The sequence below is a fragment of the Sorex araneus genome, chromosome 2 (genome assembly GCF_027595985.1).
Source record: "Sorex araneus isolate mSorAra2 chromosome 2, mSorAra2.pri, whole genome shotgun sequence".
NCBI lineage: Eukaryota > Metazoa > Chordata > Mammalia > Eulipotyphla > Soricidae > Sorex > Sorex araneus.
In genome coordinates, this window is record NC_073303.1 from 286,844,290 (window position 1) to 286,916,378 (window position 72,089).

Here is a 72,089-nt window from a genome sequence, read left to right on the forward strand (position 1 = left end):
AAGAAATCTCTAAAATATTCCAAAGGCATCGAAATATTTCTCCTTCCTGGATGACAGTTTCTTGCTAGTATTAAGGATTTCTCATATGATTGAGAGCTTCTCAATCACTCTTTGCATTAGACTCCTATTTTGCTATCTGTAATAATTTTTTTAGAATCAGTTCATGTAAGCCCATAACTTATCCAAGGTATGGACATAAGAATCTAAACTATGGATACAAATTCTTATTTTCTATATTCTATGTTTTCATTTTTCTGCCATTATTATAAAATACTTTATTAATTTTATAGTGCTATCAATATTATTGCTTTATACTTGAGTAGATAATTGGGTTGGCACCGTATAGTTTGTGACACCTAGCACTGCTTAGGGCTTATTCCTGGCTCTGTGCTCGGGCATGACTCCTGGCAGTGTTACTATATGTGGTCTGAATATATTTTTTAAGATATATATGATCATCAAACATATTTTGAAGCAGTGTTTTAATTAAAAGTATTCCGTGATCTTTTTCTCTTTAAGTAAACTGCTTTTAACCAACATTGTACTCAATTTTAACTACTTGAATTTCTAATTGTGTCACCCCTTTTTCATTTGCATTCCCCATGATTAAAGTTTCGGAATGTGTAAGTGTTAATATAGAGTCAATCACATAATCTATACATATTTCCAAGTACTTTTGGGGAAAAGAAAAATGAGATTTCCATACAGTAAGATTATTAGTGAATTACTGAGTAAATGAGTGGCTCAGAAAACACACTGAAACTTGTACTTCTTTAACACATTTGTGCTAATAAGGTATAAGGGCATCTACTTAGTACTTTCAGGAAGATGATATTAATGCCTATCTTCTCCTTAATTGTATTTATCTGACTTCTAACATAGTTACATATTAATTTTCAACAAAACAGTTTAGTCTGTGACATTTATAAAAAGATATAGTGATAAAACTTGAGAAAATAAGTTTCTGTTCTTATAATATTGTAACTTACATTAATATTTCTTTAAAACATTAAATTTATTCTATAGAAAAAATGACTCAGAGAATTTCAAGATTAATCCTTGAATTACTGGATCTAGACAAATTTGATTGGTTAGTTTATTTTAATATTTTGTGAAGTATCATTCTCTAATATCCCCACAACCTTGAAATTCTGGTGATAACTATTATATAATTGATCTCTTCATTAGGAAGAAGGAGATATCTTTTTACATTTGTCTTATATCTTGGGGCACTGAGACAGAATGTTATAAATTTTGTTTATGGGACATTGGGTTGAAAAAGGGATCAAATTTCTCCCATTGGGATCTAAGTGAAGTTTATTAGACCATGTTGTCTCAAATGTGGTTATAAAAGTCAATGAAAATTACAGCAGGTTTGTGACAGTTGAAATAAATTGCACAAACCCTTGTTACTTATTTATGGCAATTTTCCCACTGAAAACAAATTGTTTCAGGCATCTAAATACAAGCATAGGGATCAAAAATTCTGGATTTTATCCAGGGGACAGGATAAAATTTGCTTTTGGTCAGTCAAAATCATTGAATTTGGCAGACCATTTTTGCTCTTTCTAGGAGAAAAAATGATGCGAATATGTAGCAAAAGTATGGCCATTCACTGGACTTTGCACAATCCAGACATTAGTTCTTACTAACGTTTTTTCCCCCTAATTTCATGTGTCAACAAAATACAGAACAGTCCAGCTTTAAAACACCTTTCTGTATTACTGAGATAAATACCACTCCCAAATTCCACACATGAAAATATAACTGACAGAGTATTTAAAAGGTTTAATGCTGGAATGTCCTTACTTAGCTCTCAATTATTTTATGGCATAAGTTGTGTGACATGGGGTTGATAACCCGGGTTCAATTCCTCCACCCCTCTCGGAGAGCCCGGCAAGCTACCGAGAGCAGCCCTCCTGCATGGCGGAGCCTGGCAAACTACCCATGGAGTATTCCATATGACAAAAACAGTAACAAAAAGTCTCACAATGGAGATGTTACTGGTGCTTGAGCAAATTGATGAGCAACAGGATGACAGTGACAGTGACAGGGTTGATAAAAGCTTATCTCCAGCTACAATTTTTTTTTCATGAAATAATGTTTCATAATGAATGCAGAGGATTTGGCTGAATTAAGCAAATAAAAAAGTGTGACATTTTAGTTTGAGAATATGTATTTTGTGTGCTAACATGAAGTTCAAAGTTGGGGTCACCATTCATTCTATATGTGAAACAATATCTGAGACAAACAGGACATCATTAGTCTGGGGTCATTGACTAGCATGGTTAATTGGATAAGCCTGAAATGGCAAATTGCTGTCATACACAGTGAAAGAACAAATATGACCAGAAAGAGTGTCACTGTCATCCCATTGCTCATTTATTTGCTAAAGCGGACACCAGTAACGTCTCCATTGTGAGACTTGTTACTGCTTTTGGCATATCGAATACCCCATGGGTATCTTGCCAGGCCCTGCCGTGGTGGGATACTCTCGGTAGCTTGCCAGGAACTCCGAGAGGGAAGGAGGAATCTTCCCTCTTGGAGAAGGAAGATTCCTCTTTCCCTCTCAGCCAAACTGGGTTGGCCGCCGTAGGGCAAAAGCCCTACCCTCTGTGCTATCACTTCAGAATATTTTTTTGCGAAAAAAAATTTTTTTTTATCTGTAAAAGTTTTCATTTGAATGCAGCAGAAAGACAACTCAAAGATTTAATATTTCAAGTATTATGAATCATTATTTTCTGAATATTTGCAAAAATAGTCCCTCTCAAATTCACCGATTACTCAGGTACACCTGATGGTATGTGGGCACCTCCCGGGTTATATCCTTTAATGTTTGGGGGGAACATGTGGTGCTGTGGATGGAACCAGAACTGATTGCAATCAATTATGTTCTATCTTTTTGTCCACGTGAAATCATTTTCTATTGATTGGTTAGTTTCTTACTGTAAAAATTAAAACTGTATTTTAAAATTTCTTGACAAAACACTCACTCTCTCTCTCTCTCTCTCTCTCTCTGTGTGTGTGTGTGTTTGTGTGTGTGTGTGTGTGTGTGTGTGTGTTTGCTGAAGCATCAAACACAGAATCTCACAGGTCTGAAACAAATTATCGCTGAGCTACATCCTTGGCTCAAAGAAAACTGTTCTACACATTCCTGTAAAAGTTGATAATACTAAAAATTAGAGATCAGAGTCTCTGTGGTAGGGCCAGAAAGACAGTACAAAGGTTAAGGTGCTGGCCTTGCATGAGGCTGTCCCTGGTTTAATCCCTGTAACACTTATACTCTCCAGCTTCCACCTTCAATATTACCCTTGAGCACAGAGCCAAGAATAAGTTTTAAGCACTGTTGGGTGAGGCCCAAACACTTTAAAACCCATCCCCATCCCCGAAAAAAAAAATCTCAAAGGACAAATAGCACAAATACAATTACCAAAATAAATAAATAGGAAAATGAAATGAGTTTATTTTAAAAATGTTTCACTTATGAATGTAGAGGATTTGACTGAATGAAGCAAATAAAAAAAAACCACAGATCTCCATTTTCTTTATTGCCTTCCTTTTAGTCTTATACAACTTCTAAGTAGAAAGAAGGCAATGAATTTGTTTCTCTTATTATAGTTCTCTCTGAAACAAGTAGCCATTATCATCCAGACATAAAAATGTAGGATTTTTTTTGGGAAATAAAACATTTTAATTATCCTAATTAAAATTATAATCAACTTTAACAATAAATTATAGTTTTTTGGGTCACACCCAGCGGTGCTCAGGGGTTACTCCTGGCTCTGCACTCAGGAATCACTCCTGGCGGTGCTCAGGGACCATACAGGATGCTGGGAGTCGAACCCGGGTCAGCCGCATGCAAGGCAAAACGCCCTACCCGCTGTGCTATCGCTCCAGCCCCAATAAATCATATTCTTGTATAGGTGTGTCAAGATTTTCTTGCAGAAGGCAAGGTGGTCAAGAGGAGGTGAGTGGGGGTTCACTCCTGGCAAGACTTCGTCAGCTTTGCAGGCAGTTTGGTGCTGGGTCTGGAGGATGCAGCGCTACTGCTGTTCAACTTCCTCAGAATTCAGGACCACCAAGACAACATTGGTGCAGGAATTTTCCAGGGCTGGAGCCAAAAATTCTTGAAAGGTCATGTGGTACTGGAGATTGAATACAGGTCAAGTGTATACAATGCATACACTCTAAGATCCGATTGTCCTCTGGTCCCTTGCATAATTATTGTCCCCCTAGTCCCTTGCCTTTTTCTTTAAATGATCTCTAAGGGTCTTTTCACAATTGATGTTAAACAAAAGATTCATTTCTACTCTATCAATGTTTGTTATTATTTAAAAGAAAAATATACGCTAAACTTCAAAGATGATTTCTAAGTCTATGAAGTAAATGAAATGAACAATTAAGCAATATTTACTTTTTTCCCTCACAGCAAGAATTTATTTCTGTCATTAGTCACTTAATTGAGTTCATCAACTTGTTTTCAGTCACAGGGAGAGATATTGTTAAAAAGAAGGTTCTAATTGTGTCCATTTATGTTTTTCTCCAATGGAAATCAGGATATTCTCACTCCCAAACCTCAGACTCATTAATATTGCCTGTCCACGTTGTATTTATTAGTACAAGGAGAGTGGGAGAGGATGGGATGATCCTATAAAACTATATGACAAGAGTTTAATTTGTAGTTCTCAAAAAAGTACTTTGCTTGTAATATGTTAGTTATTATTTCCATCTCACTGTTTGTTAAAATGTTTCTATTGAATCTCCATGTTTTATTACCTGAGTAGACTACTGTTCTGATTTCTAGCTCAAAGTTAAATTACTTTGAAAACTTGTGCAAAATTTCTGTGTTTACAGTGATAAGAGGGTGAGGCTCCTAGTCAATGAATGAGTTTTAAGGCAATTTTACAAAGGAGGAAAGATGTTAATATAAGAAGAGTAGAAAACATTTCAGATCCTACAAAGATTTCTTTGTATGGTTTGGAGACAATTTCTACAAAAAAATAGTAATGGTTCCTCTTAAAATGTGTGTATGAACTGAAATCTCTAAATAAAATCATTTTTCTTTTACAAATAGCTTTGAATACATGTCATTTTTAAAGCATAGAAGAGAACTGAATACACACAGTTGACAAAAGAAATAAATTTTCTTTCCATTACCAGAAAAAATTTATAGTCTCTGTATTGACCTCTCTCCATAATCTTTGAGCATTTTCCACATTCAGATAAAATAAATAGTTCATTTCTATTGAATTACACAAGTCTATACCTCATTTATTGGTGAACAGACATAAACACTAATTAATATATAAACCTGATTTAATTAGAAACACTTTCAGTGACACAGCTTAAAGGTGGAGGTTTTATTACACAGAGTTCATCATTGCAGTAAATGAGATATTTCTGGACAAAGAAGATGCCTATCTTGAAGCACTGCCACTGACTCTACTGAACACGTTTTTTCCTAACATTGTTGAATAAAGAAAAAGTACAGTTTCACTTATAAAAATAACAGAAACTGTTATTTCTTTGTTAAATGTTGATTTATAGTAGATGAAATAATATTTATTTCATTGTGTAGTACACAGTTTGGTATTATTCTTATTTCATATTTATGTTACAAGTAATGTCACTGTTACTATCACTGTCATCCCATTGCTCATCAGTTTGCTCAAGCTGGCACCAGTAACGTCTCCACCCACTGTTTATGGGTGTGACTGCCAAGTACCTCAATACATTTTATATTAATCAACATATAATGTGTATAGATATATCTATGTGTGTGTATGTGTATACATATATGTATATATATGAAAAAGTCCTTCCTTTTTGGATATGTAGGGAAAGTACTTTCTATATAATATTCACAATAGATGTTCTAAAGTAAATTTAATAGTACTTGCAGTATATATTTTCATATGTGAAATATGCCTGGACTGGCTAGTAAATTGGAAGAACTTACATTGAGGAAACTCAACCAGCTGAGGGCTGGAATTATTTCACTGTATTACTGTATCACTGTCATCCCGTTGATCATCGATTTACTAGAGCGGGCACCAGTAACGTCTCCATTCATCCCAGCCCTGAGATTTTAGCAGCCTCTCCTTACTTGTCTTTTCCAACAATTGGAGGCTCTTTCAGGGCCAGGAGAATTACTTATCAATGAATAATTTAAGACTATTTCATTTGAGAAATAAAAAAATATTAAAACTAGAATGCAAAACATTTATCTTGCTAGGAAAATAGTGAAGCGATTCACTAGGAAAAAGTAGTCAAACATATTGACTATATATCACTGTCATTACTGTCATCCCATTGCTCATTGATTTGCTCGAGCGGGCACCAGAAACGTATCTATTGTGAGACTTGTTGTTACTGTTTTTGGCATATCAAATACGCCAGAGGTAGCTTGCCAGGCTCTGCCAGGCGGGTGAGATACTCTTGGTAGCTTCCTGGGCTCTTCGAGAGGGGCAGAGGAATAGAACCCGGGTCAGCCGCGTGCAAGGTCAGCCCTCCCCAAAATATAAATGAAAAAAGATCAAATCTAATGCTGAAGTGATACTTAAGAAACAAGCTAGGTTGATTTTTTTGGTATACATCTTAATATTTCAAAATACTTTTATAAGGAAGGGCTTCCAGAAAGGCAAATATTCCAGGAAATCAAAACATTCCAATAACTCCTTTGATGGGCAGGGTGAGTGCCTTTCATTCACCTTGTTTGTTCCCAGCACCCTCAGTGGTCCCTCTAGCCCGTTTAGGTGCAGACCCTGAGCAAAGCGAAAGGAGGAAATTCTGGACACTGTTGAGTGTGGCCCCCAAACCAACCAACTGACAAAGCAACAAAATTAAAATTTGTTCTGCATAACATATGCTTATGGTTTAGGGATTAATAGTGACAAAGGTGTCATTAAAATGGCATGAGACTATCAAAAAGAGAGCACTGTTTCTATTGCATATTTTCAATTAAGTCATTGTCTACCTGTGTTTTTTTTTTTCTAGAGATGACTGTTGATCTGTCATTAACTGATTTAGTTATTTGGAAAACTAAAATAAATTATAATGTCCTATTTATTTGGAAATAGATGCTGCAATGTTTTCTTTCTTTTATGGTTTTACCATCTTGTTTCTGTTCATTCAGACAATTGTTTAGACTACTAAACCCAAAAGGATACCTTAACATTGAGCAGCCAGATTTCATTTATTAAACTATGGAGGAAACATAGTAGTAAATGTTTCAGAGATAGAAATTAAGAAAATTTTTATAGGAAAATGTGTCTTTAGATTTTTTTGTTTCTTTCACAACATCAGCCCCTCTCGGAGAGCCCGGAAAGCTACCGAGAGTATCGAACCCACACGGCAGAGCCTGGCAAGCTACCCTTGGTGTATTTGATATGCCAAAAACAGTAACAAGTCTCACAATGAAACTTTACTTGTGCCCGCTTGAGCAAATCGATGAGCAACGGGATGACTGTGACTGACTGACTGACAACATCAGAAACAATTTGAGACACTCATATCAGTAAAATTAGACCCAGTGTTGTTGAAAACAGTAAAACAAACAAATCATAATCTTATTGGCTATTCCTTCATCCATCCCCCATTCCCAATGCATACACCAAACTGCTCTGTTTTTCATTTGATTTACATCTGAATAAGTTAATATCATTAACTCAAGCCTTGCCCTTGAAGTTGAATTTTTTCTGCCACCTGTAGTGACAGAAATATAGCCAATGAAACCTTATAAATAAACCAGGAAAATGAAGGGGGTCAGGTAAGTCTATCTACATTCCTCTATTTTACGATAATGAGAAATATGGCTTATCTATGTGGAATTAATTTTATTACCTTTAAAGAAAACATATTTCATAGAATGAACAATGTTGCTTAAAATAGAAAAGTTAAGAAGCTACATAAAATTGAATAATCGGCTTCCAGTGTAAGCTTGAGTCAGCTCTTGAAGAAGTTCCCACACACATAATTGTTTTAAACACAAGTATAACATTTTCATAAAGAAAGACAAAAAACTACTATTTTCACCATCTCATATTTATTAACTTTGAAATAATTGGCCAATATTTAAGCATTTTAAAACTTAGGAAAAGGGATAAAGGTCACTAAAAAAAAACAACAACAAAAAACTTGATACTTTATTTTTTAAGAATATACTAGCCATCTCTTGATCATTTTAATAAATTTAGTTTGCTAAAACGATGTGTACATTAAAGGCACTGGTTGCTAAAAAATTATAGTAGAATAAAGATTTAAGATGTATCCAATATGACCCCTCATGAAATACTGTTTAGTTGCAAACAGAACTCAGAAATTCATATTATTATTTGGCATATGAAGCTCCACATAGGAACAAAAGAAATAGACAATTTAATTTAGATTTTGAAACTAATTTAAAAGTACCATCAACTTGATGACTCCTCAATAAAATATAGTTGAATAAAATAATGTACAATGAATTGAGCAAATAAATGAGATGACTCATCATATTCTTAACAGTCGATATGCCTTAATTTGTAGCTATGTAAAAAGAACATCTTACTTTAAGCTAGTATACTGATGACTTATTTTATATTCTATATAAGTTGTGAGGTTGAAATATGAAACAAAGTAGTTATTAGTGGATAAATATTTTTTTCTTCATGGAAAGCTTACATAATATTATCTTATGGGACAAATGAATTACATATTAGAATAGAGTCCAACTCAATATATTATTTCTTACTTGAAATAAATGCCATACCATAATTTTGAATTTAAAACAATAAAAATTTTAAGAAAATCTGTTTTTATAAATAGTTGTCATGATAAATTTTATGCTAAATTATGTTAAAATATTTTTAACCAAAACTTGAAGCAGTAACTACTAGTGGAAATAGAAACTAAGATTAAGGACAACCCATTCATTTACTCTTATTATAATAAGAATATGCCCTCTCATAACACTTCTCTTTCTTTATGCTAAAATAAACCTCTCCTCTGCTGGCCAAACTTTCCACCTCCTACACAGCAAATCTACTTGGCAGAGAATACTTGAGTTTAGAACTTAAGGAAGTGTTTTTTCCAGAGGCCTCATAAATTTCTGTTAACTCAAGCTAAATTTTAAGTCCAGGAATAATTTCTCTTTTGTTTTGAGGACAAGTTCAAAATGCACAGTAGACCTGTGTGCGTAAAGTTCAGCTATGTCTTTCAACAGCTATTGTTGAAAAACACTCCTTTAAGTTCTAAACTCAGGTACTCTCTGTTTGAAAAATAAACATAACAAATCTTATATCTTGATGAGTAAATTAAAAATAATTTAAATGATTTCAAATAAATCACTTTCTAAATGCAATTTTGTCTAATGTCTTATTAAACATAGGACTTAAACATATTATTTTTTTGTGAATCATTAACATAGAAAAGATTGAGCCTATTTTAAAAATTGTGTTTGTTTGACACCAGACTGTGCTAGTGGTTAACTACTTCACCTTGATTTACAGTTACTTTCATCTTTTAATTGTGTTTAATTGTGCGTATAGTTATTATTCTTAAATCAGCCACTGTTCAAAATTATCCACCAGTTGTAATTCAGAGAAGTGGAAAGTTAGGGGCCACAAAATTCTCAACCCTGACAAATGAATAATATCTTTCATTTACTGGTTCTAATTCTTTATGTTCTGACTTGCAGGTGTTTTTCGCAGTTCTTTCAGAAAATAAAGTTTATGGGTCTGGTAACTGTATTTTCCTTAGATCAGAGAGCCCCCCCCCCATTTTAATCTCATTCTGGATTTGAGACTGTGCTTTTTTAGTTGAGTCAGACTGAAACTTGAATATGACAAGAGAAGTCTAATTTCATAATCATTGCCTAAGAAGTCACAGACAATGGACATGAGAGAAGTAAAAATGTTCAGGAGACTATATAAGGCATCATTTTTCCCTTCTATCCTTAAGAATGAACAAATTATATCAGAATAATGGATCATATAAAATTTTACAGAGACAAATTTATCTTCAGATATTATTCTTCAACTGCATAAATGGTAAATGCATACTGGAGGAATTCTATTGTATGGTATTTTTGATTATTTTGCAGAAAGAAATTGAGGAATTAACCACTTCCTGAATATATAAAGTATGTATTTTAATAGCCCATGCATTAAAATGATCTATATAATTTAATTAAGCCATAACAATACTGTGATATAATGGCTTGAAGGTCAAGCTCTGGGAAAAAATTGCAGAAAGTCAGTTCCTTAAAAGTTTAATCATTAGAAGTGTGTGACTTCACTGAAGAAGTATCTTCCATGTTGCTATGACATCTCACTCAATGAAGCTCTCTGTAAAATGAAAGTTGAAATTTTTCAGATTAATGAGATTCCTGTATACATATATACGAGAAAATCCATAAAATTTGGTCAAAACAGCTCAAAGTTGAATTGCGTGATTTATCATTATAGCTTTTATTTATGTAGCATATTTTAAAAATATAACAGCAAAAAATTATAATTTCTGATCAAAATGTCTCAAACAGATAATTTTAAACATATAGACTCTTGTACTCAAGTCATGACTTTCTTTGGGGGGGGACCTTTTATACTCCATATATTTTTTTGTGCATGTAATTTTGGTTTGAAAGACATTGCCATGAATAAAGAACAGCTTACTACTATTTAGGCTCTCCGCCGAGATGTGACCTGAGTCATCTTCCAGCTAAACTACTTTTGGTACCAGCAGCTTTTTGCAGAAATGTCTCTAGACTGTGAATTAAGCCACAACTCTATGACGCCCCAGGAGGGGAAAGGTTTTTCTCTCTCCACTTTTCCTTTCTGGGGACTTGTAGGGGGGGAAATGGAAGGCGTGGGACTGCCCTCTTATAAGGACCAGTAAATAAAGGTACGAGCTTGCAATGATGCAATTTCTGGCAGAAATTTCCCTGGACTTAGTTACTAAAATACCAAAATACAGAAATCCAAAACCTCATATCTCTTCATTCTCAGCAATGGAAAACAAATTATCAAATGCTTCCTTTTCAGCAGGTCTGATTTGGGGGGGTTTTTAATAGAGAGTTTTTTGTGTAAATATTGAATGTAATCAAAGTAAAGAGAAAGTAAAGTGAAAATTATCAGCTACACAGGCGGAGGAGTGGGGGTGGGAGGGGAGGTAAACTGGAGTTCTTGGTGGTGGAATATATGCACTGGTGAAGGGATGGGTGTTCGACCATTGTATAACTGAGACTTAAGCCTGAATGTTTTGTAACTTTCCACATGGTGACTCAATAAAAATAAAAAGTAAAATAAAATAAAATAAAAAACAATAATAACAAATAAATCACTAAGGTCTGGAAGTAATAAAAAAGAACAGCTTATTACTATTTATTGTTAGTAGTTACAATAACATGTTGATAGTTTCTATTTTTCTTGTTTGAAATGTCCAACTTTATATTGATATATAAACATATTTCTTCTAATTGAAAGTTATTTAATATTTATTTGAATGATGATGTAATGGTATAATGCTATTTTTCTAAAATAAAAATTATGAGTACAATTTAGTAACACATGCCTTAAATTATTAAAGGAAAGTTCTTATTGTATGTGGCAGCAAGGGGTAGCGCAAATAATGATCATGTTCCTATGAAATTTCATCCAGTAGGCATCCTGATTTCAATGGCAAAGACCTAGAACTTTCTTGATTCGTCTAGAGAAGCTATGAAATCTTAAACAAATACAAATACGATTATTTAGAGCTGAGGCCTAAAAGAGTATTCTTAGCTTTGATACAACATATTAAGTATTTGAGTTGATATAAGTTTCTGATTACTTTATTATGTTTTAGAACATTTGAAAGGAAGAAAAATGGTAAAAATCAGAGAGTGCTAATGAGATGCTTCTGGGATTTCTGCATAATTTTTGTGAGGATTACTTTGAGAGAAACATAAAACTGTTTCCTCTCTCATAGCCTAAAATTGTCAAAGCAGGTCTAGGTTGTCTTATCTGTTCAGGAAGGAGAATGCTTCTAAAATGTTTATTTTGAGAAAATATATAGTCTAAGCTTTATATTCACAAACTTTAAGTTTATCCCTGGCAATCAATGTAGACCTATTTTTTTAAAAATGAATCATGCTACATGGAAGTCTTGAAAAAGTTATTTCCTTTCATAGTATTAAAACTAGAATATTATGTTCATCTAACTGCTATTGTAGAAAACAGGTTCTAGATTTCACCCTTCATCTAAAGTCATTTTTCAGTTATATGTAAGGGGTTTTTTTTTTGATGTTGATGTTCTTTTTGTTGCACTTAGAATCTGTTCCTCCGCCATTTAAATTTTCTTTTACTTAAATTAAAATTCATTTATTTTAATTTGGTGTTGGTCCAAATTCAAAATTTTTGCTGTCTGTTTTTCTCTACCCTATTTTTTTGTAATTTGGCAACTTCTAACCTATGAATTATTGTGACATAAGGAAAGATTTAATTGTACTCTGTATCAGTAGTAATGATTACATCATGCTTTGAGGTTTTTTTTCCATATACTGGCCTTTAAATAATTAATGGACAATTGGCTTTAAAGGTAGGTCTGTTAACTCTCTTTGTGTGTTCCTGATGGAATTCACCATAGCCTTACAGCTTTTCTCAGAAGGTGACTTGCTAGAAGAGAAGTGGCATCTGCGTGTCCCAGAATCTGAACCTGGACAGTATATAAAGCATAAAAACCTGGAATTTGATTTAGTTCACCACGTTCAAGGATCCAGGATGCCAAAAATATGTGTGAACATTTGAAACATTTTTCATTTGCTGCTTTTCTCCCTTTGATCTAGTTAAAAGAATGTATTGTCAATTGGCATACAGTACTGCCTTTAATAGAAAATATAAATACTGGGACACATTTCACATATTGACTACCTGAGAAATTGTTTTGTGTCCCACTGTTATTAAAGCAAAAAGTATAATGTTCTTCACTTGAACTAATCAAATACAATAGATTATAAATTGTGTATTGTAAATAAAAGTTCACTCTGTGAGTGCACATTTTGGTAAATATTTATTTATGTTAGCATTTAAAAGTTTAAAAAATATGCATTTGACCAGGATAAATGAGGTATGTTGATCATGGCTTTGCTTTATACCTTGATATTAAAGCTGGTTTTTCATCCTGGTATTTTAAAAGCTGCTTTGAGTTTTTTTTTTTCCTTTCTTTCATTTCTCTCTCTTTTTTTTAAATGTAAACTAACCTCCTGCATGACAGAGGTTAAAATTTTGTGTGCACTTGAGTTCACTTGAGTTTACATTTGAAATGTGCATGTTTATTTATACAGATTTCAATAAAGCTATTCAAGGCCTTTAAAAAAAATAAGGGATGTGACTGAATATACTTTATTAAATAAATACCAGAATTCAAAGCTTTCTTACTGAATTCTACTTGCATCACACTAAGTGGCATTGTGAGAAACTTACCTAAAATACCATTTACTTTAATAATAATAATAATAATAATAATAATAATAATAATAATAAGTGTTTACAATGATCAGGCACTATTCTGAGTATTTAATATTTATCAATTCATTTAGTCTTCAGGACAATGCTACATGATGAAAATGAATATAATATAATTCTGTCTGTAGGGGAAAGGATTTCAGAACATAAGGAAAAACCCATTCTTAATAGATGACCTTGGATTTGGCCCACACATTTGGCCCACACTGGCCTCTCCTGCAATCACTCTTATCCCATAACTGTACTGCTTTTCAAAATATTGAAGATAGTAATGGTACCTACTTTATGGGAAAAGACGATTAAATAAATCAATGTATGTATGCTAGTAATATCAGACTGAGCAGAGAGTAAAATTTTAGAATTGTAATATAAACTACAATCTATTGCATGTATTATTTTTTCAATACATCATTGACTTCTAAAAACATCATTTAATTTTAATATACTATTACTATTCAATTGTCCAAATGTATATGTATGATGTAGAGAAATAAGCTCTCTAGATACAAATAAGTTAATAGATGAGGGATGGGATTAGAGTTTGGATTAGGTGGTTTAATTCTATGAATAATACATTTTGCTACACTATCAGTTTTCCTATGCTCCATGTTATATTTTTAGGAATGTAGTAGCAACAAACAGTATATATTACTAAAATGTGTCTTTTTATCAGTAGAAGGTTGCTCTACATTTATGTATATTTCTGAATGTAATTTACTATGTTAATTCAACTTTAATTGTGCCTTTATGTTAATATTAAAAAATTACATGCAAGTCTGTAAGAACAGAGAAATCATTTTTTCAGCTAAAGCATACTAGGGCATATATGTGCTTCTTTAAAAAATTTTAATTATTACCAATATGCTAATTGAATATAGAAATGTCCCAAAAGGTTGATTTATAAACTAGCAAATAAAAGTGGAATTTATAAGTCAAGAAAAATCAATTAATTTTTAGTGGTAAAATGTTAATAAAAAGCCTGCTTATATTCGGACTTACTCAACTTGTACTCACTATTGGAATCAATTAACCTCTGGAATTTGAAAGCCGGTTTCCACCAATCCGATCCATTGGAATACCAAATCGCCTTTTTGGATGATTGACTACTTTCCTGAAACAAACCAAAATAAAAATTTTTAAACTAAAGTCCAAGTTATTAACATTACTTTTTTCCCTTTTATTTCAGGCAATTTAAGTCTTTCTTCAAGATTTGAAATAAACAAGATAGTTATAATTTCTTAGCATCCACTGTGTGTCTGACAATATTTCTAATCTTGTCACTATTTGTCAAAGTAATATTGCCTACACTTTACATCAGAGGAAACGAAGGAAATTAACTTGTTTAATAACAAATATCTCCAGTGAGAAGACAGGTATTATAAGCATAGCATTCTGCTAACAGTGTTTATTTCCGGTAAGTCCTTTGTCCTCTACAGATTTTGGTGTACTTCTCTGTTACTGAGGAGTCTATTAGGAGTCTGTACTAGGTCAGAGGATTTTCCCAGTGTCTGTCTCAGAGCTGGGAAGGGAACTGTATATTGAAGCCAAAACCAAGTCATGATCATATCTTCACTCAGATTTTTACCTATGGAATTTTTTTACAATGTTGTATGTGTACATGTTTATACATGCACATGTACATATATTCCTATATATTTATGTATTTCTGTGTGTCAAATCTTACTTATAGGAGAACTTTCAATTTGTATGTTTATTCTCTGAAAAGGAAGACACATTTTATTTTGATATAGGTCAATTTGTTTTGTTTTGCTCTTGTTTCCTTTCCAATGAACTTGAGTCTCCAGTTAGGAGCCTCCGGTTAGGTCTAGGAACCTTGTCATATTAATACATGTGTTTATTTATTTGGGGTATTTTTATTTTATTCCACGAGTCCGAGTCCCTATGGGTATTTATTTTTTTGGTTGTTCAAATAACTTAATTTCAAATAAGTGAGTTTGGGTGGCAGAGGCATATGAGTTGGTACCTAATGGTGTTCAGGGACTGTTACTGACTCTTTGCTCAGGGGTTATTATTGGAGATATTTTGGGAACCTTACGAAGGGCCAGTGATTGAAAATGGGTTGACTACATGCTACGAAAGTGCCTTAGAACCTGTAATGCATCTGCAAACCCTAAAATCATTATTGTTGTGTAAGGCATGCTGAAGTTAAGAAGGGAGATGTCTCTATTGCCTCTATTTTTTTTTCTCAAAGATTTACTCTCGGTCTCTCAGTTTCTGTCTCTGTCTGTCTCTTTCTCGGTTTCTCTCTCTCTCTCTCTCTCTCTCTCTCTCTCTCTCTCTCTCTCTCTCTGTCTCTGTGTTTCCAAACAAATAGCAAAATTGTTTGTTCAATTTCTTGAAAAACACCTCAAGTATTTTGTTAGGAATTTCAGTGAATCTAGATGGTTTAGATAAGGTGATCATTTTAGTAAAGTTTACTTTTTTCATTCCAAGAACTTGGGGTGATTTTTTATGTCTTTGAATTTTCTATTTATGTACCAATGTCAAGGATACTTTTAAATTTTTCATCATACAAAGGATTTAGAATCTGAAATATATAAATAACGCATATAATCTCACAACACAAAAAGTGAACAATCCAGCCAAAAATGGGCAAAAACCTCAACACATTTCTTCAAAGAAAACTTACAGATGGCCAACACACATGATAAAAATATTCAACACAATTCATTACGGATATGCAAATAAAAACCATAAACTTTACACCAGTGAGAATGGTCTAAATGAAGAAAATTGGATACAAATGTCAGCGTGAATGTGGAGAAAATGGAACCCACTATAGTGCTTATAGAAATAGAAACCAAGACAGCTTTAAAAGAAATAGTATGATGTTTTCTTAAAAAGTTTTATGAAGGAAGCAGTTTTTGTGTAGCAACATCTTTTCTTGCATTTATCCAAAGCGTATAAAAATATATTTTCAGATCAGAGAGATTTGGGAAAGGTGCTTGTCTTGTACTCAGCTGACCCAGATTCTATGCATGGCACCACTACTGGTCCCTCAAGCATCACCCAGGAATGATTACTGAATGCAGAACCAGAAGCAAGTCCTGTGTACCACTGAGTGTAGCCCAAAAATCAAATCAAATCATGACAAAATATACTTTGTACCTATGTTTGTAATAGAAATATTCACAATAGTTAAAATATGGAATTAAGAGCCAATGTCAAATACCTGGATTAAGAAACTATGATATATAAACTCCATGAAATATTCCTCTCCCTTTAACAAAGAGGAAATGGTGCCTTTTGCTACAAAATGGATTGATGAGGTGGTTATGCTAAGTGAAGTAAGTGAAAAACAATTCCCAGATGGTTTCACTTATAAGTGGGATATAAATAACTAAAGCCTAAAAAGAGAAAGCACCAAAACTAACTTCTAGGCTCAGTAAATCTTCTAATTACCAGTTGGGAAGAAAAGAAGAGAGGAATGAGTAGAGGTACCCTTGTGTATGTGTGTATGTGGGTGGAGAGTTGAACTGGAGGAACGACACTAGACCTTTGGTGGTAGGTTCTGTGAATTTTCTGCACATATAGACAGACGTATAAATCTTGAGCTCTAAAATTTCATAGTAATGTGTAAATCAATGAAATGTCAATAAAAATAAATATAATTAACAGAAAAGGTAAACAAGTTCAGTTGACTTGTTATTGTAATACCTTATTAGTATCCAATCATGATCCTAACAGAAGAGGTCCTAGCGCTATAAATATGCCACCTTGTAAAGCAAAAATGACGTAGAAGATTGGATTAAGATTAAGGATTTTCAATTTAGTAAATAATCTGAGATAATTTGAATGGGCCAAATCTTGTTAGGAGTCATTTAAAAAACCCAAGAGACAATGGCTGAATAAATAGCAGTACTCCTATATTATTAAAGATAAACAACCCAAGAGATGGAGCGATGGAGAAGTGTTACTGAGGATAAGGCTCTTACCTTACACATGGTCAACACTGGTTCCATACTTAACATGACAAATGGTCTCCCAAGAAATGCAGAGTGGCCTCAAAACATAAAGCCAAGAGTAGTGCCGGGTACCAGGTTTGGGTTTTGGTCCCCAAACAGATAATTACTATTATCTTCTTCATTTTGTTAGAAGATAATGAATAAGCTAAATGAGTGAATGAGAAGGTGAGCACAGCAATATGAGAAGAATTTAACTCACCATTGGTGATCTGCAAATTGGAAAATAGGTCTTGGGTCAGGGAGAGTGATGAGCTAAATAAAAGTTTACTCAAAGAAAATGTGGCCTGCAGTCCTACAACAAAGACGATGTGTATTTCTGTAACAACCTGAATGATCAGGAAGAGATTTCCCTCACAAGCACTCTAGAGTCTTAAAAAAGGAAAGAGCATGCTAACATCTTTTCCTGGCATACCAGGAAAAAATAAAGAGCAGAACAGCATAAAGGAGAAAATGTGGGTAGAGAGGAGCACACTGGCTATGCTCAGGCCTTACTTCTGACTTTGTGCTTGGCAATAGCTCCAGGTGGGGCTTGGGGGACCACATGTAGTACTGAGGATCAAACCAAAGCAAGCACTCTACCAATGCTCTACCCACTGTACTATCTTTCCAGCCCACAGAGGAGACATTTTAGAGGTTCTCTGCTGGCTAGTGATCAATCATATGACAACACTCAATGGAACAGGAGAGAAAAGTTTTAAATGTTAAATAGTGGCAGATAAGATATATAGATGTTTAGCCTAGAGAATTATATGATAATTCTGACCTCATTGTGTAGTGAATATGTACTAAGTTTTTACTAAGATCAGGTTTATAGAAATTGGTTATAACAGGAATAAAAAAAAACCCAGTATACTTGTCCATACTATTTGAAGTAATGCCTAGATTCAATGGGGTTAAATCTCTTTAAAATAATAAATTGGTGGGTTTTTTATTCTTTGCACCAAAATTCCTTCACTACTGCCACTTCAGGAAAGAGATATGACAGAAGCCATCTCAGGATCTATATAGAATGCTCAGAGGAAGTCCCAGACCAATAGCAAAAGGAAGTGAGAAACCACCCGTCAGGTGTTTAAAGAGACAGGTGAAAAGAGCAAGAAAATGACAACATGGATTAGTATTATTCATGTGTACTGAGCCTGCAAAGTCTCTGTGATCAAACAGTTTCAGGAAAAAAAATTTTTCATGCTTTAAGAAGATATGTGATGACTTTATATGTCATTGTAAATGTAAACATATGTATAAATGTAAACAAAGATATATGATGGTTTTATATGTCATGTATAAATGTATACATCAGTCTTACAACTGGTGTGTTTTTTTCCCTAAAATAGAAGATAAAATAAGTAAAATAGCATTTTGTTGTTTTTGTTGGCTACCGTTGAATTTTCTTAAGCAAGTGAGTGGCAGCTGCACAAATATATTATCTACTTTTTTCCTTCTCTCCCTGAACTTTTGACCAGATTTGACTCAAAAAAGTATTAAAACCGAGAAGAAAGAGGACTTGGGATTGACTTGATTCTTCTGTTTACTGATAGGGTATGTTTTTGTGTGTTGCAGGCCAAGTTTCTTTTCTTTTTGATAAAAAAGATTGAGAAACTGGAGAGGGGTCAGGCATAGGCCTTGCATGTGGTCAGCGCCTGACTCCATACAGTTCCCGGAGCATCACAGGTGTGACTCTGAAAGTCCCTGAGCGTTGCTAGGTGGCCCAAACAACCTCCAGGCACCAGCAGTTCTGGATCCTTGACCCTCACTTCGAAATACAGCCTGATGAGCAGAGAAATGCTGGGATGGAAAGACCCTTCGTTCCCTGAACACCACTTGGGAGACAGACCCCTTCCCTGCCAAATATTAGGATGATTCCAACTCTACTTATTTTCCAGAGAAGAGGGTAGAAGCATTCAACATACTCATTTGTAATCATCATTTTGTTGTTTTGTGTAGAATCATATATATTTGTTCTATGAATGGGTGATAAAGAGTGAATAAGTCATGCATTTGTGTTGTTAGAGCTCATAGTGTGCTTGGAAAATATGAAGTTGTGAGATGGCATACAGGAAAGCACTTTACACACTTCACTTTTTCTAGGATTCTGTCTAATCACTCTAGTCCACTGGTTTCCAAACTATCTGTAGCATGTTCTTTCTAAAAGTAAAGGCCTTATCAAGGAGACATAAATATAAAATGTTAAGTGAAGAATTGTTCCAGGGAGAAAAACCACCGCTGAAAGAGCTGCCAGAGATTCTCAAAGGACTTTGGAACAGTTTGACAATGACTAGTTAAGTGGTTAGAGACCTTGGTCATCAAAGAATTTTATTCTAACTCTAGACCCATAGTTAATTGACATATTAAATCTGATATTGGTTTAACAATATGTATCTTGAAATCAAGTAAGAGAAAGGTACAGAGATAGTAACAGTGGGTAGGGCATATGCCTTGCATGCAGCCAACCATGGCTTAATTCCTGACACCTCATATGGTTCCTCATGCCCTGCCTCAGGGATCAGGGAATGATTCCTGCGAACAGAGTCAGGAGTAAATGCTGAGCATAGCCTGGTGTGGCCCAAAAACCAATTTCCTAAAGAAGTATACAAAACATGAAAAAATCAACTCACTATTTAAAATTTTACAACTAATACAAACATTGCATTCATCATTTACTCATTCAAATAAATTTTTAAAATATGGTGCAGAAGTCTAATATTTGTATATTTTGCTCTATCTATATATCTATATCTCTATATCTTTATGTACTTAAAACTAAAATAGGAAAAAGTTATTTGGACACTTTGCTTGTATGAACTGCTATGTAACAGTACTGCACACTACAGCACATAGGTTAACAGGAATAACTGTGAAATGTAAATATTATCATTCAAAATTTGTCTTAGGACCAGAATGGAAAACTGTACTTTATGACTAATAGTCCCTCTGGTGACAAAACAATGGTATGACATGGCTTATATTTTATACCAGTTCAAAACAATCCACCTTTTCAACTCATATATATTCTGATAGCTTATGGACACAGAATATTAATTAAATACAAAGACAATGAAGTGTTTATACTTCACACAAAAATATAGACTTTGTATGCCAAATAGGTTTTTTTAAATTTATTTTTAATTTTGGAGCCACATATGGCTGTGCTGGGGCTTACTCCTTGCTCTGGACTCAGATATAACTCCCAGGGGGAACGGGGAATGATATGGGATCATACGGTGCTGAGGATTTGACTGCCATTGGCCATGTGCAATGCAAGTGTCTTGCCCCCCCACCCCCCGTATTATCTTTTTGGTCCCCAAATAGGCTTACACAGGTACACTTCTCTTGGCTTCCTTATATTATTATACTGCCTTTTCCACCACAAACAGATACTCTATAACATGTCCTTTCAGACATTTAACATCTATTAAAATCATATGGCTATACGTTTTCCATTTCTTAATTCTGTTAATTGGTTTTCTAAAGCAAATCAATCTTAGACTGTGATTCTTTGATAAACCAGTTATAAGAACAATGACAGGCCCAAATGAAGACTCCCTGCCCCCAATATTTGATGATAATTTATTTAATTTTTTAATTAATTTTAAAATGATAGTTTAGGTAACATGGTCACAATAGCATGAAAGTCTATGTTGTTTTTTTAAATGTAGAAAGCTACTCCCCCTTCACCACCACCAAATGTCCAAGATCCTCCAGCACTGCCCCTATGCCAGCTCTAGTGCCCCTTTTAATTTCCCTCTCTCCTCCCAGTTTCATAATCTGTATTTTGTAATCCAAAGCCAGGACTTTGTCATTATTTAGAAAAGTCTATTCCCTTAGTTTGTCTCTATACCACAGTTGAGTGAGATAATTTGATTTTTTTCATATATAGTTTAACAGCAGTATCAATCTCTTCCCTAAATGGAATTTGAAATCAATCTGGTCAGCACTGATGAAGTAATCTACAGAAGGTCCTTCCACACGCTCCCCCAGACCCCTTTCCTCTGATGCAAGGAAACTACCTGAAGTGTTCCTTCTTTTCTTTTGTTAATGATCTTTCCCCACCCTCTTTATTTTAAATTTTTTAAATTTAATTTAATTTTTCTAAAGTTGTTCACAATAATTCATTACATTTAGTATTTGAACAGCAGTCCCACCACCATTGCACTTTCCCACCACCATCTTTCGAATGTTTACATTCCGAATCCCAAACTGTGCCCCCAAAGCAGAACTGAAATGGTTAATTTTGTTGTATTGCTTGTTATTAATAATGCTAAATAATGCTAAAAATGGTCCAATAAACTTTTCTTAGAGGAAAGTGTAAGAAGATTGTAGTATTTCATCTGGAACCATTAAGCCCATGTATAAGAATTTACTAACGTGTTTGTTAAACCCCATCAAATATTGCATGCTATTCTTTAAATATATAAAATCTACCATTTTGCCATAATGTGTGTACATGTGGTGTGTGTGTGTGTGTGTGTGTGTGTGTGTGTGTGTGTGTGTGTGTGTATCGGGGCACAGGGACAGTGAGAAAAAGGGATAAATCCCAGGATCTCTTGAGAATTCTTTACTCATTGAGATATACCCCTTGCTTCAGTTTGTTTAGTTCTTGTAGAAACTTTCTATCTGCTTCACAGAGTGCCGCGTGATTCATGAACTGTTCAATAAAGCCAATTAGATCTTTAAAATTAATTCATTGGAGATTTTGTTATCATAACCATGATAGTGATGATAGTGGTTGAAGAGAATTCTTTTAATAGTTTCTTATAAGAATTTTCTAAGGATTTCTCTAATCATTAAGGAAGACTTATGTAATATTTCTCATTTACTTCATGTTGAATTTGGTACACAGATAATGCTATTCTCATGAAATGTGTTGATTTGCTGCTTTTGTTATTAGTTTGATTTCATCATCATCGGTAACATCTTTTTTGATAATAAAGTTTTATAATTCTTAGTTAAAGCTTAATTTGCAGATGAGTTCTTTATTAAATGTAGTAACTGTCTTAATTGTATACATCAAATAATGTAGTAGATCATTATTTATCTTGGGACAAAGTTTTAAACTTTCATATAAAAGTAAGGATAAAAAGCAAAAGGACAGTTACAGTCTGGGGTTTGGGATGATAAGAGGCAACCAATAAAAAGTAGTTATTTGGAAGAACCACTCAAGTTAATTTCAAACCATTTTCTATCATCATCCAGGCTTTTCAACTAGTATGAAGAAAGCATATAACTAGCACTTTGCTTTCTGAACCAGTTTTCTGTATTTCTTACTCTGACATCAAGCACATCTTGAACTAGACTCTTTGAACAGCGCCATGTAAGAGTTGGAAGGAGAGCAAATATCATGAAATTTCTAGCTTGGTATAGTTTTGGGGCATTTCTTTATAATGCATTAGAGGAGAAAATAAAATTTTAGGCTTTTTGTCTCTAATCTTTAGGCTGGTCATCAAGAAGGTCAATTATGTATGACAAAATGAAACAGAAATAGCTCTTTCCAGTTTTACCCTGAACAGTTTTTTGGGGTCACACCCAGCGATGCTCAAGGTTACTCCTGGGTCTTCACTCAGGAATCACTCTTTGTGTTCTTGAGGGATTATATGGGATGCGAGGATTGAACTAGGTCTGCCGCATGCAACCAAACGCCTAACTGGCTGTACTATTACTCTGGCCCCTTACCTGGAATTTTATGCTTGGTTTAATATAGAAAGTCTTGTCATTAGCACAGTGTCCCCCAAACTATTTAGTGTCCACATTGAGCGTTAGCTATAATATTTATATTTCTGATTAAGTACCTTTATTACATAGACTATTATTTTTTTCAAAAGCAGCTGATTTGTGTGGAAATGATAAGACTTAGAGTTAAACACCTTGACATTATAGCTAAGAAATTTCAGGGAAATATTTTTATCTCTCTGAAAGCATCAATAAAACAGGAGTAATAATTTCTTCTTAGTGTGTTACCTGAACTATAATAAAAGTGCCAGGATGGTAAAAATGTTTCTTCTTTCTTTTTATCAGCATCACCCAGAGGGTTTTTTTTTTATATATATTTTTCCTACCACTGACTTTGTTTCTTATTCTCTCAGCCCTTGCATAACCTTTACCTTTATATTTTTTTTAAAAAAATAAAAAGATTATTTATTATTATTATTGAATCACCATGAAAAAAGTTACAAAGCTTTCAGGTTTAAGTCTCAGTCATACAAAGATCAAACCCCCATCCCTTCACCAGTGCACATGTTCCACCACCAAGAATCCCAGTATACCTCCCATCCCTCCCCACCCCAAATTCCAAATAATAATAGTGAGTTTTCTGTTGAAATGACGAACCTTTACCACTCTTATTTCTCAAGTCTGTCTTCAGGTATGATACAGTATGATAAATATACAGTGCCTTTCATTTCATTTATATTATTTTAGAATATAGTTTATTCTGGGGGAGCTTCTTAAATTCATACTGTCCAGGGTCCACTTGTGTCTTCTATAATTTACCCAATTTGGGAGCCCCAGCATTACAGTATTTTAATACTTTCCAGAAACATGATGAAGAGTAACCGAAGCTTTAGCAATGTTTAAGTATGTAAGTTAAAAATGGTCAGGTGGAGTGTATTTCTCTGGACCCCCATGGTTGTGGGAATATCTAAAATGGTTTCCTCTGAGTTTGGTTATGACTCATAACAACAAAGGAAAAGAAAATGAGGGAAACAGAAATAAGGCTAGCAGCTAGTTACCTTTTACTCTAGTGTATCAGATTTATTTAATATTTGCAACTACAAAGTGGCAGTTCCAAATTTTTCTTCATAAAAGGGTAGGCTTGATCCTGGACTCCGTGAAGGTAAATTATTCTGGAGCAAGTGAAACTTTCACTGAGGAAAAAGTGGCATTTTTTCTTCACTTTCCTATTGAGGGGAATTTTCAGGAAAATCTATGAGATATGTCCCCATAAAAGATGGAAGACCTGTTCGAAGAGCATCTTTGATATTTAAAGGGCACAAAACTGTGAGAACTGACTAGACACAAGGAGAGCAAAGAAAGGGCTGCACAAGAAAACGTTTCACTTTCAGTGACCAGAGTCAAGGATGAGGTTTTTTTTTTTGTTTTGTTTTTTTTTTTTGTTTTTAAGATCGAGCATGTGGCTAGGGTGGCCAAGGTTAATTACAAAAGGGAGATTTCCTGAAAGGTTTTCTGCCAGGAGTTGATAAATGAGGTGACCTCAGCAGATGCTGGTGGCAGTGTCAAATGAAGATGCTGAGAGAAAGAGATGAAGACGAGTATCAAAACCGACCTGCCAGATGAGAAACATTGCTGGAGGCAAGGATAGAGCATTATTTGGCAAAGGTGGGGAATGAATGATTGTACAAATACATCTGTGGCAGGAGTCATTTTTGTGACTTTTCTGAAAGCAAAGAGCAGTGAAGCCACGTCATGATAGTATCAGTCAAATAAGAGAGTTCTTTCCCTCTGTGCATTTCACCCCTAGTACCGGAGAAGGCAACCAACTGTGGTAGAGGATTTGTGAGTTTCAGCTGATTAGAATTCCCTTCCAAGTGCAGTTTTCCTAAGTTGAGAAAAGGGGACCTTTTAATAATATTCAGAGTTCAGGAGGGATACTGAGGAACATTGGTGGTGGAGAATGAGCACTGGTGGAGAGATGGGTACTCAATCATTGTATGACTGAAACGTAATCACAAAATTTTGATACAGTCTTTAACTGTATCTCACGGTGATTAATTAAAAAATAATATTCAGAGTTCAAAGTAAGGCTTATTTGCGAGGTGGGGGGGGGGCAGAAAGATAGTACAGGGAGTAAGGTGTTAGGCTTGAAAGTGGATCTTTCACTCTCGTTGAGTCACTGATGACACATATGCTTCCCTGAGCACAGTAAGTAAGGAGTGATCTCTAAGCACAGAGCCAGGAGTAAGCTCTGAGCACAGCCTGTGTGACCCCAAACCAAAAAAAAAAAAAAAGCTTGTTTTGAGCCAGTCAAGATTGGTAGCACTATTGTACAAATTATATAGGTCCAGGGCAGCAAATTTTGCTCCAGAACAGTATTATTGAAATAACCAATGGAAAGAAAAGGACTCCACAGTACATACTTTAAAAAAAAATGTTATTCCGCCCCACAGGCATTCAAACTTATTAACTAGAACTTGTTGTCTTCTATGTCTTAAATAAAATTAAAAGCAACCACTAAGATTGTCGATCACATTGCAAGAATGAAAATTCCTTTGCTTATTTTTATTTAAAAATAATCAAAAATGAATAATAAAAATGATTATTCTATCTCTGGGGAGGTTTTAGAATCATCATATGATGCTCAGGGGCTATTTCTGGTTCTATGCTCAGGAGTGACAAAGTGCTCAGGAGTAGTGTCAAAGGACACTACTGACGGAGACCACATGCAGGGATCAAAATGGGGTTGGCCACATGTAGGGCAATCACCATAACTCCAATAATGTCTCTCTGACCCTTGCTTGCAATTTTTAATAATATTCTTAAATTCATAATTTATTTTAGCAATAGACAGAACTGCATTTCAGAAGTTGTTCTATTACCAATTAATTTAGAGATATTTTGATATTTTTTTTAGCTTTGAACTTTTAGGAATTTTATTTATTTAAAAACAATGGTATGGGCTGAAGCCATAGTTGAGTGGGTAGGGCAATCTGCCTTGCATGGGGCTAACCAGTGTTCGATCCTCAGCATTCCATACAGTCCCATGAGCACTGCCAGGAGTAATTCCTGAGTGCAGAGCCAGGAGTGACTCCTGAGCATCGCTGGGTGTGAGCCAAAAACAAAACAAACCATCAAACAAAAACAATAGTGGCCCATAACAAATGCTTTTGAACTCAAAGATTAATTCGTGGATAAAATCTTTAGAGAGAGAATATGAAAAACAAATCTCAGCTTTATTACTTTCTCATGGTTAGTAGTAAAAGAGTGAGACTATTTCCTGAGGATAAAAATTGGTGGCACATACATAAAAACAATAACAAAGAAGTATTGGTGTATCAAGTTGCAAGTTAAAGTAATAAGATATTTTCTTATTACTTATTTTTCTGCTTTGTAAAAAAACAAAGCAGAAAAAACATAAGCAATATTGAGATTCAGGCACTAAAGTTATTATCTCATATAATGTGACAAAATAGTAACAAATTCTTTCCATGTAATATAGCCTTTATTAGAAAAATTACTCTAACTTTTTGGAGCCATTTTGATCAAAATAGTTGTAAAAACTCAACTACCTATACTTGGTATAAAACTGTAAATACCTTTCTATTGACTTTAATATTTATTTAAGTGATGCTAAAGTATATTTGTAATATGGGTTATAGAGATAGCTTAGTGAATAGGAGCATATGCTTTTCATATCGGAGACCTGGGTTCAATTCCTTCATAGCATGGAACCCTGAGCACAGTCAATTAGTGATTTCTGAGCACTGAGTTAGGAGTAGTACCTGAGTACTAGCAAATATGGGTTAAAAAATGAAAAATATTTATAACATGATAAAAAATATTGAAGATTAACCTTATTATATCTTGAAAGAACTTTAGAATACTTTGTTAATATTCAAAAATATATACAGAAATAATTTATGCAATAGCTGTTATTTTCATTGTTTTATAATTCTAGGTAAAAATCCAAATTTGATAATTTTAAAAATGAGAACAAGAATTTTTCATTAAAAATCAAACTTGAATAAAAAAACGTAAAAGTATCTTTGGAGTTTAATTTGGAGAACTAAAACATTCAATAAAAACAATTTCAGTATATCTAAAATATGGAATACTCATAAATGTAATAAAACTATTAATATGTTAATACATATTCTAAATAAACTCCAAGTTAAAAAGTTTAATATTGAAGATTGTCCTTGCTGCTAAATTCTGTATCACTGTCTTCCCGTTGCTCATCGATTTGCTCAAGTGGGCACCAATAATGTCTCTATTGTGAGACTTGCTATTGTTTTTGGAGTATAGGATATGCCATGGTAGCTTGCCAGGCTCTGCCGTGTGGGCGAGATACTCTCGGTAGCTTGCCTGGCTCTCCAAGAGGGACGAAAAAATCAAACCGGGGTCGGCATCCTGTAAGGCAAATGCACTACCCGCTGTGCTATCGCTCCAGCCCCAAAGGACCAAGTCTCTGTATTCTAATGATGGTCATGAAAGCAAGTTAATGAATCTAGAACTTGGGGTTTCTTAATTTTTCAAACTCATAAGAAAACTTCCATATAATTGCACAAATTTTGCTTGCACTTTCTACCTTCTAGAAAAATTGAAGATGAAGAGAACATTAGAGTAAAAGGGAAAAAGAAAAATGATTATTATTTAGCTCCTAAGATGATTATCAGTCTACAAAACTCATTTTATATTTCATACATTAAACAGGAGCTTTGTAATCTGGTTCCATAGATACTGACTAAGGTTTTAAGAGCTTTAAGAGAGAACAGTAATAATAGTTGTTGATTACAGTATCCTATGTCACCTCAATTCTCCTTTCCAATTTCACTTTCTACTTCTCAGATGACAGTTTATCCATATGTTGATTTTTAGCCCTTCCAAGAACAGACCTTAAATTTAAAAAATTCCTTATCACCACCTTATTGTCATTTCTTTCTAACAGCATAGTTTTTCTTAATTTCTTAAGCCTTTTCAAAATGGTTACCAGTTACTGGGGTCAAAATATGAATTGTTTTGTAATTATTATTTTGAATTACTGCTAAAATTTAGAAGTCATTTTTCACTTTCTGTAAAACTACTGAGAAAAACACACATCTTCAGAACTTACCTTATTTTATTTATTTCTCTCACTTCTTATAAGATTAATTTATATGTCAAAAGATTTTATTCTAGCCTCCATAGCTTGTGATATATAGTGTTATTTTACTAGTCTTGCCATAAAGTACGTTTACTTACTCTAAGATAGAGTCTGTTATTTAATTCAAAGCACTGCACTGTAGCACTGTTGTCCTGTTGTTCATCGATTTGCTTGAGCGGGCACCAGTAATGTCTCCATTGTGAGACTCGTTGTTACTGTTTTTGGCATATCAAATAAGCCACGGGTAGCTTGCCAGGCTCTGCTGTGCAGGCGGGATACTCTCGGTAGCTTGCCGGGCTCTCTGAGAGGGACGGAGGAATCAGACCCAGGTCGGCCTCGTGCAAGGCAAACGCCCCTACCCGCTGTGCTATTCCTCCAGTCCAATTCAAAGCTTGGTTATTAAAATTACCATGAATTTTTATAGACAAATATATATTATATTTCATTGAAAATATAATTGAAATACCATTTTATTTAAAAAAATAAATAATAATTTAATTAAGTAATTACTACCCCATTCATGATATTCTTCTACATCTCAACTTTAAAACAATTTGTTTGAATCAGAGCCTCCCAAAGTATGACTGGTTAGTAACTCTATTTTAGGGGGTCATACTTACTCTTTGCTCTGCTTGCTGGGATCATTCCCTGTATAAGTTTGAAGATCATATATGATGCTAGTGATCTAACCTGAGTCAACTGCATGCGAGACAAATGTTACAAATATATTCGATAGTACAAATTTGCTGTACTATCTTTCTAGCCCTAAAGAAATCTGTCTTATGACTTCACTTTTTCATCAAATTTATTGAAGACACTGGATTGTTTTTTGCCATCATTTTCCATAATGTGAATTTTGTCTTTTGTCTTGCATTAGTCATTCTGAAGTTACTTCTCTGTTATCCATACTTCCAGAAAATTGGTAGGTGGAGAATTTGGAAACTATTAAAACAAATTCCTATTGTTTTAACATTTCTATTGAAACAGAGATAGGACTATTGTTTCTGGCAATATAAATTCCTTGGTAGCATGTGGTCTTTTATCAGGAAGTACATAGTGACTTTTATTTTCCTTCTTGTGATATTCACAGCAATTGACGAATATTGTCTAAATCCTTAACTCTTAACTTCATTTTAGTTTTCAGAACAGAAATATTCTATCATAAATTTTAAACATTTATTGACTGAAATTTTACAAAGTGGAAGATTCTATCATGTCTTTATGACTTTAATTGTAATCATTCTATAAAAAAAGATCACACCTCATCCAATATTAGATTTCTGGTGGTAAAAATAAGGAAATTAGGTTTAATGTTTTCTTAATTTACTAGTTTTCAGGACAATGAATTGACTATTAAAATTTCATAAAAGTAAACTGCTGTTCAAAAAAACTTTTTGTTTTGTTTTAAACAGACTTCATAGTCTGTGCTTAGTGATTTTAATGATGCCCAAATTGTTATACTTTGGTCAGTTGCAAGCTCTTGTTTCCTTGAACTCTGAACTTGCCTTAACTATAGAAAGTTTTCTGCTCAAACCTGTACCTAAAGATTTTGTTTTCTCCCCCAACCACTTTTTTCAGGGACATAGTTTCTATAGGTGAGAAATGACAAAGATCAAAGACAATATGGGCACTAAGCATACTTATTTCCTTTATACTACGGATTATATTCATTATACAAATTGAATCCTGAACTTGTGCTAATAGTTGTTTAGGAATATGAGTTCACACTAATATAAATGGCTCATGGATATTTTTAAATCATGAGGTGTTTAAGACCAGAAATTTTTAAATTTTATTTTACATATCCAATTTTTATTTATATTATATCTATGAAGTTCAGTTATTCTTAGCAACAGGAATGACGATTATAATGCCAAATATTTATGTGCTGTTCTTAAATAGATAATCAATGATTTCAGAATTGCAGTATTAAAACAGTTATCAGCAACATATGTCTCAAAGGGCTGGAGAGATAGCACAGCGGTTGGGCGTTCGCCTTTCACACGGCTGACCCGAGTTTGATTCCTCCGCCCCTCTCGGAGAGCCTGGCAAACTACCAAGAGTATCGAGCCAGCGCGCCAGAGCCTGGCATACTGGGTATGCCAAAAGCAGTTAACAATAAGTTTCTCAATGAGAGACGTTGCTGGTGCCCACTCGAACAAATTGATGAGCAACAGGATGACAGTGACAGTGATATATCTCAAAATATTTTTTAAAACTTTTGCCTCTCTGGCATTATTTTCTTAAATATTTCACTAGGAGGTATAGTCATGTCATTGTCAGTGCTATGGTATTAAAGTTGGAGGCACAAAGAGCGAACTTTATGTGCTAATGAAAACAGATTGAAGTTCTACTGCTGCAAGCTAAAGAAAGCCAAGACTTATTGGTAGCTACCAGAGTAGTGATGAGGTGAGGAATATCCTATCGTAGGTTTCCGAGGCAGCATACTCTGCTCTACTCAGGGATCTATGAGTGGGACTCAGGGTACCATTTGGGATGTCAGGGATGGAACCAAATGGGTTATGTGCAAGGCAAGCATCCTATCCACTGTACTCTGGCCCCAGCCCTCTGCTGAGAACTTAATCACAATACCTAGTCTTCAGAAATATGACACAACAAATTTTTTATTGCTTTAAACCACAGAGTTTGTGGTACTTTGTCCCCACAATCCCAGAAAGCAAATATACTCTTTCAGATTATTTAACCAGTTTTCACAATCAGATAAAAATCATGTTTCTATAATAAATCCATGTTTCACATATGTCCATATATAGTTATTATCTTCTACAAATCTGTTTCAATGGTTATACATAGAAACATTATGATATATTCAGGATATATTGACATTGGGATATCTTTTCATTCATTTGAAAAAAAAACTATGCTTAAAAATTTAGGCCCTTTTAAAAAGTTTTTTCTTATATTCTTTAGAAAAGAATGTATTCAATTTAGTTTGTGATTTTTTTAAAATTTATGTCCCCCCAAAATTATCTGTATAATTTCCTTTTACTTCCACTAAATAGAATGAAGCAATCAAAAGCTAATTCTAAATTTTATGTTCTGTTACTATGGTCCCTGAATTATTAGATGCATTGATTTATCTATTTTCAAAATTTATCCTGCTTTTTCACTTCTGATTATAAAATAATTATAAAGTTATAAAATCTAGTATTGTAGATTAATTTAGATTAAAAAAGCCTATACTGTTCCCTTGTATCAATTACTATATTCTACTAAAGATTCCTTCTGTTTTTGTTTTGTTTTGCTTCCTAAAGTCCCCTGCTGCTGTTCATTACACCTAGAACTGCTACTGATTGGAACTGTTAAAAGGCAAAGATGATTGGCTGGTTGCTGAATCATTTAATTGTAGGACTAATAAGAAGTGTTCTCTCTGGGACCTAAAGGAAATAGTGACATCAGAATATTGTGTAAAAGAAACGCCTTTTTTTTGTAATTTAATAATTTTCGAATGTATAAAATTTATAGCCTAGTTCTCCCTCTGGGAGGACCTGGCAAGCTACTGAGAGTTTCCTGCCCACATGGGAGAGCCTGGCAAGCTCCTTGTGGTGTATTCATATATAAAAACAAGTAACAATGATGGGTCTCATTCTCCTGACCCTGAAAGAGCCTCTAATGGGGCACCATTGGGAAGGATGAGTAAAGAGAGTCTTCTAAAATCTCAGGGCTAGGACGAGTGGAGATATTACTGAGACTGCTCAAGAAAAATTGATGATCAATGGGATGGCAATGAGGATGAAGATGATTTATCTCTATTATTAGACAATTTAGACTAGAGCAATAGCACAGCAGGTAGGGTGTTTTCCTTGCATTTGGCCGACCCAGATTTGATTCCTCCATTCTTCTTGGAAAGCCTGGCAAGCTACCGAGAGCATCCCACCCGCATAACAGAGCCTGACAAGCTACTCATGGCATATTCAATATACCAAAAACAGTAACAAGTCTCACAATGGAGACATTACTGGTGCCTACTCCAGCAAATCGATGAACAACGGGATGATAGTGTGACAGTACTACAGTGCATTAAGTATATTAGACTATTTAAATATAGCACATGGCATTCTTTTCCTGGCAATCACTATTTCCCATTGATTGCAAAGTCATAATAATTTTTGTGATATCTCTCCAGTCCTTTTGGATACCCAAAGAATTCCATATATTTAGTTACTCAAGAAATGTAAGATCACAGCTGGACTGTGTGATTCCTTGTAAACACCCTATAATAAACAAGGTATAAGCCCGAAAACAAATCCTGTTGAACTCCATAACCATAACCAGCATTTTACGTGGCAGGCTGTGTACAGAAACCATGGTTAAGTGTGTGAAGTCTCACTATGTACTGTGGCCAAGTGTATAAGTATGTGATTTGTCACCCTGGCAAGCACCACAGTTGAAAATCAATATGTGAGTATCACAGCTAGGTGTGTATTCACTCCCTGGGCACTATAGTAATACCAACAACGAAAGGAAGTAGGAGAAGCTGGGAGGGAATAAAGAAAAAAACTTCCTGGGACTGGGAGATGGCCAGGTGTTAGATCAGACTCTAGCACTTATAAGACCTTGAGTTCAATCTCCAGTGCCTCTTCATGGGCCTCTAAGCATTGCCAGGAATAGCCCCCATTTAAAAAAAATGATTCTGCACAAATAACACAGCTAAAAATTTAACTTATACACACATGAGTTGTAACTTCATAATTTTGGTGGGGGTTTGTGTCACACCTGCTGTGTTCAGGGCTTATTCCTGATTCTCCACTCAGATCACTTCTGATGGAAGTGATTCTTTCTTTCTTTCTTTCTTTCTTTCTTTCTTTCTTTCTTTCTTTCTTTCTTTCTTTCTTTCTTTCTTTCTTTCTTTCTTTCTTTCTTTCTTTCTTTCTTTCTTTCTTTCTTTCTTTCTTTCTTTCTTTCTTTCTTTCTTTCTTTCTTTCTTTCTTTCTTTCTTTCTTTCTTTTTGAATCATCATGAGCTACAGTTGTCATACAATGATCGAACACCCACCAGTGTACATTTTCCACCACCAGTGTCCCCAGTATCCCATCCCCTCATCCCACCCCTCCCCCTGCTTCTGTGGCAGACAATTCCCCTCTACTCTCCCTATACTTAAAAAAATATTTTACTGAATCACCATGAGATATAGTTACAAGCTTTCATGTTTGAGTTATAATCACACAATGACCAAACATCCATTCCTCCACCAGTGCACATTCCCCACTACCAATATCCCCAGTATATTCCCCCTTTCCCATCTTCCCACTGCCTCCATTGCAGACAATTTCCCCCATACTCTCTCCTTTTGGGCATTATGTTTGCAATACAGATACTGAGAGGTCATCATGTTTGGTCCTTTATCTACTTTCAGCACACAACTCCCATCCCAACCAATCCCTAGGAGAGTTCATTTTAAGACCATACAGGGTGGTTATCAATGTACTCTATTACCGAGTCATCTATATTTTTTAGAAAGTTTGGTATCTAGGGTAAAAATCAAAATGGTATTCTGGCGACCTTGCACTAAATAGAAAACTCAGTTATTCGGAGCTTTTATCCCACAGCACATATATTCCATCAGCCTTCCAAATTCTATATTGTTCTATAAAATTATTTTATATCTGCACACAATGGAATTTCCTCAAGAAGATTTATGATAAAATATCAATGAATACCATACTTACCATTTTCTCCTCAATAATAAAATTTTATTATTAATTTCATGGGCTAGCAGACATACTGCAAAATCAATTCAATTCAGCTACAATGTTTTCATTATTTTTACATGTAGACTTCTCTTTTTTTCTGGCCCCAGAGTAAAAGAGTTAGAAAACAAAGTATTATTTCTCTACCCATTCACTTACCTCTGTTTACCTTTATGTTCTATAGATCCAGCAGAAAGTCTGTCCAGAGGAGAACCAAAACCAGAGAAGCTCCTTTTTTTCTTTGTTTCAATCACGTCATTTTCCAAAGACACAAGTTCATCGAGAAGCAAGAGTTTTGCTGCCAGATCAGTGGCTGATTTCTCTTCACTGACTGTGGGTGGTGACTGAACATCTGTGACTCCAGAATTAAAAGCCTTTTGGGAAGGAAAGTCCATTTCATTCATCAAAAAAAAAAAAAAAAAAACACCTGGAAACCTCAAGTTTTTACAATTGTCTGCACTTGACTTGTGCTACCTTAAATTGAGGTGTTTGTCATGAAACTTGATCTTTTGTGCTCCAAGAGAGAATGAGCTTTCGGGCCAAAGAGACACAGGTGAAATACATAAAAAATAAATGAAAATAAAACAAATTATGCACATGCATATATGTACACACAGATACATACACACACATACACACAGAGGATGTCCACACTCCAGATCTGGCACTAAAATAAAACATAAAATTTAAAGTTTCTTTCAGATGCTTTCCCAGTAAGAACTGGTTCTTTCCTGCTTCTTTATCTATAATTCTTTCATCATTGAATGCATCACATGTTCCTTGCATTAGTAGGTTACCATATATTAATAATTTGTTAATTATTATAAATAATCATTATGCTTTATTATCATTATTATGGTTTCTATTATCATGATCATTATATTTATAGTATTGCAAATACTATAAATATGATAGTTTATTTATTATTATTTATTATTATTGCTGCTTTTAGATTTACTTTGAGAGAATACCTGTGTCTAAACTTTTATTTCTATTTGATGCCTAGCCCAGAATTTTTCTAATAGTAATTAATAGATTTCTAATACAAAATCATTGAATTCTGACAAAAACAACAACAAGCTAAACATCATGCCATTTCCCTCTTATGTACACTTGTTTACTGAATCAAGACAGTTCTACATGAGACATAAAGAAATAGTGACAACTAAGCTATAGTGTCTGCTCTAGGGCATTTATTTTCTTCACTCATGTGATTTATTAGCAAATATTAATGAGTGCCTACCGTAAGAACTATCCCAATGGTTTTATTCTTTGGTGCAAAACTTTTTATTTGGTACTAGTTTGTCATCTACATTTCCAAATTGTAGTTCATCCCAGTCATAAAAGGGTAGGTATCTACTCGGCTTCCTCCTTTTTTGGGTACCATTATAGCGTCTTTAAAATGGTGGGGCCAGAGAGATAGAACAGGGACACTGGGCCTGAAGTGCGTGCCTTAAAGTGACTGAGCCAGCTTCAAGCTCCAGCTCTACATGATATTCCAAGCACTGCGGAGTATTAACCCGAGCGTCACCAGATGTCTCTGGGTGATTACCCAGCATAACATCCTCTCTGCCTTCCCTTTGAACCTCAGGTCTTGTGGGCTGAATATCCAAACACCCCCTTGGCACCTCAGCCCCATTAGGAAAGAAAAATGCTTTTAGTAAATTTTTGTTGGTCCTTCAGGAGATACGACTTTTGCAAGAGCCTGAGAATATTCTCCCAAGTGAAAAATGTTAGTTCTCCAGATCTTTTCCCTCTTTCCCTTGAACCACACGCCCCCACGTGCTCTTCTTAGCTAGACTCTCTCTTCATTTCCTCTCTCTTTCTTAATGCTTTTCCTTCATTCTATTTCTGTCCTTATTTTATTCTAGTAAAACAAAAAATATGGCATTCTCCAAACCTTTTTTTAATCATTGAGTCAAATACTTTTAGTCTGATACATAACCTCAAAGTGGTGGAGTCTTCTCTTCCCTAAAACCATCATGTTGATTTACATCTGTCCTTCCTGGAAAATCTTTTGCCCCACGTTTTTTTCTAATTCCCATAAGTAATGGCTTATATAAGGTCCTCTGTACTGCTTGGTGTACATTATTATCTTTTAAAAAAAGAAGACCACTGGCATGAGAAAGACAGTGTAGTGGGTAAGGTGTTATTTGTTTGATTTTGTGTTATCACCATTTCTCCCTGCTTGTCAACTGCTCTTAATACTGACACTAGTAGAAATGACTTATGCTCATTGGTCAGGGGCCAAAGAAATAGTCCAGAGGCTTAAGGGCACTTTCTTGTACATGCCTGATCCAGGTTCGGTCTCTTGCACACTATATGGTTCCCCAAGACCCCTCCAGAAACGACCATTTCCGAGAGCAGAACAAGAAATAAGTCCCGAGCACTGTGGATAGGACCCAAACCCAAAATAAAGCAAGCCTCTCCACCCCCCCCAAAAAAAAAAGAAACCCAGTAATTCCCTTAAGCTAATTCTCATTACCTCTGTCGTTATATCCATGGAGAGAACTTTTCCTGAACTCCACACTATCAGTGTCACAGCCAGGATGAAATGTGCATTGGCCAATCTCCAGTCCAGCATCTAACGGGCAAATATGTTAGGGTTAACATTTGGTACAATTAGTTTGAGCATATGAACACTGAAAACAATAAACGCTTCTACAAAGCTAATTAAAGGGAAATGACTATAAATCATCCAGCTTCCGGAGCACATCTCTGCTCAACTTCTATAATACATAATACGTAATAGAAGTTACCCATGTCCCCGAATGAATTCTATTGTTGAATCATTTCCATGAGTTTGTGTGTTTTCAGATAGACTAGAGTTATAGACTAGAGTTCTGTGGCCGTAATCATAATATAATTCCAAGTAACTCAGATCTGGGGAAATCTAGTTTGTATAAATTTATTTTCTAACCTGGAGTATAACCTCATGTACTTAAAGGAAAGTGGATAAAGTTGCTCAGGTTAGGAGAGAACTTGAGGGTTCTTTGGTGAACCAGAGAAAATGGGCCATATCTAAAAGCATCTAACTAAAATTTCAAAAATAATCACACATATTTAAAGCAAGTAGTTTTATGACCTTGTGTTATATAAGGATTTATTTTATGTTTTCTTTTTAAGACAGACTTCCTGAATGCTTGGAAGTCTCTTAGATACAGCACTTATGGTTAAGTACTTGGACCCAGCCCTGTAGCACTAGGAGCTGTCAGGACCACCAGGGCCATTTTGTCCAGCCTTGTTAGGGAGACAGGATGGAGCCAGCTGTGCTGGGGATCAAACTCAGGACACTGTGCCTGCACTCCACACCTTTGTGTTGTCTCTCAGGGCTAAGGGTCTTACAGATTTTTAGCATTTTCAAATTGAAAATTTCTGTTTAATGTAGAACAAACACACTAAAATATTAAAAAATGAAATGTCTTTGATGTACACAAAGTTATGGCTTTAGAATAGTTAAGTAACTGCAATAATAAAATTGAAAAACTGAAGACAAGAGTAAAAGTGAGCTGTAGTTAGGAATGACTTTTCATAGAAGGGATATTAAACTGCCAACTGAGCATGCAACCTATTTAATGAAAATAAAGATAAATATACCATCTTGAAGATGTAAATTTGGAAAAAACTTGCGATTGACATTTGAAATGTTAGAATGATGTCATAGACAGAAAACATATGATGCTGAGTATAGTTGGATATGGACCATATTCTAAAAGATTAAAATAATTTCATTCCTGTAACCTATTTATTTATACTTTAGTGTATACATATATATATTCCAGAAAAAAATCTTACTTTTTTATAAGTAGGCAGCATCTGAATAATTTTAAATAATACATAATTTCATTGTTTATCAGTTGAAATATATTTCTACTATGTATTTAAAAGTAAATTATTTAAATATATGTGATATATATTTATATGCATAGATTTCAAATAAATGTTACGGGTTAGATAAGGAGAAGTTGCAGAACAACACATATGGCACGGTGCCAATTATCTAAATTGAAAATACACAAAGCAGTTCCATGTACTTAGAAAATTATGCATTTAAATGAGTATAAACAGGGCTGGAGGGATAGCACAGCCGGTAGGGCATTTGCCTTGCACGTGGCCGACCCGGGTTCGATTCCCAGCATCCCATATGGTCCCCTGAGCATCTCCAGGAGTAATTCCTGAGTGCAGAGCCAGGAGTAACCCCTGTGCATCGCCAGATGTGACCCAAAAAGAAAAAAAATGAGTATAAACAAATGGAACTTAATTCAAGACTAAGATTGCCTATGTAGAAGGAGAAAAGAAAATAAGATTATAGAAAAAATCAAATAGACTCAATTTTTATTTAAAACTTTAAAGCAAAGATATGAAATTCCATATATCAATAAAGTGTGTGATTTTTATATTTATAATATAATAATATGATACAATGGAAAAATACTAAGAATTCAACAGTTACCCTCAAAATTCACAGATTAAAAATTCCTTTCCCTTCCCTCCACTCCCTTCCCTCCCTCCCTTCCTTCTTCTTCCCTCCTTTCTCTCCCCTCCTCTCTCCCCTCCCCTAACCCCCTCCCCTCCCCTCCTCTCCCCTTCTGTTCCCTTCCCTTCCCTTCTTTGCAACAAGAGACAGTGCTAAGTGGTTACTTCCAGCTCTGTGCTTAGGGATCATTTCTGAAAGAGCATAGTTTGAGCATAGGTCAAACCCTTTGCTCTTAGGGTGCCTTCTCTCCCAGGGTCTATATGCATTGCTGGGGATTGAATTGAGGTCAGTTGCATGCAGTGCAAATGTCTTAGCCCTTGTACTACCTCTCTGGTACACATTGTCTTTTTCTTAGAAATTCAACCACTGAAATACATTTATTTCCTTCTAATTTTGCTGATGTTTCTGATTTCCAACATGATAGAGGATATATTAAGAAAATGATTGTATTTTTAAGTCACTATATTTCTGGCATATATTTTTATAAAAATAACCCTATCATTCAATCAAAGATAAACTACAATTGTGGTGTTTTTCTTTCTTATTTTTATCACATTCAAAACAGTTTACAAAACGTGAAATTGTCCAATTTATAGACCTTTCCATCTGGATTTCCCCTAGCTATTTTTACGAACATTTTATGAATCAGGTTTCTCTTCATCTCTGCAGTCTCATAAATGAAACAGGATGATGGGCGTTTAAAATATTGATGATTATGTCTGAGACATGTATTTTTGTGCTTGGGTGTATATAGGAAAAAGTCATAATGTATCATCTTACAGATAACCACATCCTGAATATTTGGATTAAGGAGATGTAAAAATAAATGCTGAGTTTAAATACACACGTTTAATGGTTGAAAGCCATGCTTGTAGTCAGTTAACTAAAAGGCCAAGTTCCTAAATCTGGCATTTGGTACACTAATGAAAACAAACACTCTGGCACCTGCTACACAAAAGACATTTGATTAACTAGTTGAAACTTGATTGCTACAAAATTAGAAACAGAGGAAATTATAGGGAGGGAAGGAAAAGACTAGGTTCAGCTCCATTTCCCTATTTTGTTGATAGTGGATAAATATAGCCCGTGATTTAAGTCCGCTCTGCCCCATGTATACTCTAGATCACAAAAGGAACACTTAGGCTGATCACTGTATGAAGAGACCAAGGGGAGATTTGTCATTTTTTTCAGTTCATTAATAATTTTTACTGGGTGATTTTTGAGTAACCCTTCTCTGGATACCGAAAAACTTCAAGAGACAGAGGTCATGAAGTCTGCCTCATAAAAACATTTGGGGTGCTCTTCAATACTGTGGTTTTTTGAACCAAGTTTAACAATATCCCGGGCTTACTCCTGGCTTTGCACTAGGGGTCACTCCTGAGAGTGCTTGGGGTACCATATGGGGTACCAGGGGTCAAATCTCATACGCTGCAAACTCCTTGTCCTCTTTAATATCTCTCCAGCACCCTTTTAACTCATTTTTATCCTTCTTATATGGTGTGTGTGTGTATTTTTACTTGTAACGGACTACATCATATATGATGTGGTATCTTAACCTCTGTTTCTAAGACAGTTCCCATATAAGTCTTCACTATATCCTGAAAGAATGCATCTTCCAAACTCTAACTGGAGTAGTAGAGGAAGAGCTATGTGAATTTTTTCATTTGTTTGTGATATAACATATTTAGAACACTGAATGCAGGTTCAGGGATGTGGTGGTCTTACCGTACACGTGTGAGACTGTGGGCTAGATTCTTGAAAACACACATATTTTCAGAACAAAATAAACTTTCATACTTCCTCTGAACACCAAAGAGAAAATTTAACTTCATGCTTTGGCATTTGGGAACTTTACACAGGATTGATCCCAGAGCACAGAGCCAGGAATAAGCCCTAAACATTGTTGAGGGTGGCCAAACAACAACAACAACAAAAATGTGAAAATTTGGAATTTCATCATAAAAATGGGGGGGGAGATTTGGGGGAGATACTCAGGAAGTCTGGAGACTCCATAGGTGATTCTCTGTCAACGAGGCAGGTTGTTGAATGTAAGAACCCAAGAATTCAATATTTTTGGGGCCCAATGGTGCCAGAGAAACCTGGATCACACCAGTGGTGCTGGGGAAATAAAAATTTTTATATATCTTAAATTACTACCAATATTAACATTATATATGCAGAGATAATTTTATATAATGTGTATATATTGGACTGGAGTGATAGCACAGTGAGTAGGATGTTTGCCTTACACTCGGCCGACCCTGGTTCGATTCCTCTATCCCTTTCAGAGAGCCCAGCAAGCTACTGAGGATATCATGCCCGCACGGCAAAATTGCAAGCTACCTGTGGCATATTCAACATGCCAAAAACAGTAAAAAGTCTCACAATGGAGATGTTACTGGTGCCCGCTCGAGCACTGTAGGACGACAGTGCTACAGTGCTATAGAGTAAATATTATTTCAAATATCTTATTAAGGTAAATGAAAGAAGTTTTAAAAACTCCTTTAGCCAAGTTAATTATTTCACAGCATCAGAATAAATATTTCCAAGGAAATCAGGAAAAATACTGAGAAAAAGACCTGAAGGATTTGATCAAGTGTCGTCTTACTGCTACTTACAGAGTTTGGACATCTGCTTAATTATCTAATAAAGCTTATTTGATGAATCTCCAAAAGTTTAATTAAATTGTCATAGCTACTTGAAAATAATTTAATTAATTTATAATTACTGCAAGTCACTAACAATTTGGTTTCAGGCTCCTACATAATTACGATATACATGTTTCTATGTAAAAACACTGTGATGTTTCAATGGAAACTCTAAATTGTGCCTGAAACCTTTTGTAAATTATAAAATATGTGGAAAATTAATTACAAGGAATAAAAGGGATTATTACTTCGATGAAGGTAGATCACTGAAGCCAGGTTTTATCCAGAAACATTAAGTTCACATTCAACAACCATGTAAGGAATTTGGGCCATTCACTGAGAAAATCTGCAAAGTTCATTGCAAACAGTAGAGGAGCTGCTTTATAATTTGACATCATAGAGATATTTTTTTGAGTGACAATGTTAAACAGGGTATTGAAGAAGGCTGCTTTTCTTTCTCCCTCTACCTTTCTCTTTGATAAATAAAGCAACCAGGTGATGGAGATCGTGATCCGGAAATTGGAGACAAAACAAGTTGACTTTCTAATTGACACTGCAATTCCACATATGTTTGTGAGTTAGATCCAGAAAGAGACCTCTGTGTGACTAAAACACTAAGAATTTTAAAAGTAAGCACTTAGTTTCAGAACCTCAAGAACTCAATGAGATTTAAAATTACTGATGATTTTCATTCAAGAGTTCAACCTCTAGTGTCTGTCCTCACACACATATAAGGAGCGTCATCCTTACAAAAATATATGTGAGACATAGCCATGATGTGGGAGATGTTTATTTAAAATCACCTCTATAAATCTTTCTATTTTCAAAAAATTGTGATAGGCATTTTCCTTTCTGGTTTGAGAGTGACTTAAAAAGAAAGAGTCAAACTGACACTGAGAATCAGGAATGTGTTATTTTCCTTTCTTATAGCTCTCTAACTGGCAATGGTAAAATTTCCAAAGTCACAAAGCCAGCTAGAGGAGTCAGACAACCAACATTTCTGACTCAGTTTCATGCTCCTTCAAGTATAACCTACTTGAAGAAATATGAAGCATCTTTCGTCTCAAAACAAGTTGCTTATAAAATAAAAGATTTGATTGGAATATTTTTCATGTGACAAACACCTGTATTTAAAAAGGATTTTCCCTGAAAAGTAAAAAAATCAGGTAGAATTCAGTAATGCATATGTTAACTGATTTTATGCTAGTTAGCATCATTTTTATTCTTTTCCAGAACTATTGTTGCCTCACATCTCAAAGTTTTATTGTTAAGTAACTTTTTTCCTTCATTTACACTTCTCACTCATATTCCTGGTCTCTTCCTTGAAAGAAATTTAAGAAGCAGAAACCTATAATGGAACTTTGAACGATGAGCCCATTATTCTGACACATGTGTTTGAATATTATTTTGTTAGTAAAATCTCCTGAGTGTGGAGACTATGCCATGTTTTCACTTAGTAAAATGCCTAACAGAGAGTTAACATAACATCTTTGCGAATGAATGAAACACCTTCATGAATGTGGCAAGCAGAAGTGACAGGCAAATATTAACATCCTTGTTACATTGATCTAGAAAACAGGACCTAAAGAAGAAAAGGTATTTTCCCAAGTTTCATTACTCACAGTACTATGTCATGAACTATCACACTAGATTTCTGATATGTTCATTAATGTTTTAAAACATTGATAGTTCAGTAATATTTTAAAACATTGAAAGTTGGATTAATAAAAGGAAAATGTGTCAATATTCCTTGATATTTATTCCACTAGAGTTAAGATTTTCTCTTTACAAACATTAATTTTGCTTTCATTCCCAAACCACTGTACATTTCTTGATAGAAAACTTGATTCCAAATAATCAAAAAAATTTTTCATGATTGTAGACAATTTTACTACTGTTGTTGTTTATTCTGATTGAGCTAGATAAAGTAAGAACATATAAAACAATGGATAGGGAAAAACTGTTATATCTACTTGTGAATATATATACTGCTTGGACATTAAATACATAAGCCATTTTTATCTGACATTAAAGGCTGTTAGAAAGTAAATTTGGGTAAGTGTATTTAAATATGACATAAATATTGCATGCCATGAATTATTAGAGAGGGTGATTTGCCCTTAAATTATAGAGATGTTGATATGATACTTGACCATGCAAATTTCTTAGGCTGTCAGTTTTAACAGCTTCATCTGCGAAAAAAAAAGAACTAAGACTCACTTTGTAGGTTTATCATAAGGTATCATGTAGGTTTTTCATAACAAGAAAACTGGTAAGGTGGCTGACATTTATTAGTTAGCAAGTAATAGTTACCATGATACTGCTTTCTAAATATTATTTTAAATTATTTCTTTTGTGTTTTGTTCTTATAAAAACTATCTTTAAAAATCCTTATTTTTTTTTAAATTTATTTTTGGTTTTGGGCTACACTGAGCAGGACTCACGGTTCACCCTGTCTGGGCTCAGAGATCACTCCTGATGAGGGTTGAGGGGTCATGTGGGGTGCCAAGGATTGACCCCAGGTATTCTGCTACCTGCTGTACTATTTCACTTGCCCCAAACCTCATTTACTTTTTAAAAAGTAAAAAAAGAACAAAATTAGTTCAAGAATCTGGAATTATGGCAGAATGATACAAAATAAAATATTAAAATGAAATAGAAAAAGTGATATTCCATGGGGGAAGGCAATCTTACTGAAGGGACTTGTAAGTCAGAACCACTCTAATTAATGTCTGATGTTACAGAATATTATGCGTTGTGATTATTTTCAGCCATAATGTTTCTATAAAAATAGTGGTGCAGAACTGTAAAGATGTAGCAGAGTGGAAAAAAGGGAACAAGTCTAAGTTGTATTCAAAATATATCACTGTGAATTTGAATGCTGTATTAAAATAGAATTCTTCTTCAAGATCTAATTATAGAATAAAAATCAACCCTTAATTGGACTTTAATATAACTTTATGGTATATATTTTATTTTATAGTTACATAAATATCATACTTTTAAAGGCCACAAGTTATTTATTAGATTTATGGTTTTCACATGGTTTTTTCAATATTGTCAATTTAGTATGAGATGTCATGAGCTTTGTGGGAATCGAGGGCCTTATTCCAAGAACTAGAACTCATGAAAAAGAGGGCAGCAGCTGGAAAAGGATGGGTGGTGGAGGAAGCGGGAGAAGAACACTTTCCCAATCTTCCTAGAGCTTTTGAGTGGGAGGAAGAGTCTGAAGTCGCTGGGCAAGCCAACCAGCGCTGCAGGAACAGTGGAAAGCTCATGGAGAGGTCCAGGGGAAGGTCCATGGAAAACCACAGTTACAATTTAGAAGGTTCATCAGCCAAGTTGTCAAAGGAAACAGAACGCTATTTTAAAAGTGTATTTTTCATGTGTTTAGAGACTCATGTGTCACAGAAACAGAATTTTACAAAGGGAGAGGACATTCATTGGAAATTGTCCAGCGTAAGAATCTCAATGAATTAAGATTGTGAGGTTCAAAGATTGGCTCAAGGAAGAGATAAAGGTGAGATATAAGACAGATTGAGAGGAGGCTTGGCAGAAAATTTGTTCCTCAAGAAAGCAGGTGCTTAGTTCTGAGACCTGAGCTTATAGAACATCCATAAAAGGAGGAAAGGTTTAGTCTGGGAAACTGCCAGCTCAAGCCACACAAAACTTCCAGGCAGTTATTGCCCAGTGATGCTAACATTGCTCCAGTACGACACCCTGAGAATTATTTGGAGATAAGAGAGAAGATCAGCTAATCTGTTTAGTCAGATCCTTAGGCACCTGGGTGTTATTCAGCTCGTAGAGGGTGTGCCTACCATAGTGAACCCTCATGTCTTCATTTTTGCCGAGTGGAGAAAGAAGAAACAGGAAGAATGGAATACATGTACAGGGTCACTAAACTGTTGAAGTCAAGACTGAAATTAGAAATTTGGTTTTGACTCTATAGCATTTGTTCTGTAAAGTGCACTGTTGAATGTAATTCAAAGTTGTCTACTGGTAAAAGGTAAGAGTAAAGGCAATATTGGCAAGAAAATTGGAGGACATCTAAATATTAGTGCCAAGATTCAAGTGATCCCAAGTTCTAATTGTACAAAATAGAAAAAGCTAACTGCCATGGGACCTTTACTCAACTACAGTCAGTGTTCCTGGAACTAATAATTACTTACACTCTTTTAATAAGAATATCTAAGTGTTCTCTACTCTTAGGGCTTGTTTAAAGTTGTTCTGCTATATTATGACAGAATTAGAACAATATTTTAGGATTTGACTTTTCTTCTTCTGAGACAATGCAATACATAGAATAACATAAATCACATACTTAAACCATGGAAAGCATTTGAAAAAGATGTTGAAAGGACAGCTTAAGTTCCACAAACATGGTCCACTATCTGTTTTCCACCCATGACTCATTATACAGGTAAAAGTTAAAGTCTCAGAATAAGGGGGAGGAAGAAATATCAACCTTAAGTAACTTCTTGTATGAAGACACAATGAAATTCATTTTTCAGAGGAAAACTGAATTCATATCTATAGAAGGGTCTCTTTAGAAAAGTTCCAGAGAGTGCTGGAAAAGAGTATCAGAGGAAAGAGAAGCCATCATATGTGTCTGATGTTTTGAGGAAAACCATTAAATATGATCATTTTTGTTGTATACTTTAAACAAGTATTCAAATTATGATTATTCTTCACAGAAATTAATCATTTGGTTTTTATAGGTTGTTACAATAATCCGCAGGCAAAATAGTCATTTTTTAAATCTATAGGGTGTATTCATATTCTTGAAAGGAAAAATATTTCTCATTACAATAATTGAATTAGGTGTACACTAGTATTTCCACAGTTAAAAACCTGAGACAAAAATGGACATTTGTTCTTAAACAGATTGCATATTTTAGATGAACTCTAATACTTTTTAATAGAAAAGTAGCTTTATACTTAAGAATAGACATAGTTCAAATCCAATTTGATCCAAATATCATTTTTGTGTATTTGGGTTGTATAAGAATACTAAAGGGTACTCTAAAATTTTATTGATTTAGGTCTGTTGCTTAAACTTTAATTTTAGTGAAATAAGAGAAAAACACTTTAACTTAGGCTTTTAAAACACCACTTATGTTAAATTTCTAACATTAAACATGCTTAATAAAAACAAAATTAATATTATCAACATAAATATGAAATTGCCATTTTTAAGTTTCCTTTCTTTATGTCTTGAAATGAAAATTAAAGTAAAAAGCAAGATAATAAACATAAGATGTTTGAGAAAACAATGAACTCCACCCTAAGTTTGCATTACAAATATATCTTCATACATTTTCTACTCACATTAAAGTGGAAAATATTATCCTTGACACTTCTAATTTTAACAAAATAATGCCAATGTTTGTATAGTAAAAGAAAATATAAAAAGTAATTAGAAGGAAAAAAAACCTCAAACCTTTAATCAGCTTTTATATTTTACTTACCTTGTGAAAGTCAGAAGGCTCTAACTTTAGAGTTCTGTCTGTGCAGTCTCTCCCAAACAGCCCTGATGGTGAGTTTTCTCTCTGAGTTTTTATAGTCTCAGTTATACACCCCTTACTCCAATCCCTGCCTTTGCTTTCTCTTACATCATTTCTACAGATTTTCCACTGAACATTTCCCCAAGCTTCTCTTCAATCTCTCTCTCTCCCTCACTCTCTCTCTCTCCCTCTCTCTCTCTTCTCCCTCTACTTCTCCCTCCCTCTCCTTTTTTTCCTTTCCATATTTATTCTATCTGTTGCTTTGATCATGGCATTTAAATAGCAACAGGAGCTCAGACTCTGGAAAATTTAAGTATACATTTACTTTAAGTTCAGATTTAGACCCATCACCTCCTTCTGAGGTTTTTGTTCAGCTCTGATTATTACAAATCATATCTAGGAAATAAAAATTGCTAAAGAAAAAGCCACCAGTGTGTTTCAAAATAATAATAATAAGGAGAGCAACGTCATAAACTCAAACTGATCTGCTATTATATGTTTGAATCCTTAAATTATCAGATATAGAAATAGTGAATAATTTCCGTCTCAGTCAGGTGCATGAGGCTGTGTCAGTGAACTGACAGCTACTTCGTAATTAACATTGCTATACTGGGAAGGCTGTCACTAACAAATCTATAAATACTGAAATGTGACAAGTGGGCTATAAATGCAGACGTTGTAATCATTCTTATCTTGCTCTTGTTCTCTAGTATTTTAATTTCCTTTAAGCAAAACATTCACATAGCTGCAATTTTAAAAGTCCATAAGTCCTAAAGGCAACACTTTTTACTGTTTGGTTCATTATTAATTAATTTGATTCACCAGTGGATCCCCATTTCACAGTGAAAGATACTGAGAGTTAGTTAAATAAGTGACCTGATGAGATCACATAGCCAGGCAGCCAGATTTCAAATACAGATCTTAATTCCGCATCTATTTCTTTCCCTACAATTTCATTTTCTCTTACTATTAAACAAGTTAAAAAAGAAAATCCAAACCAGATTATGTTTTTGCGCAAATAGAAATAAATGTGTCCTTTTTGGTTTTACTTCGAAAGCCATCTAAAATACTACTCACTATTGTAGGAACTATTACATGGCTAATTTGGATCTAGCAGGGGGAACTGACCAGAGCACACTGAATTGGTGGGATAGTAAAATGCTTCATTTTTATGAAGAGTTTCCAGGGATAACATATGTCTCAACAGGCTTGAAATTTGAGTAGTTGGCAGTGATAGTTCACAAGTCAAGATAAAAATACAGCCTATTTGTGGACCTTTGTTTAGACATTACTGCCATAAAACGATTATGTTAGCTTGAATCCACATGATGGAAAACTCTCAATATAGATTTAACGGATGCATCATAATGCTACCAGGAGCCAATATTCTTGACGTACCTTCTACCCTTATTTGAAATGCCTCCCTCAGCACGCTGACAAGTGATATCTGTGGCTGATTTATTCCAGATCTGTCCCTGCTTAGACAGTCCAAAGATTCCACCCTATTTGTGGATTTTGTTGACCTAATTCAAAAGTTTGACTTAACTGTTCTGCAGCAGTAGAAATAGCAACTGGAATAGTTTATTACAGGAACATAACTATGGTACATAAGCCATTTATACAAACTTCTATATATTATATATTACTGTTTAAGTTGCTCATGCATTTATACCAGATAGAAAAATTTTTGTTAGTTCAAAAGAGTATGAATGGGGGCACTGAATAAACAAGGACAAAATAAACATCTAATTTAATAAGGAAACATTAAAATGATAAAGGAAGGAATATTCACTAAATATCAGCTAGCATATCATTAATTTCCACAACTATGGCTAGGTAGTATAATTAGTTACACATAACATAAAAAAACCCCTAAAGCTCATATTTGTCAAATGAATAGCCCAAATCTTCACAGCTGAGATGTGATAACACTAAGAGTTGAACCTTGCTATGTATCTCAGTCAGAATTTTGGCAAACAAAATATAGCACATTTAAATTGAGCAATTTGAGAATGATTTCACGTGGGCAGTATGAGAAGAGGCAGATTGATAGCATTGAACAATTAACCAAGAATAGCTAATATCCCTATCCTGACTTATCATGGATGATTATGGGCACAGAAGCAACTCGATAGACCAGGTTGATGGTGTTGAACAATGAACCACTAGACATCCCTAATCCTGACTAGTCAAAGAGGATTATAACAACAGAAACAACTGGATACTGGTAAAACAAAGAAGCCTGGTATACTAGTGACTTATAGCTAGGGCTAAGAAAAATATTCAAATGGGATAACTGAAAATAAATAGAAACGTTACTCTCCTTCCTGGACACAGTTTCTTGTCACATTTTCTTCTATCAAACAGAATAGAAAAGGAAATGAGATAGAAAGGGGTGAGATGGAAAAGCTAGTACATTGTTTCACCTTGAAACTATGCATTGAAAGTACAAATGAGTGTTACCTTTCAGCCTATCCTTATCGCAAATATCCTTATATTTTTGTTTCCAAGTCAGATTTACTGAGTTACTGTTATGTACAAAGTCTATTGTTTTAAAGTAAAACATGTGATAAGTTTTGACACATGTAGATGGCATGTATCTTTTTATTATAGTCATTATACAGAACATATGTAAAACCTCTTCTCCTAAAATTTTTCTCACATCCGTTTAAAGTCAATCCATCTCATCCCATTTCTTAGTAACCATACATCTGATTGATTCTTTCCCTATAGTTTTACCTTTTTTCTTTTATTTTTGAAGGCTACAAGAAATTATACAATATCTGACCTTTGGTGACTAGCTTCTTTCAGTTAAAATAATACTTCTGAGATTTGTCCTTGAACCCATGCATCAGTACTTTTTAATAATAACCATATTCACAATGATTTACTTATTCATTAACAAGCTGGTAAAATTTGTATTGACTTAAGTTTTGTAGATTATAAATAACTAGTTACTGATATGATTATCTTTGAACGAATGTTTTCACTTTTTCTGGGTAATTTCATAGGTATGAGATTCCTAGATCAGTCAGTATATATTTAAATTCATAGGAAATTAGCAAATTGATTTCCCAAGTAATTCTGTGACTTTTTATTTTCATCATGTTGTTCAGCATCCTTGTTAGCATTTAATATTTATTACTATTTAAACTATTAACTCAATACATATACTGATATTACTGTACTTTTTAAAATTTGGATTTTCATAATGACTAATAATGTGGAGTATATTTTCATGTACTTATTTCTCACCCAGGTTATTTTCTTTAGTGAAAGACATGTTCAAATACTCTGATTAATATTCCTTTGTTATAGACTTACTTTTCTAACTGTATAAAGAAGGGCTGGAGATATGGCTCACTGGCAAATGGGATAACTTGTTTAACATGAGACCTGTGTTCAATCCATAGAACTGCAAAATACATAAAGAACTCTCAATAAAGCAATAGATTCAAAACATAAAATTGCTACTAAAAATTGGTAGAGGATATAAAAAGACAGTTTTCTAAGGATATCCATTGGGCAGAGGATATAGAAAAAATAATACTTATTATCACCAATATAATTCTCAGGGAGGCTAGAGCGATAGCACAGCTGCAGGGCATTTGCTTTGCACATGGTAAACCCGAGTTTGATTCCTCCGCCCCTCTCGGAGAGCCCGAGTATCTCGCCCCCACAGCAGAGCCTGGCAAGCTACCTGTGGTGTATCCAATATGCCAAAAACAGTAACAACAAATCTTACGATGGAGATGTGACTGGTGCCCGCTCAAGCAAATGGATGAGCACCGGAATGACAGTGATAATCTTAGGAATTATAGATAAAAATATTAAAACAGAGCAAATGTATAATTGTAGATCAAAACTAAGATTTGGCAGAAATGTGGCGAAATAATCTTATTTCTATATTAGACTCTATATTAGAACAAGCAGTAACTAATAACAACATGGTATAATGATTTCTCCAATAATTGAAAGTAAAATTACCATGTGATCTAATTATCCAACTTCAGAGTATTTATCCATAGGAATGCAAACACTAACTCTAAAGATGTATGTACCTCATTGGCATTGTAGCATTATTTATAATGGTCAAAATATGAAAGAACATCATTGGAAATTAATGAGAAAATAATAAAGAAGATCATCATCATCATCATCATCATCATTATCATCCCATTGATTATCGAATTTCTTGAGCGGTTTCAGTAACGTCTCCATTCATCCAAGCCCTGAGATTTTTGAAGCCTCTCTCTACTAGTCCTTCCAATGATGCCATACTGGAGGCTCTTGAAGGGTCAGGGGAATGAGACCCAGCTTGTTACTGGTTTTGGCATATTAATGCACCATGGGAACCTTGCGAGGCTGTCTCATGTGGGCAGGAAACTCCCAGTAGTTAGCCAGCTTCTTCCAGAGGGAGAAGTAGGTATAAAATATCGCGTGGCAGCAAAGTGGTTGCGTGCTTCAGGGAGCTTACTTTTAAGTTTCTGGATGCTGGCCATTGAGAGAATTACACGGCACCGGGGGCAGTACCTGGGTGTGACCACCTAGCTACTGGGAGATGGGAAATCTGGGCGGAGGAGGCCCAGTCCCAATCCGAGCAGGCTTGGAGGTCTCAGCCCTGGGTCCCACACACCTGAGTTCCTCTGCCAGTTCCTTCATGCATGAGGCTCGTCCAAACGTGCGGAGAGGGGCCTTGAGCGTGGCTGTGGCTAGGCTCTAGAGGTCTTTGGACCCTGGGAGCTCTGCTCGGTGTGGGGAGGGAAGCTGGAGCCCATCACCTCCGAGGAGGCCCTGGGGAAGACAGTCAGGTGTGGGCAAGAGCCTCACGCATGAAGGTACCGGCAGAGGACCTCAGGTGTGTGGGACCTGGGCTGAGACCTCCAAGGCTGCTTAGATTGGAACTGGGCCTCATCCGCCCAGATTTCCCATTTCCCAGTAGCTAGGCGGTCACACCCAGGGACTACCCCTGGCGCCGTGTAATAAAGAAGATATAACATTAAAAGATATTAAATTAAACATACTTTTCTCTGTTTAATGAGATTGTATTACTTTTAATTTAGTGATACAGTGAATTATTCTTGGCTTCCTGAGATAAAACCTCATTTGACTATAAAATACAATTCCCTATATTGCTGGATTAATTAATAAAAGTTTTTATTTATTAAATATATTATTTTGGGGGCTGGAGTGATAGCACAGCAGGGAGGGTGTTTGTGTCTGACCTAGGTTAGATCCCCAGTGTCCCATATGGTCCCCTGAGCACCACCAGGAGTAATTCCTGAGTGCACAGCTAGGAGTAGCCCCTGAGCATAGCCGGTATGACCCAAAAAGCAAAAAAAAAAATTTTTTGTGCTATGGTTATGTGGGTTTTAACAATCTCATTAAAATATGTAAATGATTATGCACTGTCTCAGTGTGATCTAGGTGGCTATAACAAATACATTTGGCTTTGTGGCTCAAAGAACAGATATTAATTTCTCATATTTTGAAGATGAGAAGAGCAATAAGATCTCTGAATGTATGTGGGGGGCCCTCTTTGCTTTATAAACAGTAGTTTCTGGCTGTATCTTCTTATAACAAAAGGAGAGAAGTAGCTCTTTGCAGTCTCTTTTACAAAGATTCTAATAACATTCATGAAAGTTGCAGCCTTAAAACCTAATTTTATCCTTGGAAATGCCCTCCTTTGCCATTAGATTTCGGTTTGAGCATCAAGATGTGAACGGGAGAGTGAGTGTAATAAATACAGTCTACCATAATCTTATTTTTTGAAAGGCTTTATATGGAATTTTTATTGTTTCTTCCAAAAACGGTTCATAGAATTTTCAAGTATAATAATTGGTGATGTTAAATGTCTTTAAAGGAAAATTTTTTGTTTAATGTTTGAAGTATCTTTGATGATATCCTCTTTCATTATTAATTCTGGTATTCTTTTTTGTCAAGATTTTTTTCTTGGTTCAGAATTTAATCAAACATAAAGTACCTAGGAAAGTTTCATACCATAAAATCTATAAGTTGATTAAGCAATAAAAGATAACGTTAGGAAATGAAAAGATATTTAATGTTAATAAATTGGATAAACCAATACTGTTTAAATGACCATTTCACTTAAATTATAGAATGCAATCTCCATCTAAACTTATGTGATATTCTTCAAGGACAGAATGGTCAATTATAAAATTTGTATGGAATTATGAAACACCCCAAATAACCAAAATGAACTAAGCCATTGGGAGGCATCTCATTACCAGACTTGAAATTATATTACAATGCTATAGTTATCTAGACACCATGGCATTGAAGAAGGACAGACTTTCTGACCAATGAATTAGAACTGAGTACCCAAAGAAAGATCCCTAGATTTGTGGCCAACTAATTTTGGGCAAAGGAGCTAGGTACATGAAGTTAAGATAGTTTCTTTAACAAATGTTTCTGGGAAAACTGGATAACCACATGTAAAAATGTGAGCTGGGTTCATATCTTACACTTCATATAAAAGTCAATACAGAGTGGATCAAAGGTCTCGAGAGCTGCACTGAGACCATAAAATACACTGAGAAAAATATTGGCAGAATTCTCCAAGATTTGCACCTCAAAGATGTTTTTAATGATGCAATTCCATTAACTAAGGCAGTAAAAAGAAAAATAAATAAATGAGACTACATTAAACTAAAGATTTCTGTGTGGAAAAAGACACAATTAAAACTAAAAGCACCTAAATGAATGGGAAAACATATTTGCACTCAGCACATCATATAAAGATTTGATATCCAAGATATATAACAGCTTCTCAAAGATCTACTACAGAAAACCCAAACCCTGTCAAGAAATAAAGAGAGGAAATGAACTGACATGTCTCTGAAAAATACAAACAAAGGCCAATAGGCATATGAAAATGTGCTCATCATCACTTACTGTCAGAAAATATTGGAAAATCCAAATCAAGAAAACAATGAGATTACCTCTCATACCATTGACAATGGCGCTTATCAAACCAACAAATAAGCAAACAAACAAACAAAAATCCTGGGAACAATCTATGTTGGTGTGGATGTAGTTAAAAAGGAATTCTCATCCACTGCTGCTGAGAATGTTGTCTGGCTCAATCCCAATGGAAAATAGCATGGAGGTTTCTCAGAAAAGTAAGAATAGAGTTGCCATGTGACCTCAATTCCACTTCTTGGTATCCACGCCCGCCCCCAACCCATGGCACAAAAACACTCACCCAAAAGAACATATGCACACCATATTCACCATTATTCATTGCAGTACTTAGCACAATTGCTACGTTAAGGAATCATCCTAGGTGGCCAACACAGAAGAGTTGGATAATAAAAGTTCACGCGCGCACACACACACACACACACACACACACACACAAATACATGTGTATATGAATCTATATACACACAATGGAATACTATGAAACTTCAAAGAATGATGAAATACTTGGATAGAAGTAGAGGGTATCATGTTAAGCAAATAAAGTCAGAAGAAGAAAGACAAATACTGATGATCTCACTTACCTGAAATATATAGAATAACAAGGCAAGAGGAAGCAACATATAAAAATTCTCATTTAGAAATAACTGAGGATAGGGAAGGAAAGAAGCCAAGGGTGTTAAGTAAAAAGAGATAGACAAGAAGTATCAGGGGTAGGGCCCAGAGGTGTATACGTGAGGGGTGTGTGTGTGTGTGTGTGTGTGTGTGTGTGTGTGTGTACATATATATATACATATATATATTCATTGATTGCCCCCCCTCCCGTGCCTGGCTGTCTTCCCTGGGGCCCCTCGGTGGGGGTGGGTTTCAGTTTCCCAGCCCGCCCTGAGGGGAGCTCCCGTGGCCAAAGACCTCCGCAACCCAGCCACAGTCATGATCAAGGCCCCTCTCCACACATTCAGATGAGCCTCATGCATGAAGGAACTGGCAGAGGAACCCAGGTGTATGGGACCCGGGGCTTAGACCTCCAAGCCTGCTGGGATTGCGACTGGGCCTCCTCTGCCCAGATTCCCCATTTTCCAGTATCTAGGCGGTCACACCCAGGGACTACCCCAGGTGCTGTGTAATCCCAGCAAGGGCCAACATCTAGAGACTAAAAAACCAAGCTCCTGGAAGCGCACAGGCATCTTATAGCCTAGTTCTTCCTCTGGGAGAACCAGGAAAGCTACCAAGAGTTTCCTGCCCACATGGGAAAGCCTCACAAACTCCCCATGGTGTATTTATATGCCAAAATCAGTAACAATGCTGGATCTCATTCCCCTGATGCTGAAAGAGCCTCCAATGTGGCACCATTGGAACAGACGAGTAAAGAGAGGCTTCTAAAATCTCAGGGATAGGATAAATGGAGACCTTACTGAGACTGCTCAAGAAATTTGATGATCAGTGGGATGATGATATATTCATATATATACATATATATATGAATCACAAAATCAACAAAACTGAAAGAATAAAATCCAAAACTACATACAGCAGTCAAACTTAGAAATGTGCCAGTGGGAAAGAAATAGGGAATACACCGGTGGTGAGAAGTTGACACTGGTGATGCGATTGGCATTGTAAAATTGTAGGCCTGAAACTTAACTATGAATATATTTGTAAATCATGGTACCTCAATACAATATATATGCACATATATATGCATATGCATATGTACCCTTTTATTTTATTTTTGTTCTGTTGAGAGTCTTAATTTTTATTGTAAGCAATTTAGATGACTTTTTTTAGTAAAGTTCAGTTAGACTTAAAAAAGTTTTTCTATTGAGTAAGCTTTTTACGTGATCTAGTAACCTAGATCATTGATTTTGTTCATATGTTCAAATTTACATTTCCAATGATTTTTGTTGATTTGTTCTCCCAATTATAAGAAAGGGATTGATTATGTCTCTAAGAACACAGAATGTTTTGTCTTATGTAAGTCATATCTCTTTATAATCTTTTATCTTTTTCATTTGTCTATTTAATTAAAGTATTTATTTTAAATTTTACTTGTCTAATATTAATATGCTCATTAAAATTTTCTATCATTAATGGCATGGTATAACCTTTCCCCAAATCCTTTCACCTTGTCAATCTATTCTTTTTATATTTATTTTGCAAATTTCATGTATAATATTGTAGCTCTGCTCTTCTAAAAAACTATGTTCCAATGGGAATGGTGAAGTAGAATTTGAAATATATTCTTGATGGTCACCATATTATTCTGTGAGGTCCTCAAGTCTCTTTTTCTAAAGAACTTATTTGCATAGGTGTTTGTTTTTCTAGTTGGTTACCCGGTATGCTGAAAGTTATACAACAATAATTGTATTGAGTGTATTGCTTTCTTATGTTGAGTCAAAACCATTTGCCATAAATTAAAATTTTATGAAATTAAAGGAGGACAGTGGATAGTTAGTACATTCAGTATTGATATGAGGCAGGTGCTATATTCTGTTTCCTTCAATAATTACTACACTGAATATTATTTATTAATCACTGCAAGACATAGATATAATTAAATTTCACTTATAAAGAGAAATAAACACTATTATTATTGTCCTAAATTAGGAGAAGAAAACATTAAAGTGTAGCTAAAGACAGTAAGCTAGTTAGTGGTAAAGCAAGAATTAAATCCTGACCTTACAGTTATTTTTTCCAGGAGAGAGCATAAGGAAAGTCCTTCCACTTCCATAAACCATGCAATTGGTTGTTCCACATTTGAGGATATTGAAAGGGCCAACACGCCTAGTGCAACAGAATAGAATTATTCTGGGAAAATGCCTTGTGAACATGGCATCTTTCCTTGTAAGGCAAGGTTATGCCTAAAATCATAGTATTATTGCTTCTTAGAATGCTGTAAAATAGCTATGATCAAAAATAAAATCTTGAAAAATGAGTTTTGGAATATATTCAGAAGCAGGAAAATACAAATATGAGAGTTTGGATTTATCCATGTTAGAAACTTCTCCTTAACCTCTTTGTAACACTACTTTCTACTCAGTTGCACTCATTACACTGAGAAGTCAACACAGTAGCTCTGGCTATGCTGGAATTTATATGGCTATTTAGGCCATCAAGTTCCATCATTGTGGGGAAGTGGTGCTTCGTAAATTATGCACCCTTTAACTGGTCTTTATACATCACTTTTAACAAACACAATCAAAATTTGACTGCAGACAGCTGAACACAGAGCTTTGAATTTTCTGATACTGGCCCCTGACCTGAAATTTGATGGGAAAGGAACTTCAGAGCTAAATAGAACTTCCACATCATTGGGAAGTAATTCTTTGGCATATCAAAATAAATATACTTTGCTCAAATCACATATGGAGCAAAATTGGAACCATTCAAGTAAACAGAAGTTCCACTGCTGAGATTATTAAATTCTCTAGACATCTAGGAAGCCAAGCTTTAATCTAAGTAAATGTAACTGGTGCAAATCAATGATATAATATGGAAGCTTTAAAAGGTTAACAATTTCCTTTTAAGACAGACAAGATATTCTAATAATGTAGGTGATAGTTCTACTCTCTATTGGGCAAGTTCTAGCATATTTGAAGAGAGATGTACACAAACTAGTGTCCCCAAATGAGGGCCCAGCAGAGGGTGCAGTCTGAAAGGCAGATAATCTAAGAAACATTAAGAAACATGGATTTAATTTGAAGAAAAAGTATCTAGATAGAGATGTAAGAATTATCTTGAGCCAAAAGTTAGATAAGAAAAATGATGAATTCTATAGATAAAATACTACTACTCAACAAAGAGGTGTATTTAGTATATTTGACAGTAGAAGTATTTTTCTCTTTCTCAAGAGCAGTATTAGCCCCCATATCTAAAGGTACTTAGCAAAATAAGGATTAGCAAGGAATGCTGAAGAAGACATTGTCATTTCAAGAGGGAGGTTAGTATAGGGAACTCTTTATGTCTTTTTAATCTTTGTGATTCTATAAATAAAATGAAAGTAGATATCAATTTTGATGGAAATAAAGACTTATTTATGTATTCATTATGAATTGATAAAAAATTGTCATAAAAAGCTTTAAAATATACATTCTGTCCTAGTGTGACTTCTAGACATTCTGGGAAATCAAAATAAACTTTCATTTGATACTGCTCATGTTGTTTGTTGTGTTGTTATGTTGTCTATGTATATCCTACTTTTTATATCCTACTTTTTAAACAAGTGGATTGATTAAGTAAATACACATAATGTATAGTTTTTTCATAGCCCTTGTTGCTTCAAAATTAGTTTTCACCTTTTTATTGTTTTCAAAACTGTATATACTTTTAAAATGGGAGGTATATATGCTTTTTAAATCATATGTGCAGATATGGTTTTAACTATAAGTCAGGAATGTTCTTTGTCAGACTTCATTCATATCTCTGATTATTAGCTCCACAAAATAAGAAAATAGTAATTTACTCGAGCCATTGATATTTTTAGAATGATACACATTTATATTAATTGTTTTTTAAAAGGAACTTAAAAAAGTTTTTCTCTAGCTTTTTTTAGATGATGAACTCAAAATGTGGAAGGAAGAGGGGATTAACTTTACAAGTGATTTGGAAGCATTCTTAAACTCTGAATTTAATTTCAAGTTTCAGTTTAAAAAGCCTATTGAGGGATTCTTAATTGCTTAGAACATGAAAAAGGATTTTTTGAATAAATGTTTAACATTACTGATCATTCACTATGAACTACTATGCATATCAGTATTAATTACAGGAGTTCTTTGTGTTACATTCACTTTGAAAATAGAAAAAATAGAATGAATTCATATCTTTATACTAGAAAATAAGGAGAGTATACAGTTCCCTAGTTTTAGCATAAATTTACTGTGTCAATTCAGAAGTCCCCTCTTAGCAAATCTTTAGGTTGAGCAGATACAAATCTATCTGAACATAAATATTTGGTGAAGATAAATAGTTGGTGAATCAAAATTGTATCTTTTTCTTCCCAAAATGTGTATTGAGGACTAGTCAATGGTTAAAAGCTTGCCACAGTGAGTTGGGGGTAAGGGACAGTTAGGAAAGAGAAAGAACCAGTAAGACAATAATGGACTGGAGCGATAGCACAGCGTGTAGGGCATTTGTCTTGCACGCAGTTGACCCGGGTTCGATTTCTCTACCTCTCTCAGAGAGCCCAGCAAGCTACCGAGAGTACCTTGCCCGCACGGCAGAGCCTGGCAAGCTACCCGTGGCATATTGGATATGCCAAAAACAGTATCACAATGGAGACATTACTGGTGCCCACTCGAGCAAATCGATGAGCAACAGGATGACAGTGATACGGTGACAGTGATGACAATAATAGAAATGATCACTCTGCACAAGTACTGTGCTAAAAATAGGTAAATGAATATACAAGATAACCTTTCAGTATCTGTACTGTAAACCACTATTACTATATTTAAGAGGGGTGGGGGAGAGAGAGAAGAGAGAGAAAGAGAGAGAGAGTGAGAGAAACAGAGAAAGAGAGACAGAGAGACAGAGAGAAACTGAGAGAGAAATAGATACAGAGATAAACAGAGAGAGACAGAGAGGGAGAGAGGGAGAGGGGTAGAGAGAGAATGTACCTGCCATAGAGGCAGGCTGGGGTGGGATAGGAGGAAAAGTGAAGGCTCTGGTGGTGGGAAATGTACACTGATGAAGGGATGGGTGTTGGAACATTATAGGCCCAATCTTGAACAACTTTGTAACTGTGTATCTCACTGTGATTCATTATAAAAATAAAATCTAAAACCAATGTATTGAACAAAGTCTTTTGGAAAGTAAAAGTATGGGGAGACGATCTAACTAGATAAGCTGATAATAAAAGCAGTGAACTTCGTTTCAGCTTCATTTGTTACTTTTAAACTTATAAACTTAGATTTAATGTTTTAATTAACTAACAACATCAAGTTTGAAAAGTTTATTTTTTCTTGTATTTATAAATGGAAAAAACTTTTAAGACATTACATGTAGAGAGTAAATCTAAAATAATACTTATTTCATAGCAGCTCAATATCTCAACATTTGCATTTCTAGGAGTTTTTCACTATGGATGTTGAATTGTATAAACTTTGGGCAGAATTTTGAAACCCAAACTTATTTCATTTCCTTTCTTGATATTGTCATCCCTGCAACGAAGAAGACATATTAATAGTTTGTCTGTGGCTAGCATATCTGATTCTACACTATTTGTTTATTTTTGGAGGTCCCAGGGGAGGGCGAGTGGTTTGGCTGCACTCAAGGCCCATTGTTTTCGGAATTTTCCCAATACCTTATTTATCCTAGAAGAAGGTTTCTGGAGGAAAAAGATGACAGAGTATAAAGATAAGTGTATGACTAGATGAATATAAATTATATCTTGCCCCCAAGCTTGGCTGTCTTCACAGGGACCCCTCGGAGAGGATGGGTTGAGTTTCCCTCCCCATCCCGAGCAGAGCTCCCGTGGCGGAAGACCTCCGGAACTCAGCCACAGCCATGCTCAAAGCCCCTCTCCACACGTTCAGATGAGCCTCACGCTTGAAGAAACAAGCTGAGGAACCCAGGTGTGCAGGATCCGGGGCTGAGATCTTCGAGCCTGCTCAGATAAGGACTGGGCCTCCTCCACCCAGACTCTCTATTTTCCAGTAGCTTGGCAGCCACACCCACAAACTGCCCCCGGCATCGGCATTGGGTAATCCCATCAACGGCCAACATCCAGATACTATAAAACAAAGCTTATTTTATAGCCTAGTTCTCCCTCTCGGAGAACCTGGCAAGCTACTGAGAGTTTCCTGACAAACTCCCCGTGGTGTATTCATATGCCAAAACCAGTAACAATGATAGGTCTCATTCCTCTGACCCTAAAAGAGCCTCTAACGTGGCATTGTTGGGAAGGATGAGTAAAAAGAGGCTGCTAACATCTCAGGGCTAGGACGAATTGAGACGTGACTGGGCCCACTCAAGCAAATCGATGATCAATGGGATGACAGTGATGACAGTGATATTCAAGAAATTCTGGAGGGCACTGGAAGATTGTAAGGGTATAGCATTAGCCCTCAGTGCAGTTGGGGCCTACTCTCTGCTTATTCCTCAAAGAGACTAGATTTTCTCAGGATTCCCAGGAGATTGGTTGTTTTTTTTTTTTTCTGGAAAGATTGTAGAGGGCAAAGAAGATTTTGAATCTTGAGTTCAGAGCAATACCTAATAACAATACTGACCTTTCCAAGTTACTAAGAGGACAATGCAAAGTAATGAATTTATAATTAATATTAATAATAATAATTAATTATAAATTACCAAAATTATTAGCAAAGTGTTTATTTGAATAAGCTGTATAAATAAAACTATTATTTGATAACTAAGGTTTATGTTAGAAATGAGAATAATTGGATCATTTGTGTTTCAATTTTCTTTAGCTTGGTCTGAATATTTCCCTCATATTCACAAGAAAGAAGGTCATGAAGATTTTAGGATCAAACAATCATAACAAACACACAATTTAATAGACACTTTTTTACTCACTAACACAGTCTAATAAGTCATGATTATTCAGTCATGTTCAAACAAAGATACATGAATTAAATAATTCAGGGAAACATTCATAGGTGGTTTTGTTCATTAAAGAGGTCAGGCTATTTGAAAGACATTTTAAAACTTGTGTTGAGCAGATTACTAGCTGGGTTCATTCTTGAACTTTTAAATTAATAATTAAGTGCTTCATTAATATTTTAATTAAAATGCTTATCATTTTAATAATTTTATTTAGTTACATTTTAAACTCAATAATGAGCTTCATGTTTCTTATAATAACTTAATATATTTCCATTATTTTTATGCTAGGTTTAAGCATGAATGCTGAGTAAAAGTAAAATGATAGTGTTCCACAGTGTACTAGAAAAAAATTTCAAAATATAATGGGACAGACTGAGACCAGGATGGTTTTGCTCATACACACATAACTTTCATATGTCGAGGATGGTTGACAAATGAAAGTTATGTCAAGTCTGCAAAATGTTAAACTCTCACTTTACATATAATTTCATATTACCTCAGTCATATTTACAATTAGATTGAGATTATAGCACGCATACATTTTAATGAGAAGTATTCAGTTTTGCTTACTTAAAAGACAAGTCAATGGATTTAAGTAATTTGATAGATGAATGGCTTTATTTCAGGTAATGAGTAAGATCAGAACAAATGCTTAAACAAAACCTCAATGTGAAATGTAAGAAAGAGTATATTTTTTATATTGTTAAAACATAAAAGAATACAGTTAAGCATATATTATTTGTATTCCAGAAAATAGTTTATAGTGATAATGTTAGGGAAGAGCATTTTAAGTCTAGGCTTTGATTTATAGTCTTTTTTTCTTTTTTAAATATCCATGAAAGATGAAAGAGGATGGATATGAATCTTATATGTAAAAAAAAATACTTTAGTGCATTTATGGTTCCAATACTGTGAATCTTAAAGGCCCCTTCTCGTTCCTGGCCTGTGGATGTTAAGATACAACCTTATTCAAAAAACATGTGTGTGCACACTTAATGTTAGGGTAAGATCTGTCAGCCAGTCCTCAAGCACTGTGGAAACTAAAATAATATGACAGAAGGTAAATCTCTCAAGTCTTGTTTAAAATGTGTTTTCATTATTTTTACGCTGTTTGTATAGCACCAATCACACGGGAATGTAATTATTTTAAAAATCAACTCCCTTTTCTTTAAGAACTCAAGTTACTTGAGGGCACATACTATTTCTAGTAAACTCTATTCTACTTTCTTGGAATCTGGTACACTAAGGATTTTCAGGAAATATTTGTGGAAACAAAGCACAAAAGTGCAGTGCAACGTTTCTCAACTGTGGCCACCTTCCAGTTTTGGGTTTTTTTCCTGTGAATTCCTTCACCATGCATACACAAAAGGGGGCCAGCCTCATGCCTTGGCCTCATTTTAGTAATATTCACCTGTGGCCCCCTGGGAATATTCTAGGGGCTCAGAGGTAAATAACTTGGCCTCTGGTTGAGAACATTGGTGTAGTGACTGTGACATTCTCAAATAGTAAGTTGACTAACTTGACCAAAAAGATATGAAAATTAAGTCTTTTAGGACCACTTGAATAAGCTATTATTTCACATATGAGGGACCTAGCATCCAGAATGTAAAACTTGTTCAAAGTCAAAACAGCAGGACAAGAACCTAGTCTCATTTCTTGATGCCAATTAGACTAATCCTTGGAAAAACAATTGTTACCAATAGCATCACTATCTCAGTGAACATCTTACCTCCAACTGTAGCAAGGAAAATGATTGTATGCTTATCAATTAAATCAGAACTATCTGCTAAAGTGCAATTTTGCAGAAGCTTTCTAGGATATATTCCATACAAATTAAAAGGCAACTTGATAGTCTCTGCTAAACATTTATTTGTCTTCAGGGCAAAATGTCATAAAAATGTGTTTTTAAGTCTAATGTGTCTATTTCTGTGCTTGAGAGTAAGTTGTTTTCTTAATTTTTTTTTTCCACTTCATACCCAGCAATGCACAGGGGTTACTCCTGACTATGCGTTCAGGAATTACTCCTGGCGGTGCTTGAGGGACCATATGGGATGCTGGGAATCGAACCCAGGTCGGCCTTGTGCAAGGCAAAAACCCTCTGTGCTACTGCTCCAGCCTGGAGAGTAAGTTTTTGATAGGAAAATACTTTCAAGAAAATTCTATTAAATAATTAAATGAAAATATAAAAAATTCAAAATGTAGATATGAATATGTGTCAAGGAGAAAGAAAAATATTAAGTTTACTAATTCCTTACTGTATTTATAGCACTGCACTGTTTCACTGTTATCCCATTGTTCATCAATTTGCTCAAGTGGGCACCAGTAACGTCTCCATTGCGAGACTTGTTGTCACTGGTTTTGGCATATCAAATACACCACAGATAGCTTGCCAGATAGCTTGCCAGATAGCTCTGCTGTGGGCGGGATACTCTTGGTAGCTTGCCGGGTTCTCCAAGAGGGACAGAGGAATCAAACCCGTTTTGGCCGCATGCAAGGCAAATACCCTACCCGCTGTGCTATCGCTCCAATCCACTGTATTTATAACTAAAATTTAATGCTTTGTAAGCTGAATTTAATACTTTGACACTGCCTTAGTACAATGTCAATAAAGAGAAATAAAAACATGGCTTCTGGACCAAACTGAACCTGTTAAATAACTTTTCTATAACTTTAATTTTTTCTATTGAAGCTAGAGTTTTCCTTTAGTCACAATAATCAGAGATATGGGAACAATTATTTTTATTTACAAGATGGAGTTAAGATATATGGAATGGTGGTTTGAGAAAATAGCCATATAATTTATATAAAATTATTGAGGCAACTGTTCACTAAATTTCAAATTATGATTATTAAATTTAACAAAATTATGAAATTTTTATTTGAATCCAGAATTAAATATAATGAACCCACTAAATAAAAAATCAACTATTATGATTATCATTCCAAATTTGACTGAATTTTAGGAGGAAGTACAAAGTATGAGGTAAAATTTTTTCTTTGTTTCATTGTTTCCAGGAAATTCACATTTAGGACACGTTATAAAAATGACACTTAACTTATTGTTCAAAAAACAATATTTTTGATCACAGTAATTTAAAATTTTGCTAAAAATTAAACTTTATATTTGTATATATGGTATTTAATATTTTGCAAGTAGACATATTAAAATTGCTATGTCAAACTAATATACAACAATCTAATTTCAAAGTTTGTCTCTTTCATCTTTTCTTCTGTTCTTCCTTCCTCCTTCCCTTCCTCTCTCTCCCTTCCTTCCTTCCTTCCTTCTTTCCTTCCTTCCTTCCTTCCTTCCTTCCTTCCTTCCTTCCTTCCTTCCTTCCTTCCTTCCTTCCTTCCTTCCTTCCTTCCTTCCTTCCTTCCTTCCTTCCTTCCTTCCTTCCTCCCCCTCTTTCTCTCCATATCTCCTCTCTTTCTTTCTTCCTTTCTCCCTTGTCTCCCTCCTTTTCTTCCCCTCCTCCCACACTCTCTTTCTCTCTTTTAATCTTTCTTTGCTAATCTTTTAATTCTTTCTTTATCTCTCCCCAGGAACTGAATCCAGACAAATACATGCAAGACAAGTACTTTATCTCAGAGCCACATCCCTGGCCCTATAACTTTCCTTTAAATACTTCTAAGTATCTTCATCTCTCAATTGCCTCTCAGCTCCCATGAGTACTGTCTTCTCTTTAAGTCCCTCCTCAATAATTCCAGTTACATTAGTTCTTTTCTTTATGAAATTTTATAAGTATTTTTATTTCTTTTCACCATTAACTTTAAACTTCCACTGCATCTCTGATAATTCTTGCACTAGGTTTTCAAGAACCTTTACAGCAATAGAAATAGCACCTGCAGCAACAATAGCAATAACACCAAAGCTTCTTGCTTTATCACACAGTTTAGCTTTATACCTGCGTTGTTTCCCTTGAGTAATATTTTTTTTCTAATTTTATTAGGATTATACTGTTTTTTACTTAGGATTCCATCTCATGAACTTCCTTGGTAATTTGCTAGAACAGTTTTTGATTGTAAATTCTTTTGATTAAATTATTGCTTCTTATTTGAAGACTGATCAGTTACTGATTGATTTAACCAATCTATTACTATATTTCTATATTACTATTACTAATTTCATAAAATCCATATTAACTGAGGGATCTTATCTCTATGCTCCTATTGTTTATTTGTCATATTTTGTATCTTTGACCAAATAATCACAATATATTTGTTCTTCACAGCACACACAGATATGTATATATTTCTTCTAAAATTTTTCTATAGAAAGTGGATGCCACTGCTAATTCTATAAGACTGTAGGAACAATTACATTTAATGTTCATGAATTAAATTTAAATATGTCAGACATTTAATAATGGTAATGTCAACGGTAATGTGCCATTTATGAAATACCAGCATTTTGAGGCAACTGCTAGCAGCATTGCAAATTTTCATTTGGGGACATAAGACAAAGTGGCTAGCTCAAAAATCTCATATCCAGTAAAATATAGAGTTGTCTCAAATCTTGGGCAAATCCTTGTTTCACTCTCAGACAATAAGCACACCGGAAAGTATCAAACACACAGACAGACAAAGGTTGATCTCAGAACTGTCTAAAAATTAAGATAGGGCTGATCTGTGATGTAAATGAAGATAATCTAGTCATAAAGATTTAGCAAGGAATTCTCAGGAATTCCTCTAAATAAAGCAGAGAATTCACCTCCTATATTATGCATATATAAAAGATTTCTTTCTATTTCAGGAAAGAAATGGGATAAACAAAGTGACACAACTCTTTGGACAAATTTTATAGCAAATTTCTTTCAAGATCTTTTAAAAAATTATTGAATCACTGTGAGATGGTTACAAGCTTTCATATTTGGGCTACCATCACACAATGATCAACCCATCCCTCCACCAGTGCACATTCCCCACCACCACTATCCCCAGTATACCCCCCCTTTCCCACCCTCTCCCTGCCTTCATGGCAGATAATATTCCCCATACTCTCTACTTTAGGGCATTATGGCTTGCAACACAGACACTGAGGGTCATCATGTTTGGTCCACTATCTACTTTCGGCACACATCTCCCATCCCAACTGATTTTTCCAGCCATCTAAGAATTTTTTTTTAAGATTTAAAAGTGGTAAATACCCTTCTTTGTCTACAGTAAAAAGCTTTATATAATACTGATGTAAGTACTGTGAGTTGCAAGATCAGAAGGCAGATTGATTCATTTACAAATTACTGCTTTTCTTAATTAAGTTTCAGAAGTGGACTTCACAAATGAGAGATTCTTCTACACTTGAGAATTTTATTCTATGGAATACCTAAAAATATAAACATCTTATTATAACAAATGTTAAAGCTATTCTGAGTTCATTGAGCCCATGAAGGAGATAATCTAACACCTAACTGCTTTTGCTTGGGGAGTTCGAGAAAGGTTCATAAAGTAGGAAATATTTAAGTTAAGAAACGATGGATGTGTGAGTGACAAATAAACACTATTTATATTTCCATTCATGAGTGTTCTAGAAGTGAGTTTTTGGGGGTAATCCAGAATTAACCAGTTGAAAGTATAATATATTAAAGTTGAAGTGTAAAATAAAATTTGTCTTAATTTTTAGCAAGATAGTTTTCTCATGATTAAGATAAAATCTACTGCACTAAGATTTAACACATACTGACTTTATGCCTATTAGTAAGGCAATTTTATCAGGGTTTCAACCAATGAATAAACCAGTTAATAATCAAAGCTTGCTTATTTTCATTAAAAACTATTATATGTACTTCATCTGATGTAAAGAGATTAGAAATGTATGCACTATATATAGTCAGAAACTCAGTAAAAACCTCAGTAACTAGAACAGACATTTGCTTATTGGCATAGGTATACTGCAGGATGGTCTCTCCTCATATTACCAACATGTCAGGATTTTTAACAGATGTTATTAAGACACCACAGCAATGCAGAGATGTATGTAAGTTGAGAGCATAATCACTATGAGGACTGAAGGCTGATGATTTGACTGTGTTGAAATTACTCCAGTGTCCCTCTAATTTGTCACATGACTTAATGTTTAACTCAGTAATATGGTTTTAAAATCTGGTCTCTTGATGATTTCTTCTTCTTTTTCTTTTCACGAAGAGGATGATGACTTGTAAACTGATTCTTCATGTTCCCTAAACCACTGAGCATTTTAAAAATTAGTTTCCATGAAATAGAAGTGGTTTCAAAGGAAGTCTTGGCTCAAGTAGCTTCTGTTTGGGGACTTTGACTGCCAGGGTATCCATTCAAAGAAATATGGTGATTTCTAAATTATTCTATTTTTATTCTGATATCCTCTGTAACTCAACAGTTTTCTTCATTTTACTTCTCAAGATCTCCCAAGATATTAACATTGGGAACTACTGTTACTGTTTTTATTTTGGCTTTTTTGTGTGTGTGTCCCATGAACTATCAAATCTTAATATAAAAGTGAAAATCTTTGAACATATCACTTTTTAAGGACACATTCCACACATATCACTAGCAGAAATGTTAGAATTTTTCTTACATATTGATATATTAAAAGTACTAGAACTCAACAAAAATTACCTTGAATTGGAGGGTATGTTTTAATGTTTAATTAAAGTAATATTGCATTATAACATTTAAATTTCATGTGTGCATCTTAAATTTCAAATCTTTTTTATCCTACATTACGTTCACCACTGAAGATGCAACTTTATCATACAACTTATCCTTTTTACTAGATTATTTATTCTATTCTCTGTTGTTTTCTAGAAACCACTAATTGATCTTATACTCTTACATTTACTTTTGTTCCATTTAGCTCATCTGCTTGGTTTTCTTAAACATGAGTGAAAAAATGATGGTGCTTGACCTTCTCCATCTGACTTATTCCATTAACATAATGTTCCCCATGTACATCCATGTTCTTTCAAATAGCAGAACTTTAATGATTTTTATAACTGAGTAACATATCATTGCACATATGTACCACAAGTTATTCACACGTTCCTCTGTTGTTGGGTATATAGATTTTTTCCAGCTCTTGACTATTGCACATAATGCTGCAGTAAATATAAAGTTGCATTAGGGTTTACATTGATTCATCTTTGAACTAGTGTTTTTATAGAAAATTATCTATATGTTTAACATAAGCTAGGTGAAAAAGTAACCTTAATAACATATACAAAACATTGACTTTTCTTATGTTCTTATCACTTTAATTGGCATTTCACTTCATTTTCACACAAACTAAATGAACATTAACCAAGGTTCACTGTATAAAAAATTGTGTCAAGTGCTTAGAAAGTGATTTTAAAAATCCAAACAGGGTTGGAGAGATAGCTTTACAGAGAGAAAGCATGCATTGCATGTAGGATTCAGTTCCTAGCTCCACATAGTCACTTAATATCATCAGAAACAACTCACAAGCAAAGACCCGAGAATAGAATTGATCTTTATCACTGCTAGTTATGACACAAAACAAAGCAAAATACTCCAAAAAATGAAAATAAAAAACAGAAACAAAGCAACAACAACAAAACACCCAGAAGCAACAATAATAAAAAGAGAACAAAAAGATCCCAAGAGATATCTCAGGGGGCTGGAATATATGTTGGAGTCCCTGGTTTGATCTCTGGAAACAAGTGACTCCCTGAGTATTATAGGAAATGACTAAGCACTATAGGGAATAACACTCTAGCACAGAATCAGGAGTAGACCAGAAGCACCACCAGATGTGACCCATAAATGAGTTCAGCAATTTTTTTCCTTAAGAAATTCTTTAGCTGAAAAGATTATAGAGCTGGCAAGACACCTGCCTTACACACTGCTGACCTGTGTTTCATCTTTATATCCAACAGCCCAGCCAGGAGTGATCTCTAAGCAGGAGCAAACCCCAAGCACAGCCAAGACTGACCTCCAAACCAAAAAACAAAACAAAACAACAGCAGTCTCATGTGTTTACTTACCCACAACCCGTTCTCCACTGATTCCCTACCAAATCTCCCAGGAGATGCACATCAAGCAGCTAAGATTTATGGAATAATCAGTCCTCACAACTGAAAATTCTGGTGCTCCCTAGGCAGATGGTAGCAAAATCCCCACCCAGTCAGAGCCCCACAGTCTCACTCACACCCCATTACTGGAACCACATTCAAGGACTCACCTCCACTGCTTCACAAATGTTCTCTGCAGAGATGCCAAACTGTGAATAATTCCAGATACCTGGTTTCCTGGCTGAAAACTCTGGTTATTTTTGGAGTCAGGGTGGGTAGCTTCCCCTCAACACCCCCATATCTCTGAAGCCCAGGCAGTCACGCCCACCCTCCATAGCCACTGCCATGTCAACTCATTGGCCCAGATAATAGATTTTGAAGTCTCTGAGGAATTATTCCTATTCCTCAATACTGAAATTCCAGAAGGAGCCCATGACATTAGATGAGAAAATAACATAGAAGCCAACTAAAACCAACAAAAACAGTAACTCAGATGCTTCAACTAGCAACAAGCTTAATCAATTCTTAGACAAGGACTTAGCACCCTTGTGATCAGGTATAAAAACTGACTTATTATACTTACTGATTTTAATATTGGAACTTTGTTATCTAATCAATTTAAATTGTGGAATTGTATCAACAGTTGTTACTTTTTTCTAAATTAAATAAGTTTTAAAAAGAACAGAAAATAACAAAGAAATGATTATTGAAAATAAAATACATGTATAATGCATATGGTTAAATGTTAAATTTCCATTATTTGGTTTCAAACAATGTTTATGTATTAGATGCTAAGATTTTAGCATAAACTGTCACTAGGTGACTTAAATATGTTCGGGAATTTTTTTTCTTTTTCTTTTTTTTTTTGCTTTTTTGGGTCACACCCAGCAATGCTCAGGGGTTACTCCTGGCTTTGCACTCAGGAACTACTCCTGGCAGTGCTTGGGGGACCATATGGGATGCCGGGGATCAAACCTGTGATCGGCCGCGTGCAAGGCAAAGGCCCTACTGGCTGTGGGCTGTGCTATCGCTCTGGCCCCCACGGGACATTTTTTTTTAGTTCTAACAGTAGGGAATAATTTGAACAATTAAATACTAGTCACTGCTTTGATTGCAAAGAGTAATGAGAAAATAAAATCCTAGTAGCAGATTGAACAAAGATGCATTGTATATTTTTCTTTTTGATCTTTCTCTTTAGATATCATCCCAATGAAAGAAGAGAAAATATAAATATCTAAGTCTCTAATTTTATAATAAAGACTATACTATATACTATATACCAACACTTATACTATATACCCAAATCATCTTCATGGTGGATGTGCTAGTCTGAGAATGTAACCTCCAGCAAACAGTCCTAAATGAAAATCAGAGAAGCTATCATGTTTTTTGTATGTATATCACCTCTGATAATAGCAAAGGCATCATGTCATCTTATGTACAAACAAGTTTAGGACACTGGTAGAGTAGCTGCATGGTCATTGTCTGTGTGACATGATATTGGCATCTTCAGCAATTGTGTTCTTTCCATTATTTCTGAGCAGTAAAGAAGAAAATGGCAGATAACACCTGATCTCTGAGACATATGAACAAATGAATGGTATGCCTTGGGGATACAAAGAACTAAGTCAGTAGATTTTGAATGGGCTAGAAGATTTGATGATGTATGAAAGAACAGGTAATATTGGTATTGTATTTATTAAAAATTTTTAATAATTTTTTATTGAATCACAGTGAGATACACAGTTACAAAGTTATTTATGATTGGACTTTGGTCATATAATGTTATAAACACCCACCCATCCACCAGTGTACAATTTCCACCACCAACGTCGTCCGCAGTCTCTCTCTCTCTGTCTCTCTGTCTCTCTGTCTCTCTGTCTCTCTCTCTCTCTCTCTCTCTCTCTGTCTGTCTTTCCCTCTACACATATGCACTTATGGTGAACTTCCAATCATTGACCTGTCTCCCTGGCTCCTGTTTTTCCAGACCTTGGATTTTTATCTCATACTATTTTTTTAGAGAGTCTCTTGTCTGCACGCCTGGCTGTCTTCCCCCGGGGTCCCTCAGAGGGGATAGGCTCTAGCTTCCCTCCCCACACCGAGCAGAGCTCCTGGCTGCTGAAGACCTCCGGAGCCTAGCCACAGCCAAGGCCCTTCTCTACACGTTCGGACGAGCTTCATGCATGAAGAAACTGGCAGAGGAACCCAGGTGTGTGGGACCCCGGGGCTGAGACCTCTAAGCCTGTTCAGATCGGGACTTGGCCTCCTCCGTCCAGATTTCCCATTTCCAAGTACCTAGGCAGTCACACCCAGGGACTGCCCCCAGCGCTGTGTAATCCCATCAGCAGCCAACATCCAGAGACTTAAAGTAAGCTCCCGGAAGCTTCGCTTCTCCGTTGTGAGATATTTTATAGCCTACTTTTCCCTCTGGGAGAACCTGGCAAACTACCAAGAGTATCCTGCCCACATGGGAGAGCCTCGCAAAGTCCCCATGATGTATTAATATGCCAAAATCAGTAACAAGTTAGGTCTCATTCCCCTGACTCTAAAAGAGCCTCCAATGCGGCATTGGTGGGAAGGATGAGTAGAGAGAAGCTTCTAAAATCTCAGAGCTAGGATGAATGGTGACATTACTGAGACTGCTCAAGGAATTCGACCATCAACAGGATGATGATGATGATGATATTTTTTAAATATGCCACAAATGAATATAGTCATTCTACCTCTGTCCCTCTTCTTAAATTACTGCTAAATTAAAATCTTTCTATTTTATTACCTAGATCCCATTTAAAATTTTTTATTTCGAGTGATTTTTTTTCCTTTGGAGTAAAAGAATTATAATTTAAGCTTTATTTATTCTAAAAAAATGAATATAACTCTTTAATACTTTATAAAAATCTCATGTTGTCAAGTTAGATAGGCAAGAAGCAGTTAGCCTGGACATTAGAAATTTAGCCCTTTAGGACT

General features: G+C 34.9%; 1 protein-coding gene across 1 annotated transcript; it reads right to left on the reverse strand.

The window, feature by feature from the left end:
• Positions 1–8,033: 8,033 nt before the first annotated feature.
• OSTN (osteocrin) lies at positions 8,034–47,075 on the reverse strand. Its single transcript, XM_055127654.1, has 5 exons — positions 46,582–47,075; positions 36,474–36,572; positions 34,148–34,362; positions 14,496–14,592; positions 8,034–10,325 (listed from the first exon to the last, which is right to left on the reverse strand). The coding sequence occupies exons 2-4, from the start codon at positions 36,570–36,572 to the stop codon at positions 14,508–14,510; spliced, it is 399 nt and encodes a 132-aa protein (XP_054983629.1). The 5' UTR covers positions 46,582–47,075; the 3' UTR covers positions 8,034–10,325; positions 14,496–14,507.
• Between the last annotated feature and the right edge of the window lie 25,014 nt (positions 47,076–72,089).

Bases quoted from the DNA above. Each gene is read 5' to 3' on its own strand.
- OSTN (XM_055127654.1), bottom strand. From the start codon at position 36,572: ATGCTGGACTGGAGATTGGCCAATGCACATTTCATCCTGGCTGTGACA. The intron at 34,363-36,473 runs GTAATGAGAATT...CCTTCCCAAAAG, and splicing joins CCATGGATATAACGACAGAG to GCTTTTAATTCTGGAGTCAC. The intron at 14,593-34,147 runs GTAAGTGAATGG...GGTTTGTTTCAG, and splicing joins GAACATAAAGGTAAACAGAG to GAAAGTAGTCAATCATCCAA.